Source organism: Dermacentor andersoni, chromosome 3, assembly GCF_023375885.2.
Source record: "Dermacentor andersoni chromosome 3, qqDerAnde1_hic_scaffold, whole genome shotgun sequence".
NCBI classification, from domain to species: domain Eukaryota; kingdom Metazoa; phylum Arthropoda; class Arachnida; order Ixodida; family Ixodidae; genus Dermacentor; species Dermacentor andersoni.
Genome location: NC_092816.1, coordinates 148919909 through 148991997, shown reverse-complemented (window position 1 = coordinate 148991997; position 72089 = coordinate 148919909).

Genomic DNA, 72089 nt, shown 5'->3' with positions numbered 1-72089 from the left:
CATCTTTTAAGAGGTTCAATACATACAAGCATTTGTCTAGCAAACCAGATTTTTTTTCAAGGGAATTTTCCACGTCTCAGTAATCTCTCTCGTCGTATTCGAGTGCTGATTGCCGTGTTATAGTTTGTTAACGAAGCTTTCCCTCAAGTCTAAATATTTTAAGGCAGTTTTCCTAGCCTCTAAAGCCGCTCGAGTTCGCTCTTCTCCTTGAGCGGCCATTTTTCCTAGAAAGTATGCCTTCCAACTACTCCGCCCTTAAACTGGCTCTCTCAACTACTACACGCAGAGATAAAGCAACAGCGCGCGCATTAGATCCCATAGATGAGATGAATATTTACAATTATTATTAGAGTTATAATTATATTCGAGGGCTGATTGCCGTGCTATCGTTTGCTAACGAAGCTTTCCCTCAAGTCTAAATATTTTAAGGCAGTTTGTCGTGTGCATATCATGGCTACGCACGCTTATATCGCATTCCGCTTCTCTACCACGGGTGCGCTTTAAAACCACGGCTCTGCAGTTTTTGCTTTTCTCTTCTTTCTTCTTCTCCGCCGACTACCGCGGACAACATGAGTCTCTTTCCACTTAAGTGTGAGGCTCGGAGCAGGAGCTGTAGCGCTTGAAAGTAGCCTGGGGCCTGACGAACCAACCGACTGAGCTATCTTTCCGGGCAACATCGAAGCGTCGCGAGTTCAAATCACCTGTTATGTTCCTTTTTTTTTTCGCTCCTTTTTCTTTCTTTTTTTTTCTTTCTTTTAATGTCTTTTCCTTTATTTTATCACTGTACGGGAACCCTCCTAAAAAAAAGAAAAAAAAAGAAAGATATATATCTTCAAATATGTATGGCCTCACACTCACATGTGCAGGTCATAAATACCATGTTCTCTAGCCGAGTGCCATCCATGCGGTATAACCGAGCTCAGATTGGTCCACCTTGACTGACCAAGGAGGGCACCACTGTAGGTTAAATGAGGCGTACAACTCCTGCGGGACCCGCCGTGGTTCCTCAGTGGTTATGGTGTTAGACTGCTGAGCACGAGGTCGCGGGATCGGACCCCGACCACGGCGGCCGCGTTTCGATGGGGGCGAAATGCGAAAACACCCGTGTACTTAGAATTAGGTGCACGTTAAAGAACCCCAGGTGGTCGAAATTTTCGGAGTCCTCCACTACGGCGTGCATAATCAGAAAGTGGTTTTGTCACGTAAAACCCCATAAATTAATTTTTAATTTAACTCCTACGGGGACGGTAGAGTATCCGTCTCCAGTGCAAGAGGACCGTGATTCAAATCCCGGTGCCGCGCTATTCTCCACCGGAAAATACAAAAAAAAAACCGTGTGTTGAGAAAATTGCACAAACAGGCCTGGAGTGCGGCCTGATCCCGGTGACCAGAACCGGTAACGCACTCTCTCACCAGAGCAGGATTGGCCACCTTGGTGCAGTACTTGGCCACAACCTCCTATATGAATACAACAATCGAACCCCGGCCCTCAGTCCCCAGCAGCCGCGAAGCAACTGACCACGGCGGCGGTCAGATCTGTGACGCTGCAGAGGGTGCTAAGAATACCTGGCTCCGGACAGGCCGCCATTGGAATCTAAACCTGGCAACGTTTAACGTTAGAACGCTATCTAGTGAGGCGAGTCTAGCAGTGTTATTGGAGGAATTAGAGGGTAGTAAATGGGATATAATAGGGCTCAGTGAGGTTAGGAGGACAAAAGAAGCATATACAGTGCTAAAAAGCGGGCATGTACTGTGTTACCGGGGCTTAGCGGAGAGACGAGAACTAGGAGTCGGATTCCTGATTAATAAGGAAATAGCTGGTAACATACAGGAATTCTATAGCATTAACGAGAGGGTGGCATGTCTTGTTGTGAAACTTAATAAGAGGTACAAAATGAAGGTTGTACAGGTCTACGCTCCTACATCTAGTCATGATGACCAGGAAGTCGAAAGCTTTTATGAAGACGTAGAATCGGCGATGGGTAAAGACAAAACAAAATACACTATACTGATGGGCGACTTCAATGCCAGGGTAGGCAAGAAGCAGGCTGGAGACAAGTCAGTGGGGGAATATGGCATAGGCTCTAGGAATAGCAGAGGAGAATTATTAGTAGAGTTTGCAGAACAGAATAATATGCGTATAATGAATACCTTTTTCCGCAAGCGGGTTAGTCGAAAGTGGACGTGGAGGAGCCCGAATGGTGAGACTAGAAATGAAATCGACTTCATACTCTGCGCGAACCCTGGCATCATTCAAGATGTAGATGTGCTCGGCAAGGTGCGCTGCAGTGACCATAGGATGGTAAGAACTCGAATTAGCCTTGACTTGAGGAGGGAACGGAAGAAACTGGTACATAAGAAACCAATCAAGGAGTTAGCGGTAAGAGGGAAACTAGAGGAATTCCGTATCAAGCTACAGAACAGGTATTCGGCTTTAACCCAGGAAGAGGACCATAGTGTTGAAGCAATGAACGACAATCTTATGGGCATCATTAAGGAGTGCGCAATAGAAGTCGGTGGTAACGCCGTTAGGCAGGAAACCAGTAAGCTATCGCAGGAGACGAAAGATCTGATCAAGAAACGCCAATGTATGAAAGCCTCTAATCCTACAGCTAGAATAGAACTGGCAGAACTTTCTAAGTTAATCAACAAGCGTAAGACAGCGGACATCAGGAACTATAATATGGATAGAATTGAACAGGCTCTCAGGAACGGAGGAAGCCTAAAAACAGTGAAGAAGAAACTAGGAATAGGCAAGAATCAGATGTGTGCGTTAAGAGACAAAGCCGGCAATATCGTTACTAATATGGACGAGATAGTTCAAGTGGCTGAGGAGTTCTATAGAGATTTATACAGTACCAGTGGCACCCACGACGATAGTGGAAGAGAGAATAGCCTAGAGGAATTTGAAATCCCACAGGTAACGCTAGAAGAAGTAAAGAAAGCCTTAGGAGCTATGCAAAGGGGGAAGGCAGCTGGGGAGGATCAGGTAACAGCAGATTTGTTGAAGGATGGCGGTCAGATTGTTCTAGAGAAACTGGCCACCCTGTATACGCAATGCCTCATAACCTCGAGCGTACCGGAATCTTGGAAGAACGCTAACATTATCCTAATCCATAAGAAAGGGGACGCCAAAGACTTGAAAAATTATAGACCGATCAGCTTACTGTCCGTTGCCTACAAAGTATTTACTAAGGTAATCGCAAATAGAATCAGCAACACCTTAGACTTCTGTCAACCAAAGGACCAGGCAGGATTCCGTAAAGGCTACTCAACAATAGACCATATTCACACTATCAATGAAGTGATAGAGAAATGTGCAGAATATAACCAACCCTTATATATAGCTTTCATTGATTACGAGAAAGCGTTTGATTCAGTCGAAACCTCAGCAGTCATGGAGGCATTACGGAATCAGGGTGTAGATGAGCCATATGTAAAAATACTGGAAGATATCTATAGCGGCTCCACAGCCACCGTAGTCCTCCACAAAGAAAGCAACAAAATCCCTCTAAAGAAAGGCGTCAGACAGGGAGATACGATATCGCCAATGCTATTCACAGCATGTTTACAGGAGGTATTCAGAGGCCTGGAGTGGGAAGAATTGGGGATAAAAGTTGATGGAGAATACCTTAGCAACTTGCGATTCGCTGATGATATTGCCTTGCTTAGTAACTCAGGAGACCAATTGCAATGCATGCTCACTGACCTGGAGAGGCAAAGCAGAAGGGTGGGTCTGAAAATTAATCTGCAGAAAACTAAAGTACTGTTTAACAGTCTCGGAAGAGAACAGCAGTTTACGATAGGTAGCGAAACACTGGAAGTGGTAAGGGAATACATCTACTTAGGGCAGGTAGTGACCACGGATCCGGATCATGAGACTGAAATAACCAGAAGAATAAGAATGGGTTGGGGTGCGTTTGGCAGGCATTCTCAAATCATGAACAGTAGGTTGCCACTATCCCTCAAAAGGAAAGTGTACAACAGCTGTGTGTTGCCGGTACTCACATATGGGGCAGAAACCTAGAGGCTTACGAAAAGGGTTCTGCTGAAATTGAGAACGACGCAACGAGCTATGGAAAGAAGAATGATGGGTGTAACGTTAAGGGATAAGAAAAGAGCAGATTGGGTGAGGCAACAAACGCGGGTAAGCGACATCTTAGTTGAAATGAAGAAAAAGAAATGGGCATGGGCCGGACATGTATTGAGGAGGGAAGATAACCGATGGTCACTAAGAGCTACGGACTGGATTCCAAGAGAAGGGAAGCGTAGCAGGGGGCGGCAGAAAGTTAGGTGGGCAGATGACATTAAGACGTTGGCAGGGACAACATGGCCACAATTAGTACATGACCGGGGTAGTTGGAGAAGTATGGGAGAGGCCTTTGCCCTGCAGTGGGCGTAACTAGGCTGATGATGATGATGATGATGATAGGCATTTTATCAAAAAATGGAAATTTGTCAAGAATCAAAAGGAAATATTTAGTTTTCACACATTATATGCATATCACGCCGTGCCACTGGTGTTTGCACAAGCAGTGTGTACTCGGACACTAATAACAAGACGGCTGAGTTTCTTACACATGCAAGGTGCTTACATCCCTCAGTAGAAGACTGTATACTTTGCTTAATCTCGAAATGCGCCTCAGGATTTCTGCTGGTCACACCAATGTCCACATGACGAAAATGAGGAGTGCCTGAGATTTGCGTTCATGAGAACAGTGCATAAGCGCGCCCACATTTCACGACAGCGCGCATGTACTCACGTAACTTTTAAGCTGTTCCTTATATTGCCCTCATTCCTTATAAACACCTTAACTTCTGAAAAGCACATAAGACGCGTGAACGAGGCAGAAATGGCCGGAACCAAAACTCGCCCGCCACGCTTATGCGCGGTTAACTTCAGAACATATGCATATTGCATAAAACTAACACTTATACGCCTAGCACCACTGTGACACATTGCACATACACATCACAGTACACTTACGCTTTGTAAAAGAAAGAACCCTAGCGCTCGAACGTTCTGTAAGTGTTCGCGGTCACAAAGCGCATCGCAGCCCGCAAAACAGCTCACACGAAATAACACACAAACAGCACATCACAAATGACCGCGATGACACGACAATGAAGCTCATCGCTACACATCGTGTCATCCCTTCTGAACACTGCACAAACTTAGTATCTTCGTATCAATGAAACGCGCACACACAACGCCTACGAACACCACATGCTGAGGTGGGCGATTGCAAGTTTCATTTTGGCGCGTACCAAACAAGTGTAATGCTTACAATGCAGGTGTATGCGATGGCCTTGGCGAACTTGTAATGCACATGCAGAAAACGGCCTAAAACACATGAAATTGGCGGCTTCATTTCTACCGGCCCTCGCGTAAACACAACACACATCCGTCTGTTTCCTTTGGCGATCAGACGTACTCAAGAGGTCAGGAAGAGCTTACTGCGTTGGACGAACAGCTTTGCAGGTGCTGAATAGCTCTTCCAATGATCACAATAAACCACACAATAAACAAACTGCCGCTGCAGCCTAGGGGTCTAGGCCTCGCCCTCCGCTTCGCTTCGAACCAGCGCCATGTTTGTGCGGTCGCCGCACGGAGGCAAACGTTCACGACCGCCTCTCGTGACGTCACGTCAGCCATTACTGGCGGACCGCTCGCTTGCGGTGCGGCGTGCGACCATGGGCGGCTCGTGCGTAAATCGACCCTTAGTCTTACTCTGAACTTACGGATGATGACTAGAAAGCGCAAGAGCGGCGCCTGGTTGCCGCATGACCCTTTCCTTAGCGTTCGCATGCACCGGTACGCCACGCATTTCGGAGGCCAGATGTAGACTTTCAGGCGGCGCCGCTGAGTGGCGACCAGTGTTCTGAGAGATGTGTGAAAGGGGAATCCCGCAGCAGTGCACACCTCACACATAACTCGTTTCGTTTCGATGGTCCCAATACGTTGTGTAGGGATATTCGTGCAATGCTCAGCGCGTGATGTCAAGTCACCGTAAGATGGGTAACACTGCTTTTTTTTTTTTCATAAAGAAAATGTGCTATGGGAATATTCTTATTGACAATATCCAAATAAAGTTTTCCTAGTTAGTTGAAATAATTTCCCGCAGCCCTACTATCCTATTGCGCGCCTCTTTGGAGATTTTTTCTTTGTTTCTGGATAAGCTTAACTACAATCCTATGGTATGCGGATCAGTGGCACATGTACATCTACAGAAATTAAAGATATTACGGGAATACTTTCTACGAGCTGTAGTTGGTATTTCTTAGTTCGGACAGACATTTTCCTTGTTCCACAAGTTTGACATTATGGATGGGGTGAGAATCTATGGCAATAGATTTCGTGAAACTTAGAAGCAAGAGCTTAAAAACGGCGCGACCTTTTTTGAAGCAATTACCTCGTGTGGCAGAAAGCAGTCGCATAAACATCAAGGATGATGAAGCCTTGGAGAGTGCGAAAATACCAAACAGCATAGGGGCAAATACAACGAGAAGCTGGACCCTATAACGTAAAACTATTCCAATATGTGTTTATTCCCATCTCCTTGCGTCTAATTTGCCTAACCACCGATGCAAGCATCGGGCGGTCACCCACAGGGTTGTCTGTACAGACCAATAAAACGCTCTCCTCGTCCATAGGAGGTCACTTTTGTTTGCTTGAAAAACGAATAACATTGCCTACACGGAGTGGCTTCTCCTATCTAATTGGCTGACAAGAGGCGATGAGCACGCTCAAGGGGAGAGGGATTCAATGGGGCCGAGCCACTGCACTGAAAATTGATAAATGGATGAAGAGGGTTGTGCCGGCGTCTGTGATTGGTCCGCTTTCCCTTAACTGGCTTGAGGTGGTTGGTCGAAAATCGCGCCGGCATGCGACGGAAGGTTACGATTGCACCTACGACGGATCCTCATCAAAGAAGAATTGGCAGAGCGAGGTCTTAAACATCCCGATAGTGCTCGAGGACGTTACACGGCCATGCAAATGGTTTTAATGTACGCAAATAAACCCATGCTCTGCGGTAGGTGCGAGTAGCCAGTGCCTGAGCGATCGGCGGCAGCCATCTTTTATTCCTTTCGGAACGGGGAAGCCTGCCGGCTATTCAAAAGAAAATTCACTTATGTTGGCCATAATAATGCATCTTTAACGCGTACACGTCACTTTCACGCGGTGAGTTCTTGCGGTTTTGTAACGTCGCGTGAAAGGCAGGTGAAATGGCTGCAGCCCGAAACGTTTTGATCAGTAGCCGAGGGCTATTGGCGAGAAGGCGTCGAATCAGAAATGACTAATTTTCTTTTCTTCGGTCAAATCATGCATATTCAGTGCGTGCACCTGTAATCAGATGGGGAGCTATCGCGGTTTTCGTGACATCGCGTGACAGACAGGTGAAGTGGGTCTGGTCCGCAAAAGTTTTTGACCAATCGCGGAGGGCTAATTGCACAATCGGAATAGAAAAGTACGGAATAGTTTTACGTTATAGCGCCCCTATTCCAAGTTTCTTTATTCCTATTCTGCAATTCTGCACTTGTGGCCGTGCCTGCGGTCCCGCTGAGAGCCGCCGTGGAAACCGAACCGTGCTGCAGTTCGCGTGGCTTCGAGCAGTGCTTCCGGTCTTGTTACGCTGGCAAGAAGCAGCAGAGCTCGCCGCCAACGGGCTTGTCACGCTCCTCGAGCCCAGAGCGCTGAGCGCCTTCTTCGCTCTCTTTCCCGGTGCCAGGGCGTGGCAGCTCCACTAGACGACACGGCTGCGGGTATTCGGAGTACCCTGAGGTCACTGCCGTGGGACTGCGCGTGAGTTAGTCGGCAGTCGGCTGAGATCGGACACTTCGCGACAGCAAACTTTGACGCGTATACACGGACGACTAGAATAGACCCACGAAGCGTGCTCTAGATTTGTCTAAGTGCAGCATGTATTCTGTGTTTTGTGTACATGTAAATGTTCTGCGCACATTACTACAGTGTCAGTTCTTCATGCCTTTCTCGCTGTGTGTTGAGCCCTGGGCCCATGAACCCCTGTGCATATCACAATTATACATGGCATTTAGTTTTCTCCCCCAGTATCCTCGGAAATATGTGGGGGGCACGGTGTATGTATTTATTCGAAGTGCGAAGCAATGTTCTGAGTGACCAGTGAGATGTGTTTATTCTGGGTAGGTTAATTACAGCCTTTGTAGCAAGTTACTCATTGAAGCGTTCCGGGGTGTCATACTGCCGCTAATCGAAATGTTTCCCAGAGTCCTAAGACAAAAGCACGAGACACGGCTAAATTCCCGTCAAAAAATCTGGAGGACGCTTAAGCTTGCCCTTTGAGAGTGGAACGCGATAATATTCAACGATACCTGACTGCTCCTCAAGCTTTCCGGCAACTGCAGCTTATGTAACCGTAATATTTACCGGGAAAAGGTGACGGCGAACGCTACGCACGAAGGCGTACTTCCTAGTAGAAACGCGGCCTCTTGCATGGGCCGATCCCCTCTTCTTAGTTCTCACTTTTAATATTTCAGTCTGGGAAGGTCGGGCATCATACGAGATGGGTAGTTTGTTTCCCCTGTATCCTCGGTGGTCTAAACAATGCATCTTGTTTACATCGGGGGAAAATTAGGGGCACGCTATGGCCAATGTGTTGGCAATGTATTTTCGTATGGGTGGATTAAATGCGCATTCTCTAGTAGAATATGTGTGCAAGTAGCCCATAGCGTTTAGTCGGTTTTACAAAAGGTGTAAAGCTTACGCGGCTGCGCTGGCATAATTAGAACAACTGAGATTCAATTTTGCTCAACATAAGGGAAAGAAAACGCCAAGTTTATGTTTGATAGTAGATGCCTGTTGATGAAATACGAGGTTAACAGAATTGAAAGCAAGTGTTCGAAAGTATCACGCTGCTGCTATTAGCTAGGTTTCGTAATGTATCAAGAGAACTCTGCGTTTAAGATACTTGTAATTTCAAGGAATAGCCAGCACCCGCCATGGTTGCTTAGCGGCTATAGTGCTGGACTGCTGCGCACGATGTCGCTGGCTCGAATCCCGGCCACGGCGGCCGCATTTCGATGGGGCCGAAATGTTAAAACACGTGTGTACTTAGATTTAGGTGCCCGTTAAAGAACCCCAGGCTGTCCAAATTTCCCTAGTCCCCCACTAGGGCATGCCTCATAATCAGACCATGAATTTGGCACGTAAAATTCCTTCATTTCATTGATAGCCAGCAGTTTGGGTGCAAAGTGTCGCACAGTTTTAACGTTTCTGAGTCACTTACAATCGGTACGAATCACTATTGAAAATTCTTCTTTTCTTTTCTATGCGCGATACATTAGTTTTGTCTGGTGTCCTCACTGAACTAAAGGAGGCCGCTTCGTTATATTTGGTGGCTGTAAAGAGATAATGGGTGGCGTTCAGCGGAGGTTCAAAATAGATGGGTAATTGGGTCTTTCGCAATAAATTACGCATGCAAGCAGGTATGCGAACGTGTCTAAGGAGTCGGGAAGAACTGGGCCCGCTGCCCTGGCAGAGCTATAAAAATCGCCAAGACAAAATTAAGCGAAAATTTGTGGTACACTATGAAAACTATATGTGCGAAGTAAGATGCGGTTGGATGAAACACGGCCTTTGTAATAAATTTCTTATTCAAGTGTTAGGGCGTATAATATGGCCGCTATCAGCTAGGTTTCTCAGTGTCCTGGCAGCTGTAGGTTACAACAAGTTTATTTTTGTAGAAAAGGTAGGGGGAGTCATGGTAAGGGCGATGTGCAACAACATTGTTACGTTCCTGGTCCAGTTAGAAGCGTTGTCAATAATTACTGAGCCACAGTTTTTCTTTCCCTATTTTTAAGGTGTCATAACACCTTCCAACTTGGGGTCAGCGATTTTCTGGGTAAACTAACAAAGACGTTTCGTTGAGATTAAGCAAAAATAAAGGCGCCTTATGGGCAATATGGGAGTAAACTTCATTTTCAGTAAGTTCTGCATGCAAGCGATCTGGAACTTAATGAACCTGTTTTGCGAACAAAGAATTATGCCGTTGCCTTGAGGAACTGTAGACTGCACCCATATAAAATCTATCGGAAATTGAGTGAGGTTGGGCAGCGAGGGAGGGAGGACACTATAATAAATCATCAAGCCAGCAACAAACTAGCCCATCTAAGTTCCTTAACCATGGTAAATGTCAAGGCGAGGTAACACATGTGTTGATAAGTGTTATAATTCCCAGCAAGAAGTGCTTAAAAGCATTACATGCGGGCAAATTTTCAAATGGTACACTCATATATATATATATATATATATATATATATATATATATATATATATACATATAATTTTTTTTTGACACGTGTACCTGTCTTTATCTGGCGACACGTTTTTACCGCCTCACAAATGTTATCGCACAGTGCGGGACGCACTTGCATGTGTCGGAGGTTTCTGGAATCTTATCGATGGCCTGTTGTCGCCGAAGCTTGCGTAATCTGATTGCATGTATGCGCCTACGCGAATGGCGTAGAACTTTGTGCAGGGCATGCGGGTCCCAGCGATTACCCTGGAACATTCAACGACTGATTTATAAAAGCCGACGCGCTTGACCCGCTAATCAGATTTTCGACGACCGCCGATCGTGTTCGCCGCTACCGTTGTTCTTTGAGTGCAGCATGTTTTTGAAGGCATAAGTTCGCCCAATAAAACGGTCGTTTCGTTAATCACAGTTTTGCTGCCCTCTTAACCGTCACTACCACTTGACATCTGGTGGAGGTGCTAGCGCTAGTGCAAAGCCGCGATCCAAGTCCGAAGCCCGAGGAGAAAACCAACATCGCCCAAGACCAGCGTGCTAGCCGCCGACTGTAAGGACTGCCCCCAGAGCACGGACTTCTACCTGAGACGACAAAGAAGATCGTGGTCAAAACAACCCCAATGGCTGCCCCAGCGTCCCTCGTTATCCTACAACAACATCGGGACCCACCGACATTCCATGGAGCAGCGAGTGAAGACCCGGAATCCTGGCTGGAGATGTACGAAAGAATCGCGACTTCAACAACTGGGACTCCGACGACAAGTTCCGGCATGTATACTTTGCCTTAGAAGACGCCGCCAAAACGTGGTTTGAGAACCGCCTGGAGGCGACCTTCAGAACATGGGACCTGTTCCGTAGCGGCTTCCTGCGCACGTTTGCGAGCATCGTGCGCAATGAAAGGGCCAAAGCCATGCTGAACGCCCGAGTGCAGCTAACTAACGAGAACGTTGCCATATTCATGGAAGAAATGAACCGTCTGTTCCGCCACGCTGACTCGGATATGCCCGAGGAGAAGAAAGTCCGCCTTCTCATGCGGGGTGTGAAGGACGAACTTTTCGGCGAAATGATACGAAGCTCACCGAAGGCCGTAGAAGAGTTCTTTCGCGAGGCCACCAGCATCGACAAGACACTTGAAATGCGGAACTGGCAATTCAATCGCTGCACGACGTCTACCAATTACGCAGAAATTCAATCACTGGCCACCAACGATCTGCGCGATACTATCAGACCGGTCGTACGGGAAGAGCTGCAGAGGTTGTACCGCAGGTCGCAACCTCAAGTAGCTTCAATCGCCGAAATTTTCAAAGATGAGCTTGAAAGATCGCTTGGAGTTCCTGAGCTGCAACCAGAATCACCGCAGTCCCAGCCGGAAGCGATGACCTACGCCGCCGTCGCCCGCCGTGAAGGCCCCCCTCCACGATCACGCCAGGGCCCTATAACGCCGCAATTCCGTCGTCCACCGCCGCCGCCGCCAGCCCGCCCGCCCATTGCTCAGCGCTGCTACGCGAGGAAGACGGACATTTGGAACGCTCCTGACCACCGCCCGCTCTGTTACCAGTGCAGAGTAGCGGGTCACGTCTATCGCCGATGCCCATACCGGGAGACGGGACTGCGAGGGTTCGCCGTGAACGCGCCGCGACCACAGATTGGCGAACGACGTCGCGATATCGCCGCTTACCTCGCCGCCACACAGTGGAACCCTCGACGACCGTCCCGTTCGCTGTCACCAGGCCGCTACCTGTCGCCGCAGCACCGACCATACACCGGCCCAGCCCGGGGCCGCTCTGCGAGCCCCTATCCGGAAAACTAAAAGCAGCAACCGATGGAGGTACGCTTGCTGTTCGTCGAACTGACGAAGATCCTCCGCCAAAGAAAGACGCCAAATACCTCGACGACATAACGACACGCCGCCGTCGCGACGAGGTCTGGAAGCACTGAATACGCCAACGAAAGACGACCTGACGACGCCGCGTATCAACCACAGGCAAACGCGATGCAGCCGTGATCCGACGCCAAGACCTAACTGTAACGCAGGACAAAGAGCCATCGACCTCGATGTGCTCCTCAACGGCCACGCAGTCATCGCCTTAGTAGACACCGGAACCGATTACTCCGTCATGAGTCGACCCATCGCCGCCCAGTTGAAGAAACTTAAGACTGCATGGGAAGACCCTCAAAATCGGACCGCTGGAGGACACCTCATCACGCCGACTGGAATCTGCACGGCAAGAATTACCGTTCATGACCGGATTTACCCTGCCACCTTCGCTATACTCCAACATTATTCACGAGACGTAATTCTCGGCATGGACTTCCCGAACCAACGCGGCGCAATCATCGACCTGAAGTCGAAGTCGATAACGAGGTCGGAATATCGAGCGATACCGCCGGGGAGCTCTCGTAGCCACCATGCCTTAAGCGTGCTCGAAAGTCACGTCAGCATCCCGCCTTGCTCGAGCATTGTCATTTCCCTCGGCACCAAAACACCTGCCGACGTAGAAGGCGTCATCGAGGGTGACCAACGTCTACTGCTAGGCCGTGAAATTTGCGTCGCAAGAGGGATCGCTCGACTGCACGGTGGACAAACTGAAGTGTTGCTGACAAACTTCAGCCAGGAGTTCAAGCACATCAACAAGGGCACAACGATCGCGTACATCGAGGAAATCCTGGAAACAAGTAATGCGTTTGCCCTCTCGGATTCCGCCGCATCTGCCCCGATGACCATGGTTCCCCAACCAGAATACGACATTAATCGAAGTCTCCCCATGACGAAGCAACAACAGCTCAGAAGTCAGCTGCGACGATACAAAGGCTGCTTTTCAACGTCATCGAGGATTCGACAAACACCAGTCGCAAAGCATCGCATAATCACAGAGGACTGCGCTCGACCACTCCGCCAGAGCCCTTACCGAGTTTCGCCGCGAGAACGTGATGCCATTAGGCAACAAGTCGACGAAATGCTCCGCGACGACATCATCCAGCCGCCGAAAAATTCGTGGGCATCTCCTGTTGTCCTGGTGAAGAAAAAGGACGGAACCTTACGTTTCTGCGTCGATTATCGTCGACTGAACAAAATCACAAAGAAGGATGTATAGCCCCTACCACGGTTAGACGACGCATTAGATCGGCTCTGCAACGCAAAATATTTCTCGTCGATGGATCTCAAGTCTGGCTACTGACAAATAGAAGTCGACGAGAGAGATCGCGAAAAGACCGCCTTCATCACGCCAGACGGCCTCTACGAGTTCAAGGTCATGTCATTCGGACTGTGCTCGGCGCCTGCAACGTTCCAGCGCGTCATGGACCCGGCGTTAGCAGGATTGAAGTGGCAGACCTGTCTTGTTTACTTGGATGACGTCGTTGTCTTTGGCGGAAATTTCGACGATCACCTTAGGCGGCTTGCGACAGTACTAGAGGCCATCAAGTCATCAGGGCTCACTCTGAAGCCAGAAAAGTGTCGCTTCGCTTACGATGAGCTTCTGTTCCTAGGCAACGTCATCAGCAAGTCTGGAGTCCGCCCCGACCCGCAGAAGACAGCTGCCATCGCAAAGTTCCCGCAGCCCACCGACAAGAATGCAGTGCGTAGATTCCTTGGAATGTGTGCCTACTACAGGCGCTTTGTAAAGGACTTTTCACGCATCGCTGAGCCGCTGACACAGCTAACTAAATGTGGCATCGAGTTCAGGTGGGAAACGCCGGAGGCCGACGCATTTCAAGAACTCAAACGACGCATGCAGTCGCCGCCCGTAGTTGCGCACTTCGACGAGGACGCCGATACCGAAATCCACACTGATGCCAGTAGCCTAGGCCTCGGTGCCGTCCTAGTACAGAGAAAAGATGGACATGAACACGTGATAGCTTACGCTAGCCGGTCGTTGTCGAAAGCGGAAGGCAATTTTCCTTCGACCAAAAAGGAATGCCTCGCCATTGTTTGGGCTACAGCGAAATTTCGCCCTTGCCTATATGGCAGGCAATTCAAAGTCGTCAACGACTATCACGCCTTGTGTTGGCTAGCGAATTTAAAGGATTCTTCAGGAAGGCTGGCGCGGTGGAGCCTAAGACTGCAAGAATATCGTGTCACTATAACCTATAAGTCCGGACGAAAACACTCTGATGCCGATTGCCTATCAAGCGCCCCCATTGACTCGCCGCCGCAAGATGACGAAGATGAAGACGCCTTCCTTGGCATTTTAAGCGCGGAAGACTTCGCTGAACAGCAGCGAGCAGACCCGGAGTTGAAAAACCTCGTCGAGTATTTGGAAAGGCACACCGACGTTTTCCCTAGGGCATATTAGCGATGATTGTCTTTTGCGTGCCTTGCTGCTCTTGGCAGGTGATATCGAATCTAACCCCGGCCCTAACACTATCGACCATGTGCTCGCTGAACTAAAAAATGTATCCGCCGGTCAAACCAAGCTCATTTTCGAAATACAAGACCTCAAAACTAAGATCAATTCCACTGAAGTTGCGATAGCCGGCTTGACTAAGCGAATGACCAATCTGGAGGCCCATTTCCAAGCTTTTTCACATCTAAAAACCGACTTCGAAGCAATGAAATCTGAGAGTGCTGGGTTTGCTCGACATTTAAACATTCTAGATGCGCGAATTGAGGATGCAGAAAATCGCTCGCGCCGCAATAATCTTATATTCTATGGCATTCCCGATACTAACCCATCCGAAAATTTTGCAGGCTCTGAGGAAACAGTCATCAACCATTGCTGTCAGAACTTGAGTATAACAATTAACCCTGAGAACATTGAACGCGCCCATCGCCTTGGGCGTTACAAATCTAACCACACTCGTCCAATCATCGTCAAGTTTACTTCATCTAAGATTAAAGACACCATATTATCGAATGGGCATAAGTTTAAGGAAACTAACTTCAGCGTCGGCGAGGACTTTTCCCTAAAAATACGAAATGCGCGAAAGCATCTAGTCGCGTTCGCTAAAGAAAAGAGAACAAAGTTTGCTCTTTATTTTAAGACACTGCATATTGGTCTCAAGCGCTACATGTTCGACGAAACCACGCAAACAGTCAAGGAAATAGCAACTCGGCCCTCACAATCAGATTAGCAATCACCTCGTCGTGAATCCTCTGGGAACCGCGCCAAGAACGCTTCTTTATCTAACCTCTCGCTCTCCGTTATATACACTAACATTCGTAGTTTTATTCCTAAGCGTGAAATTATTTCTAGCCTTGTTTCGTCATCAAGCAGCAACCTGCTTATACTAACTGAGACTTGGCTGAACAGTGACATGACAGACAACGAAATACTGACTGACCTACCAAACTTTCAAGTTTTTCGGAAAGACCGTAAAGATTCACGAGGAGGGGGCGTACTCATTGCCGTTAGCCAAGATTTATCATGTTCCCTAATACAAGATTCATCTGACCTCGAAATGTTGTGGCTAATTTTTCACGCAGCACCTAACACAGTTTTACTAGGCGTTTGTTATAGACCGCCACATAGTAGCCAGGATTTTTCCCGTCAGCTTAATAACGTACTAAGTCAACTGTCCGCAAAGCATCCGAATTCACACATCTTCCTCTTCGGCGATTTTAACTTTCCGAATATTGACTGGCATACCCAGCCCGCACCTATAGCTAACAATGGAGAGACAAGGGAATTCCTAGATTTTTGCAATAACATCAACCTTACTCAGGTAATATTTGAACCTACCCGTGTAACACAGAACTGTGCAAATATTTTAGATCTCTTATTAACCAATCACCCAGACAGCGTTCAGCCCATTACATACCTACCTGAAATAAGCGACCACAAAGTAATTCACGCTAACCTTCTCCTTACGCCAAACCGGCGCCGCAAATACCATAAAACCATCCGTCTTTATAACAAAGGAAATTATAACGCCATAAATAATGAACTTAACGCGTTTTTTCAAGTCTTCTCGTCACGTTTTTATTCCCGCAGTGTTCAAGATAATTGGTTACTGTTCAAAGACAAACTCGAAAGTCTAACTAATAGATTCATCCCCCAAATTAGTTTTCACTCTAATTCACAAAAGCCATGGTTTACTAAAACACTGAAACGTTTGGAGAACAAAAAGAAGCGTCTTTACCGTTCAGCCAGGTCTCAGGGGACGCATAGCGCATGGGCGAAATATCACGAAGCTGAACGATCATATCTCGCCGCTATTTCTGATGCCAAGCATACCTTTTTTCACTCGGACTTGCCCAATATGCTAACTAGTAACCCCAGAAAGTTCTGGCAAGTCATCAATCCGCATCACGCACCAGAAATAACCCTCACAGATGAGTCAGGCACAGTCTTCACTGATGCTGAGTGCGCTGCTATGTTTAACTCTGCCTTCTCATCCGTATTTACGAAAGAAACTGAAATACCGCCATCATTTTCAGCACCACCCTCAGTGATAAATTATGCTATGCCACCAGTTGTCTTTACGTCATCTGGCATTTCATCCCTAATCGAAACCATGAAAATTTCATCTTCATCCGGTATCGACAATATTAACCCAAAGCTTTTGAAGAATAACAAGGATATTTGTGCGCAATTTTTATGCTTACTTTTTTCACAGTCACTGTTAACAGGTCAACTACCACGCGAGTGGAAAAGCGGTAAGGTCGTTCCAGTCTTCAAATCGGGTAAAAAAAATTCACCCCTTAACTACCGTCCCATTTCCCTTACCAGCGTACCCTGCAAACTCATGGAACACGTCATCTACTCCAATGTCATGAGCTTTCTCGATTGTCACAACTTTTTTCATTCTGCGCAACACGGTTTTCGAAAAGGCTTCTCATGTGAAACACAGCTGGCCATTTTTATTCATGATTTGCAGGCTAATCTTGATTCTAACGTACAGACCGATGCTATCTTTCTAGACTATGCAAAAGCGTTTGACAAGGTTCCTCACAAACGCCTACTACTAAAACTTTCATATTTGAACCTTCCCTCTAATATCTTTAAATGGATTGAAGAATTCTTGACTAACCGTTCACAGTACGTCACCGTTAACAACCACAACTCCAATCCTATCCCAGTAACGTCAGGTGTCCCGCAAGGGTCTGTCCTCGGTCCGCTTCTGTTTCTAATTTATATTAACGATTTACCAACACATGTCTCTAGTAATATTCGCATGTTCGCCGATGATTGTGTAATTTATCGCAAGGTTAATAACGCTTCTGACCAAACATCTCTTCAAGACGACCTTAACCGCATTCAGGAATGGTGTGCCAATTGGTTAATGGAACTTAACCCTCAAAAATGCAATATCTTGTCCTTCACGCGTCGCCGTAACCCACTTCATTTCCCATACGTCATAGCTAACGTCCCTGTACAACCGGTTCTATCATACAAGTACTTAGGCATTACCTTGTGTGGCGACTTGTCCTGGAGTACACACGTTACGAACATCATTTCATCCGCTAATAGAACACTTGGATTTTTAAGACGTCATCTCCGCCAAGCCCCTAAACATGTGAAATTATTAGCATACAAATCCCTTGTCAGACCAAAATTAGAATATGCCTCACCCATTTGGAACCCGCACCAAGCTTACCTTATAAATGCACTCGAATCAGTCCAAAACAGAGCAGCCAGATTCATCCATTCATCATATTCTTACGACATCAGTGTGTCAGCTTTGAAAGCTGAATCCGACTTATTGCCCTTATCACTTCGTCGCCGCATTGCCAGCCTTTGCTTGTTTCATAAATTTTTCCATAGTTCACTAGGTCGCCCACCCTACATCGTCCCTCCAGCCCGCATATCTCATCGCACTCGTCATCCGCTTCAAGTTTCCCGACCTCGTGCCCGAACTACCACTTTTGCCGCATCATTTTTCTCCCGTACTGCAGCAGACTGGAACGACCTACCCAACGACATCGCAGCCATCACGTGCTCATCCAACTTTGCCGATAATGTTACCAATCATGTTTCATCGTGTTAACACTCGCTAACCAAAATATATGTACCCACCCCTTATGTAATACCCCTCGTGGGTCTTTAAGGTAATAAAATGAAAATGAAATTGTCTTCGTTCTCGCTTCAAAATAACCTACTCGTAAACAAGAACTTATCACCAGTCCGCGCCAACTACCTTCTTGTAGTCCTGTCAGGACTGCGTCCAGAAGTATTGTACGCCTTACATGACGATCCGACCGCTGGACATCTCGGATTTTCCCGTACGCTATCGAGGATACAGGAAAGGCATTATTGGCCGCGCCTGACCGCCGACATCGCCCGTTATGTCAGAACATGCCGAGACTCTCAGCGACGCTAGACACCACCGACAAGGCCAGCGGGATTACTACGGCCAATCGAGCCTCCTTGCCGACCATTCCAGCAGATCGGGATGGACTTGTTGGGACCCTTTCCGACGTCAACAACCGGAAATAAGCGGATCGTCGTGCCGACGAACTACCTCACCCGCTTCGCTGAAACTAAAGCACTGCCGAAAGGTAGCGCAGCCGAAGTGGCGAAAGCTTTTGCCGAAAACATCCTGCTGCGACATAGCGCCCCAGAAGTCCTCATCACCGACAGAGGAACGGCCCTTACAGCGGACCTCAACCAAGCCATTCTGCAATACAGTCAGACAAGGCAAAGGCGGACAACTGCCTTCCACCCACAGAGGAATGGTCTTACGGAGCGTCTGAATAAGACCCTCGCCGACATGCTAGCTTTGTACGTGGACGTCGAACACAAAGAAGGGAATTGCGCTAAAAAAGACACAGACGAGTAAGGACATGGACGGGCGCAACCTGGGATTCCGTCCACACAAGACAACACAAGACCTGAGATTGCGTCCTGCCGTATGTAACATTCGCTTATAACACATCGGTCCATGAAAGAACGCAGATCACGCTGTTTAAGCTGGCTTATGGCAGGAACCCGACGACGACGCTCGACGCCATGCTGCCGCATGGCATGGAGGATCTTGACGTCACTACCTATCTCCAGAGCGCCGAAGAAGCTCGACAGCTCGCCCGCCTATGGATCAAGAACCAGCAGCGTACCGACAGCCGACACTACAGCCTCGGACGACGCTTCGTCGAGTAGCAGCCCGGCGACCGTGTTTGGGTATGGACCCCTATACGCCGACGAGGACTGAGTGAGAAACTATTGCGACGTTATTGCGGACCCAACAAGGTCATCCTACGTATTGGCGCGCTGGACTATGAGGTCGTGCCAGACGACATTTCGCATTCACAGCGGCGCCACGCACGATCTGAAGTGGTCCACGTGGTGCGTCTTAAACCCTTTTACGGACGCTGATGAACTTGCTTATTTTGTTGTTTTCTTTGCTACGAGTGCTTTTCTTTATTACTTTCGTTTGTTTGCAGCATTAGGTCTATGTTTTTTTAAGAGGGGGGTATTGACACGTGTACTTGTCTTTATCGGGCGACACGTTTTCGCCATCTAACAAATGTTATCGCAAAGCGCAGGACGCGCTTGCATGTGTCGGAGGTTTCTGGAATGTTATCCGCTGTCTGTTGTCGCCGAAGCTTGTGTAATCTGATTGCATGTATGCGCGACGCGAATGGCATAGAACTTTGTGGAAGGTGCGCGGGTCCCAGCAATTACTCTGGAACATTCGACGACTGATCTATAAAAGCCGACGCGCTTGACCCGCTGACCAGATTTTCGACGACCGCCGATCGTGTTCGCTGCTACCGTTGTTCTTTGAGTGTAGCATGTTTTTGAGGGCACAAGTTCGCCCAATAAAACGCTCGTTTCGTTAATCACAGTTTTGCTGCATCCTTAACCGTCACTACCACGTGGCAATATATACAGACAACTTTTAAATGTATGCGATATATTTACAAGAAACTGAAACATTCATTGCAACGGCTGGATAGAAACAGCTTCGCTGGAAATGGGTTTTTCATTATCCAAGGTCGCCCACATCTGCTTTCTTTTTTTGTTGTGAATATTGCAAGTAATTTAGGCTCATAGTAACTTGTTGCGTATAACCTGGACAATAGAATTACCTAAACTAGCGATGCATTTATGCTGTAGACTAAGACACCAACTATAATTCTTTGTTTAATTATTAAATTTGTTTGTCGCAAATGTACATTTTTTTATATTTGCTGTACTGCTATTACTGTGTGGGATCCGGGACCTCAGTGAGGCACTCATTTGGTGCTTTTGTTCCTTCATCTTGAGTTTTTTTATATTTGCAAGAAATAAATGCATATTCAAATATTTTTGGGGCCTGCACGTGTGGTTGATAAATAGGCCTATGCCTTTTAAATATGAACTTAACTGCCACAAGCATTTCCAGGCTCTTTAATTTATTATTCTGATAGCAATTGTACGGCCACACCAGGCGCAGTTTTGCGGTCGCTGTCATCGTCGCCGTGGTGTTCCGCATAAAGTGCAAGGGCAATAACACCGTCGCCGCACGCCGTATGCTGTATGTAACTGTGAACGTGTGCAAGGCTGAGCCGAATGCGCGGCTCAATCTCGCACGCACAAGGGCGGAAAGCGAGGAGAAAGCGCGCCATATTCCATCACGCGCCAGCAACCGGGTGGAGGGGGAGGCGAGGTGGGGGCGGGGCGGTTGTTTTCGGCAGCAACTGCTTTCAAGACAAAGCCCGGGCATTTGCACGGGCTTTGTCTTCTAAGCGATCAGCTTTGGGCGCACTGTCTAGCTGGGTCGACGGCCCGTAGCTTTGAATGTGCTGTGTTCTCGCCGCTCAGTTTCCGTTGAAACGATAGACATTACGAAGATCACTTCGCTCACTGCAGCTGCCGCCGCGCTTCCTTACGCCAGCGTTTTTACAGTGAGCGTGATAACCTACTTCAAGTGGAAGACAAAGAAAGCCAGAATTTATTGTCGCCAAGAAACCTGCAAGAAGTTTTTGATCGTATCCGATCTATGAAGAGCCGATCAACGCCCGGTCTAGATGGCTTAGCAGTCGAAGTTTACTGGTCTGGCTGGGCAGAAGTAAGCATTGCCTTAGTATCACTCCTTAACGGAATTCTTGCACGGAAAGGCATTCCTAAATCATTTAATCGAGGCGCGTGACGCTCTTGCCAAAGCCAAACTTCAACCTTGCAGAACCGTCATCCTGGAGGCCTATAACCGTGCCCAAGATAGTCTTTAACATAATTACATCTCTTCTTGTATATTGCACGAAGATATTATTGCCGAAAATAGTGTACATCAAAGATGTTCCATGCCTCGTCGGAGTATATTTTCGTCTGTCAGCACGTCATATAATACAATAGACAACAGCGTGTTAAGCTTCAGGAGTATTGGTAAGCTTGGACCAAGCCAAAGTGTTAGACTACTTAGAACACGAGTACTTATTTGAGGATTTAGGATGGTATAGCCTCCCCGAAGAATTTGTAGATATCTTGCGGATGTTGTATTCAGTAACAACAGCTGAGCTAGCATTTAACAGCATTTTGACACCTAAATTCGCTGTGACAAGGGGAGTGCGGCAGGGCTGTCTTTGCCACCTATATTGTTTGTGCTTGCGATTGATTCGTTAATAAGGCGTTTTATCGAGAGCTTGCTTGTAACAGGTCTTCCTATGATGGGAACAGGGTTCATAAAGGTATCAGCGCATGTGGATAACATTACTTTGTTTTTACGGGATGGGGGCAGTCTCGTAGAGGTATGTCGCATTTATAATCAATATGCATCAATGTCAGGTGGCAGAATAAATTGGGAAATGTGAAGCAAAATTTTAGGTCGCGCTGCGACAACGTTACCAGAAGACATTAAAAAGACTGAGCATATGCAAATAATAATCATCATCATCAGCCTGGTTAAGCCCACTGCAGGGCAAATGCCTCTCCCATACTTGTCCAACTACCCCAGTCATGTACAAATAGTGGCCATGTCGTCCTTGCAAACTTCTTAATCTCATCCGCCCACCTAACTTCCTGCCGCCCCCCGCTACGCTTCCCTTTCCTTGGAATCCAGTCCGTAACCCTTAATGACCATCGGTTATCTTCCCTCCTCATTACATGTCCTGCCCATGCCCATTTATTTTCTTGATTTCAACTAAGATGTCATTACCTCGCGTTTGTTCCCTCACCCAATCTGCTCTTTTCTTATCCCTTAACGTTACACCCATCATTCTTCTTTCCATAGCTCGTTGCGTCGTCCTCAATTTAAGTAGAACCCATTTTGTAAACCTCCAGGTTTCTGCCCCGTACGTGAGTACTGGTAAGACACAGCTGTTATACATTTTGCTCTTCAGAGATAATGGCAAACTGCTGTTCATGATCTGAGAATACCTGCCAAACGCACCCCAGCCCATTCTTATTCTTCTGAATATTTCAGTCTCATGATCCGGATCCGCGGTCACTACCTACCCTAAGTAGATGTATTCCCTTACCACTTCCAGTTCCTCGCTACCTATCGTAAACTGCTGTTCTCTTCCGAGACTGTTAAACATTACTTTAGTTTTCTTGAGATTAATTTTAGACCCACCCTTCTGCTTTGCCTCTCCAGGTCAGTGAGCATGCATTGCAGTTGGTCCCCTGAGTTATTAAGCAAGGCAATATCATCAGCGAATCGCAAGTTACTAAGGTATTCTCCATTAACTCTTCTCCCCAATTCTTCCCAATCCAGGTTTCTGAATACCTCCTGTAAACACGCTGTGAATAGCATTGGAGAGATCGTATCTCCCTGCCTGACGTCTTTCTTTATTGGGATTTTGTTGCTTTCATTATGGAGGACTACGGTGGCTGTGGAGTCGCTATAGATATCTTTCAGTATTTTTAGATATGGTTCGCCTACACCCTGATTCCGTAATGCCTCCATGACTGCTGAGGTTTCGACAGAATCAAACGCTTTCTCGTAATCAATGAAAGCTATGTATAACGGTTGGTTTTATTGCTCACATTTTTCTATCACCTGATGGATAGTGTGAATATGCAAATAGTAGGCATCAAATTCTGTACAAATGTTGTTTCACCTCACACGTGGCGAGACATTGTCAGTTGCATTAAAGGACAGTCAGAAGTGGTCACGGCGTCGCCAATGCCGCTGTCAGAAAGGGCTTTCTTTATTAAGAACGTATTGTGCAGTAAAGTGTGGTATGTTGCAAGGGTAGCTATCCCGCCGTCTCACTTATAAACTCACTTATAATTCCATGGTTCCGGCTGAAGAAGTCGCAATAGGTAGCGCAGCAATTCTTGCCTGTGCCAAAATCCTGCGGAGGATAGAGCTTGACGTGCATAGTTACATTTGGTAGGCTGCTATGCATGTGTACATGTGACCAGATTACATGTGACCTACTGCTCCTTTATTGGCCGTCCAATTACCGTCCAATGCTTATACCGTAGAGTACAGGTGACTTGATTCCGACAGCGGTAACGCCAGCACAGCAAAATACGGCCGTTGTGCGCTTGCAAAGCGAGCTTGTTCAACTAATAATTACAAAGTCGCGTACGGCACAAGTTTCCAGGCTTTGCGAAATGTTGTGAGAGACAGCTGTGCCTCCAGGGACAGCTCCTACGCAAACGCGGGCAGCCGTGCTTTCACCTGATTTGACCTCTAAAGTGAACGAGTTTCATTGGCAATATCACTGGGATATTCTACATGCAAGAGACAGGCTTCAACGTTGGGACATGGTAGCGAATGATAAATGCATACATTGCGCACAACCAGAGACCAACACGCATATAGTAAAGGGTGCGTGGTAGCACGCACCTACTGGACGCTAGTTGCAAGAATGTTTGGAATGTCCATCCTGCGGCCACCACAGCGGCTAGATCGGTTTGCGAGTCTCGTCCTCTACAGCGCTAGCTGCGTTTAGTGGTGCTTCCGCAACATTGCAGAACAATTTCGGCAGTCAAATAGAACAATGTATCCCAGAATGTGCTAACTACGGGTGATAGTATGGGGTTATCGTGAAGAAAAATTGTTCAAACTCGGTGAAGCCGAGTTTCTTAGCCGCTGGTCAACGCGGTGCCTAAACGTCTCCCGAGGCGAAGTCTTCTTACAGCCAAATGACGCCCAAAGTCTGCTTGCCATGCGCGTGCCCCGGGTGTCATTAATGATTTCTTGACTGACCATAATTCTTTTGTATGTACGCTGTAATATTGTTTCTTTTTCATTTTCTTGTGTGTGTGGCGAAGCCAGTGTTAAGCAGTCTCTAAATACTATTTGATTTGCTCATCTGTTCGGTTTATAACAAGTATCATGTATGACGTCTGCTATAGGTTAAACTGTACTTTCCGTTTATACCACACGTGTACGCGTGCCTACGGGTCAATACATTTTCTTCTCAACTTGCCCGGATGTTATCGGTTGAGTGCCCGGATAACGGCTCTGGCTATTGTCTCAAGGTCACTTAAATGTCGCTGACAGCGGAAGGTAAAAGCATTTGATACTAAATAAATAAAAAAATAAACAAATAAATAAATATGCTGAAGGCGACGTAATGGCCAGTGACGAAATAACGACCACGGCATTACGAGAGTGACGTATTGGCTTTGGAGTTAACGACCGTGCTTGTCTGCTTAAAGTACATTACCTGGCACCACCACCTGCTTCAGTTTCCATTAAATGCAGTGTCATGTTGCCTTTTTTTTTTTGCTGTACAGCCACATACGCAAGATAGCAGCCACAAGCGAACAGCGGGAAAAAAATTAGAGGAGGCACAGGAACGTTCACCTTAAATGTGGATCACAAACGGTGCGCGCGTTTGGCGGGAACAACTGCACAGAACGGAGAAAGCAAACACATTCAAAGGACGCTCTGAGCATACTAAGCCGCTACAGGCAGCTGGCGCATGACCTCGCAGTAGTCGCGTCCCACTGCACAATGCGCATACCTGCGCCCACCATTACTGACTAGAAGTGAAATTTTCTAGGACAGCTCTGTGTAAATTCACGGCGTGACGATAGTGACGTCGCAAACATCTGCATCGCGTGCTATGACCTCCTTGCAGTACCGCCAGGTGGCTTGCTAGCGCGGTTCTGGCGCGGCAGAACTGAGAGAACCTCCCAATCGCGAGCTCTGCAAACAAAGTGCGAGGACGAATCAGCAAGTATTTTCCCCTATTTATTATTAGCCAAAAAAGGTACATACATGTAAGTGCAAACATAAGTACTATTCTACGTACATTGGATTGGATTGGAAAAACTTTAATAGAAGTCCTGCAGGACGCACGTCAGCGCGCAGCGGGCGTCTCCCACGCAGGGACCGACAGGGAGTACGTGGCCGCCGCTGCGCGAGCCTGCTGGACGGCCCATTGCTGATCTTCTAGGAGCGGGCTTCGTATCGTCTTCTCCCACTTGTCGGAGGTAGAGTCGGGCGGAGCGTTTCTGCACTCCCAGAGCACGTGTGCGAGTGTCGCCGTGACCCCGCACGAGGGGCACGCATAGTCTGGGTAGACGTCCGGGTAGATGATGTGTAAGGTGGCGGGGTTCGGATAGGTATCTGTCTGTAATAAGCGCAGCGTTAGCGCCTGTGGCCTGTTTAGTTTGGGGTGCGGGGGCGGAAAGAGACGTCGTCCCAAGTAAAAGTGTTTGGTAATTTCATTGTAGGCTACAGGGGCGTCCCTGTTCGCCTCCAACTCACCGAGACGTGATTGCCCGGGGGTGACGGCGCGGTCGGTAAGCGCGCGCGCAGCGTCGTGGGCTGTCTCGTTGAGGTTGGGCGGGGCGCCTTGGATCCGACCCAGGTGGGCGGGAAACCAGACGACGGTGTGGTGTTTGAGGGTGCTTCGATCAGCGCCGCGGAGAATGCGTAACGCCTTGACGGAGACGACTCCTCTCTCGAACGCTTTGATGCCCGGTCTCGAGTCGCTGAATATTGTCGTTCGCTTATCGTCGAGCATTGCCATGGCTATGGCCACTTGCTACTATTGTATGCCACTATTGTTTTTCATATAGTCCCCACAACAGTTCACACATTCGCGTCATCGCAGCACTAAATTTGAGATGTCCCTGTCGTCAGTCCGTGCCGCACGTTGCCTCCACGAACGCTCAGTGACATGCAAGTCCTCACGGCCTTTCGCGAACTCACAATAGCACCACCTTACACTTCTCAATGCCAGATGCCTTTCCCCATACGTGGACTGAATTTCCCTGTGGATTTCGATGAGCGTTCGCCCCTTGCTCCACAGAAAAGGAATCACACTTCGCTGCTCGTACGCCGCGGGCTCGTGAAGCAGAACCGCTATTATCAACAACTGACAGCAGCGCCGCGCCGCGGACCTATCGGCAGACAAGGCCGGCTGGTCCAGGAAAGGTCCAGCGCTGGGAATGCATACGTTTACATCGCATTTACAGCCGCAGTTTGGCTAAAAAATAGGGGCTAACACTTTCTGATTCCCTCTCGTAGTAAGGTTGTCCAGATGCACCTGTAGAAGCACGCTATGCCTGCCTTTCATTAAAGCATTAGGTGAAACTCCAGTGACACTCAAACATATTAGAAAGCACATTCCCATAACCACTATCTTACAATTTTCACTCCCTCTCAAACTATTGTTTATAAGGTCACCTCTAATATCTCACGATGTCCGAATTACTGATTGTTCATTATTTAGTCCATATACTTGGCATAGCTTGAATTCCTGCCAACCTGACTAAGTGCGAGATGTACGCGTTTCTGACACTGCTTGGAGAGTTGCTCTACCATTTTAAAAGAATGATTAAAATATGTCTTGTCACTTCCTTTGGTGTATTGATGTGTATAAAAGCGCCGAATGTTTTCTGTCTCTACAACCATCCAAAACGAACATATTCCTTAGAGTAACCAAACGTCAGTATCTGCACGCATTCCAGAGTTCCAGTTTCTGAGGGTCGCGGATATTCGTATATTTTTGCACTTAATGCGGCAGTTTTCTTTTTCATATAGCGTTTACAGTTTCCTGATCGGCTGACGTCAACTTTGTCTCTTATTTTAGACCCTGTGCCAAGTTTAAATGTTCATTCATTGGTTAGGTGACACACGGCTTTTCAAGCGTGGAACGTACCTTAGGTAGATGAACGCACCGCAGCTGCCGAGAGAAAAACCTGCGCAGGAACGCTGACACCGCACTCTGATTCCATCTGGGCACTGCCACGGTAAGGGATTCTTTAAAATTGTTATGTGACAAACGCAAATTTGTCCGCCTGATTAACGTAACGTAACAAACCGTGGGACATGCTAGATTTGTACGAAAGTAAGGAAGTAGCAACTTGTCCTGCTGCACTTATTTCTACCGCATGCGCAAGTATCTTTCACACCATTCAGCTTACTTGTTCAGTGCCAAGATGTCACGGTGACAAACACGACGCAAGGTACTTTTGAGTAATGAAAAGCCTTTATGTGGCACAAGCATAAAAGGAAACTACATATATAATCAATGAAGACGCACGACAAGCACAATACAAAATGTTAACAAACAAGAAACTGTACACTGCACGAGTTCTTTTAACTTACTACCTGAAGTCCTTACATACGACATATCATGTGGCATACCTAGCATACCATGCGCATTTCCTCGTTTTTCTGTTTCTCTGCTTACGAGGCCCTTTCTCCCCTCCTCCCGTCTTTTTCTTAATGGCCAGGCTGATCTTGCGTCTAAATACTAAGAACTTTTTCTTGCGCTCTTATGACCATAACTCTCGCTTTGTTAGAAAACATTCTATGTACGGCGTTCATTCTGGGCTGGTAGAATCGTAGATTGCTTTCGCTCTATTCTTCGGTTATTTTTCTTAATAGCCAACGAAAACGACAGGCGTATCCTGTTCATGACGCATGGAGAGCACATATAAACGATAAAAAGGATAATAATTGATTAAAGGTTGCATCATTTCGGGCCCTCGCACCAATAAATTGGGCTGACATTTCATAAGCATGTGTGATTTTGAAAGTTGTACCTACCGCCATCAACAAGAGAGCTTCTACGTCTGCTAGGAAAAGTTGGCCTCTTAATATCAAACTCATGTACTCATAATTGCCGGAATTTCATTGCACGAAAAGTTTAGACGTAATCGCGGTTGTCTACATTCTGAATGACGCGACTTTAGGAGGCACATCAAAAGACAATGTATATATGACGATGTATATCTAGAAAACCTTTTTAATCGGCATGAAATGAAAATGCGATCTTTTGCGAATGTTTTGTGGCTGTCGGTTTTTCTGATGATAACTGTAAAAACAAGAGATGTCACTAGGCTTCCTTGCAGTTCATAATTATTTTGAGTAATATGTTCACGCGAAAAATTTGAAGTCTTAGCAAGTGCACAGCTGAGTTTTCATTTATTTATTTATTTATTATTACCCTCAGGGCTTACAAGAAGCATTATAGAGGGGAGGGGCATTAGAATATCAGTACATATAAAATAAATACAAGGAGAAGTGAAGAACAGTTATACCGCAAATAATATACAGCAACAACAAGTAAATAAGTACAAAAGTAACAAGGCAAAAATAAACACTTAAAAATCAAGTAGCAAGAATATAAAGAACGAAAACATGGAATAATAGCAATGAAAGAAAACGATAGCAATAGGTGACAACGTGATAGTGACGCAGTTTTGAAGTAGGCTTATAATTCGTTTGATAGTGCTCTGCGAAAACGGTCTGTATCAGCGATAGCGACTAGTGACGCAGGCAGGTGGTTCCACTCAAGACATGTTCTCGGCAAGAACGAGTGTGAGTAGGTAACTGTGCGCTGCGCAGGTACATGAACTTTGAAGCGATGATCAATACGTGCGGAGACATAAGATGCTGGTGTATAGTACCGGGAATTGAGCTCGTGGTTATGATAGTAGATTTTATGAAAGAGCGAAAGACGAGACAGTTTTCTTCGGGAAGAGAGAAGGGGAATGCCAAGAGCAAGTTTCATGTTAGTAACGCTAGAAGTACGGTGATAATTGTTAAGAATGAAGCGGACCGATCGATTTTGGACACTTTCAAGGATATTCATTAAAGTAGCATGGCCAGGGTCCCATATCGAGCATGCGTATTCGAGGTTAGGCCAGACATAAGTGTCGTAGAGTTGTTGTTTTAGTTTCGGTGGAGCTAAAGAAAAGTTACGTCTGAGATAGCCTAGCATGCGGTTAGCTTTCGACGTGATGTATTCGATGTGTCTTTTCCATGAAAGATTGTTAGCAATATACACACCGAGATATTTGTAAAAAAGTACTGGGTCAAGGGGAGTATCATTAAGTATGTAGGCGGGGCAAGCTGACTGGTTACGGGAAATTCTCATTATTTTGCATTTGAAGTGTTTAGTTCCATTAGCCAATGCTTGCACCATGCTGCAGTGTTACTGAGATCATCCTGGAGTGTTAAAGTATCGTTAGTGCTTTCAATCTTGCGGTATATAACACAGTCGTCAGCAAATAGACAAATGGAACTGGCAATTTGGTTAGGAAGATCGTTGATATAAATTAAGAAAAGTAAGGGTGCCAAAACAGAGCCTTGAGGTACCCCTGAACCGACCGGAACTTCAGGAGAATCATTATCATTAATGCTTACATATTGTGTACGGTTAGAAAGAAACTCTCGAATCCAGTTGAAGACCAGGGGATCAATATTTAGCTGGCCGAGTTTTAGTAGGAGTAAGTGGTGGTTAACTCTGTCGAAGGCTTTTGCAAAATCTAAAAATATACAGTCTACTATAAAGCCAGCGTCTAGGAAAGTATGGAGATCGCTACAAAATGTTAATAACTGCGTTTCGCATGAGAAAGACTTACGGAACCCATGTTGACTGTTATGGAAAAACTGGTTTGATTCCAAAAAGTTGACAAGATGAGAGAAAATTATGTGTTCAAATATTTTACATGGTACTGATGTCAAGGAAATAGGTCTGTAGTTGTACGGGTTATGGGTGTCGCCTGACTTGTGAAGTGGAATCACCTTTCCTTTTTTCCAGTCTCTGGGCAAGGAGCTATTGTTCAGAGATTTTGTAAAAATCAAGTTTAATATAATGGAACTATATTCGGTAGTACCTTGCAAGAATTTGGACGTAATGCTATCAATACCGCACGAAGAGGATCTTTTTAGTTTGTTAATAATACAGCAGATACCAGATGAGTCGAGTAAAATCGGTTCCATTGTAATGAAACTAGGTGCTATGAATGGTGGAGAGCTGCCAGAGTGAGTGGGGCAAAATGAATGGGTGAAAGCGATGTTCAGTGTAGACGCGCAATAACGGCTTGGAATTATCTCACCTAATTCATTGACTATCGCGGTTTTTCACGACGTTCCAAAAGCGTCTCGGATTCGTTCTGAGTAATGATGGAAGCGTGGTGTTATAGAAATTAAATTTAGTTTCTTTTAAAGCATTGGAGTAGAGTTTTGCTGCGATGGCATAAGCGGACCACTTGTCAGTAGTTGACTATTGTTTTGCAGCACGGAAAAGTCTGCCTTTTTTGTTAGATAGTCTTTTAAGGTGTCTGGTGTACCACGGCGCGTTAGATGATTGATAAACCTTTCTTAAGGGAATGTATTTATTTATTAGATGCAATGCTTTACCTTTAAATGATGCCCACAATTCTTCGACTGATGCGTCAGTGTAAGATATACAAAAACTGTCGAGGAAGGAAGAAAGATTGGTGTTGATAGCGTCAAAGTTAGCTTTATTATAATCTCCGATAAGTTTAAAGCGCTTGTTCCTTTTAGCAGTTGGTACAGAGACAGAAAGATGTATCACGTCGTGATCACTGAGCCCTGGCAGGTGAGTTATTGTTGATACGATTTGAGGTGATGACGTTAGTATCAAATCTAGTAAGGATGATGTCGTAGAAGTAACACGTGTAGGAAGGCGGACTAGTTGCGATAAGCTGAAATCCAAGCATGTGGCTAGGAAGCTACTAGTTTCAGCGGAAGCAGGTTCTGCAAGCGGACATAAATGAGACCATTGGATTGATGGAAAATTAAAATCACCTAGAAGAAAAACTGGTATACCGGGAAATCTGGCTGAAATCTGGCTTAGACAATCATGAATTGCCTTGCAAAAAGAGCTGTCGGAGTTAGGCGGGCGGTAACAAATTCCAAAAACCATTTTTCTAAAAGCAATGGTTAAACAACACCACACTATTTCTAAATTACATGGAATGTTCAAAAGAGTGCATTCAAAACATTCATTCACGGCAATGACGACACCGCCACCCGTTCTCCCAGCGCGGTCACGACGATATACGGTGAATCTTTTCTCGCACTGAAAAAGTTCACGGGTTGAAATTTTGTCAGATAGCCAAGTTTCAGTCAGCAATATTATATCAGCATCTGTATCATTAATTAAGGCACTTAGTTTGTCTCTTTTCGGGATAAGACTTCGAATATTTGTAAAAAGCACGGAAAGCACTGACGGGCTACCACCACCCCTCGCACTGTCCTAGCTAGCGGCAGAGTAGGCACGGCGTGAGCGGGTCGCCCTCGGGGAAAGGGCATCGGTACTTGGCGAAGTGGTGTCGGAGTGAAAGGAAGGCGTCTCGCAGACGGAATTCTCGGAAGCATCATACAGGTAACATTTTTTGTTTGCATATAGCCGTTTGTACCGCAGCTTAAAAGGCGCATTTAGACCCAGGCCGAATTCCACCAGTTTTTTGCGAGCATGGCGAGTTGGTGCGGAGAAATCTTCAGTAATGCTGATGCCGGTACCCCGCAAGGCAGACCGCTTAGATAATAAGAGTTCTTTTGATTTGAAGCAAGAAAATTTAACAATGAGTGGTCGATCTTTGCCTGCTACATATCTGCCTATTCTTTGCGCACGTGCTATGTCTTTAGATGACATGTGAATGTCCAGCCTGTCACGGGCCATAGCAATAACTTTTTCTTCAGACTGGCGGGCGTTCTCATCTGAAGTGTCCGATATGCCGTGAAACAGCAGGTTGTCCCGTCGAGACCTATCTTCGGCCTCGTCAAGGCGGGCTCGCAGCTCAGCCGCCTCTTGTTCCACGCGGTTTAGCGATTGACGTGTCTTAGATAGTTCTTGCTGCAGATTTGGAAGATCGTTAATCCTATTTTCTACAGTTTGCAACCGCACGGTAATGTCGGTTACAATAGCAGAAACCGTCTCATGGGAAGTCTTAAGATCCGCCATTGCCTGTGACATACTGGATTGGTTAGATTCGATCCGAATACAGCACTCATTTGTCTCTTTGACCATCTGAATTAGTTCCGCCATGGCCTTGTCAGGCCCCGGATTTTCTTCAATGTCGCCACAAAGCAAAAGCATCAAAGAACAGAAGGGTTTCAACAATGCTTCTGGGCACGGAAGCACAACCGCAAATCGGTCGTCTGTCTTGTAACATTTACAAGGTAGGAGAAGGTTATCACCAACCTGCACAACAAAAAAGATGCGCTGTGTTATTACGGAGCAGCGTTTTAAGGAAGACGTTAGAGGGAATATTTTTACTACATTAACATCAAAAAATCCTTTTATGCTTTCTGGGCAGTTTGTTCGAGCTCGTAGGTGACTCGACCATCGGATAAATTTGTTTTTTTTTCGTATTATATGGCCGTCATCAGTTCCACCTGCTGCAGTTGCCGAAGAATGTCACGTTGCCTGCTATTGGGAAAAACGAAATCAATGAAATTCCAACTTCTTCCGGTGACTGAGGCCACTCACCGGAAAACACGACGCATGAAACAGATAAATATCGGTGCATGACACCTGTAACCTTTAAATGATGAATCAGAGTTCATGACGTGACCATTATCAATATTGCCTATGACATCTGCAATCTGGCAGTGATGTGATTGCAAACGGGCGGCCTGCTAGACCACTGGCTCAATTCCAAAAATACCAGCCAGCATACATCTTTACGACGAAGTTTCTCTTCCTACTATCCCCTGTTTGACGTCACTCACTATTGCCTTACCGGTTAAACTTACTATATACATCACGGAATTCTGACCGACAAATACTGCAGCTAATTGCACCTGTCTTCTGTGAATCAACCGATAAATCATGATAAAACACTTGTGTAAATACTGTTGGCTCACACGCATATCTGAAATTCACAGCGATCCTATGGAATAGCCCGTTATACTGAATGGGTTATTTGGTTTCTTACACATTTTAAATGTGGGCAACCCATTTTCCGCGTTTTTTTTATGTGCGCAGTTTTGGTCAATCTTTCAGAATGGATATGTGACACGCGGGGTACAGAATGCTTAAACGTATTTACACGTGTATCGTAACTATGTGTGTATACAGCTTTAATACCCCTCATTTTTTCGACAAGAGCGAAATATTAACTTTGTCCTCATCACATCGACGCATCGACGTGGCATAGCATTGTACGCATGTCATTTATTTATTTTAACGTACTGCTAGCCTCACATTTGAGACTGTTGCAGGAAAGGGGCAGGATACACATTCAAGAGAACACGTTTCAAGTAGGCGCGGACATACATAAGTTTGGGTGAACAAGGCACTACATATGGACTTTATATTCAGTATACAAATTCTATAGAAGGAGCGGGGAAAAATAGTAGTAAACGCCATGTTGGAAGGTTTAGCACACAGAAGAAGAACAAATAAAGAAAATGGAAATATATTGGATGTGCAACGCGCAAGAGACCAGATTCAGCAGGTATTTATATCAGGGAAGAATACAGGACACTGAGAAGTGAATTAGAATGTCATTGTACGACGCAGCTCACCTAAGTGCAGGTCGTAGCTACAGAGCATTGTTTGATAACTTGGCGATAAAAGTTTCGAGTGATGTGCAGGTGACAACGTCATCAGGCAACATGTTCCATTCACGGATTGCATTGGAAAAAATGATTACCTGAATATGTCGTTGTGAAATCTGTATTCTGTTAAGTGCTTGGTGTGTTTTGTTCGAGAACTACGTATATCTGTCCGTAGCAAGTAGTACCTCGCATTGATTTGCATACTGCCATTAAGAAGAAGGAAAAGAAATTTAAGACGAAGTAGTCGAGCTCAATTTTGTATAGTGGGAAGTTCAGCTTGCCTTAATAGTTCTGTGGGGGAGTCAAGACGGCGATACTCATTAAAAATAAATCTAATCGCTTTCTTTTGTATGCTCTCCAATTTTGCTATGTACTGTTTACGGAAGGAAAACTAACATACTATTCCATAATCCACTATAGAGCGAACTAGTGACAGGTATGCTAAGCGTTTAGTATCTATTGATGCGCATCTAAGCAAGCATTTTAACGAGTATAGAACTGCCAGTGATTTATTAACAATCTATGTTACCTGCTTGTCCCATTTAGGATCTGATGAAATTATGACGCCTAAATATTTATACTCTTCCACTTTCTTTACCATCTGTCCTTGTAAATAATATGGGTAGTTCATGGACGCTCTTTTATTCGGCACTGTCATACAAACTGTTTTTTCTGTGTTAATCACCATCTGCCACGTCTGACACCATTGTGTTGTATCTTCAAGTGCACCGTTTAAGATTATCTGGTCATCACGGCAGGTTATTTCCTTGTAGATAACGCAGTCATCTGCAAACATTCTTACTGTGGCGTTAGTATTAATGTGTAAATCATTGATAAAAAGAAGAAAGAGGATATGAGCTAAAACGGCTCCTTGTGGGACGCCAGATAGCACATCGCCGGAATCCGAAGAGTAGTCTTTGAAACATACATATTGACGTCGACCTGCAAGATAGCTTTTTATCCACTTGGTGATGTTGTTATTACGGAGGCAGTGGATAAGTTTCTGAAGTAACTTTAGATGGGAAACTCGATCGAACGCTTTAGATAGATCTAGGAATATCAGATCGGTTTGACTGCATTTGTCCATTATAAGCGCTAGGTCGTGGATTGTCTCAATCAATTGAGTAGTCGCAGACAATCCTTTTCTAAAGCCATGCTGATTAGGGACAATTAAATTATTTTGTTCTACGAATGACACTATGTGTTTTAGGATTATATGTTCAAGGATTTTGCCGGCCGTACAAGTAAGCGAGATTGGTCGGTAATTTCCTGTGCTGGTAAGGTCACCGGCTAACCTTAGCATAACCTTAGATAGCCTTAAATAACCTTAGATAACCTTTCGATATATATCCTTTATTGAACAATTTCACTACAGCTTTGCTTCGCCTATAATTCAACGCGCTCTCGGGAGATACATATTTTAAACTCGGTGTCAGTATGAAGGGACAGATGACAGGATGAGCGCTAACTTCCAATAGGTTTTATTTTATGGCCCTAGTGCACAATATATGGCCGCTCATAGCACACGTGACCAAACAACCAAAACAACACCCTTACAAGAAACACACGAGTGCAGTTCACTGAACACGTGAAAATCGTCTTGAAAATCAAGTTCGCATGCCTGATAAAGATAAGGAGTGCGTACTCACGTACACTTTACCGGATTTGGTAATTGATTGTATCATCCTCAATAATCTCGCGCGTTAGTTGATTGTGACTTCGTTCTATGATCACACATTTTTTAAAAACTTTTTTGCATCCACAAGTCTTGCAATGCATAGCAAGGAACCCACTTGGTGAAATTTCGTTGTTTACACTCTAACTATGCTCGCGCAAGTGGTTTGTCTTTGTTGTGACTATGAAGAAAAGTACAATTAGTTCATGATTAAGTTCATATAGAATCATGATACGTTACTATAATTCTGATGTTCCAAAGCAACTGCTCTACGGGGCTAGAAAAAACTGTGTAGTGAAGGGCTCCTGGTGAGGTGTTGACCCCGTAGAAATTGCTAAGCTAATCTATACATATAGCTATGAACCAAAGTGCTGTTTACAATTCGCCCATCGAAATGTGGTCTTCGCGGCCGCCAAGACAACCCGCAACTCGTGGCCTCGTCCTTGGTATCAGGGTGTTATAGCTACTAAGCCGCGCCACAAAGAAAAATATAGAAATAGAGGGGATGAGCGATAAGCGAACGTAAACGCAAGCATTGCAATGACGAAGGGCGTTTGGAGAGTAGGCTGCCCGTCAAATGTACTTGTTCACTTTAGTGACAGACATTTAGTCGGCCAGTTCTCGTAGGACTAATATGCTTGTGTCTGAGGGTTTGAAAGAGCCATGCACGGTTCGTACGCGTTCGCTTGAAGTAGATGTGTGAACATGGTGGTAGCTAAAGAAACAATGAAAATAATAATTAAGCAACACGCTTCGGTGACTTCGGCGTCGATACGCCATATATATTTTTATTACAGCGTATAATAGGCGTTCAAGCCATCCCGAATAAAAACCGCCACGATCACACCGAACAATATCAAAACACGGTGCTTGCGTGTTTCGATTCCAAGCGTTAGGATTCAAGCTTGTCCGCATGACAGCTTCACTGCTGATCAGTAGAACAATGAACGCTGAATAGCTCCACCATATAGCTCCTTGAGTATAAAGTGGATACTGATCCCTTAGCCTTATTTCACATCGAAAAAACGTAAAGCCCTGAACTTCTCACGGATGGGGAGTGAGGAGTGGCCCACGTATGGGGATTGCTTAACGCCTGCTTCTGTCCGCGGGAGGTCGGGCCGGTATTGCACTATTTTTGGGATCCGCCTAGTATGGGGAGCGTTTAACGCCTGCATCACCTCTGCCGCACCCGCCATGGTTGGTCAGTGGCTATGGTGTTGGGCTGCTCAGCACGAGGTCACGAGATTGAATCCCGGCCACGGCGGCCGCATTTCGATGGGGGCGAAATGCGACAACGCCCGTGTACTTAGATGTAGGTACACGTTAAAGAACGCCAAGTGATCGGAATTTCCGGAGTCCTCCACTACGGCGTGCATCATAATCTGAAAGTGGTGTTGGCACGTAAAACCCCATAATTTAATTTTGTCACCTGCACCGCAGGTCAGCCCGGCATTGCACTATCTTCGGGATGGGCTCCCTTATGGGGAGTGCTTGACCCCTGCTTGACATCCGCCGCGGATCGTGCCGGTATCGCACTATCTTCGGGATAGGCCCACTGAAGGGGAGAGCCTAACGCCTGCTTCACCTCCGCCGCGGGTCGGCCCAGGATTGTACTATCTTTGGGATCTGCCCGCGCATGGGGAGTGCTTAACGCCCACTTCACCTCCGCCGCGGGTCGGCCCAGGATAGTACTATATTCGAGATCGACCCACGTATGGGGAGGGCTTAACGCCTACTTAACCTCCGCCGCAGGTCGGCTTGGCCTTGCACTATGTTCGGGATGGGCTCACGTATGGGGAGTGCTTGACACCTGCTTCACCTCCACCAAGGGTCGGCCCAGCATTGCACTATCTTCGGATTCAGCCAACGTATGGGGAGTGCTTAATGCTTGCTTTACCTCCGCCGCAGGTCGAGCCGGTATCGCAGTATTTTCGGAATCGGCCCACGTATGGAGAGCGCCTAACGTCTGCTTCACCTCCGCCACGCGTCGGGTCAGGAGTGCACTATCTTTATCATCTCCCCACGTATGGGGGTGCTTAACTCATGCTGTACCTCCGCCGCGGGTTAGCCCCGCATTGCACTACCTTCGGGATTGGTCCACGTATTGGGAGTGCTTAGTGCCGGTTTCACCTCCGCCAAAGGTCGGCCCAGCATTACAGTTTCTTCGGGATCAGCCAACGTATGGGGACTGCTTAATGCGTGCTTCCCCTCCGCTGCGGTTCGGGCTGGTACAGCACTATATACGGGATCGGCCCACGTATGGGGGATTGCTTAACTTTAGAATCTTCAGAAGGGGCCCACATATGGGGAGTGCCTAATGCATGTTTAACCAGCGCCGCGGCTCGGCCCACCAGTGCACTATATTGGGGATCGGCCCATGTATGGGGAGTGCTTAACGCCTGCTTCACCTCCGCCGCGGGTCGGCCCGGCACTGCAGTAACTTCGGGATCGGCCACATGTATGGGGAGTGATTAACGCCTCCTTCACCTCCGCCGCGGCTCGGCGCAGGATTGCACTACTTTGGGATCTGCCCACATATGGGGCGTGCTTAACGCCTGCTTCACCTCCGCCGAGGGTCGGCCCGGCATTGCACAATGTTCGGGATCAGCCAACGTGTGGGAACAGCTTAAAGCTTGTTTCACATGATGCGATTTTCGTCGCACCGGAAGTGCGATTCCCGTCGTTTGCGATGCAAATCGCAGTCGCAGTGCCGACCCCCCGATTTTCGCTGCGACCAACCGGTTGGTCGCACAGTCGCACCGTCGCACCGATCGCTGCGATTTTCCGTCGGAATTGCGCGGAGAGCTGTCAACGGAGCTATTTCGCCGGTTTGTTTTGGAAAATGGCGTCTCGCACAAGTGCAATGCGCGGAGACGTGGATCGTCGAATTCGGTACGTACGCGAAGGGAGAATAAAAACTTGTACCGCGTATTCGATTCTCCCATTTATGTACGTTTGTTGACACGTTACGTAGCAAATAAAGTGCATTTTCACGTTTGCTTCGTACGCCTTTGCGAGTTGTCAGTGCTAGGAGGTGTTCGATCCCCAGCAGACGACGAGGTCGTCACAATTTTCATTTGTTGAGTAGCATGCAAAAATCGCGCTTACGGAGCAGCTTGAATTATTTCAAACTCGGCAAGGGCAAATGACAAGACAGCAAAGTACCCGAAGTTTCAACGTTGTGCTGAACGCGGTACCGTTCAGTTGCATTTTCTTGTCGGTTTTCAAGCGTGAATTTCCCTATGCATCTTGAAAGCTTATCTTACCTCTTATTAAATTTGGCAGAGCAAAAGTGTAGGCTATCGTAATGAATTTGCTACAATAGCATTAAATCCGTGACTTCAATAAAATATTACATGCACGTTAAGTCCTCTTCTCTGGAGAATTTTTTTTCTTGCACAGAAGCCAATAAACATTGACTATGTTGCGGACTTTGTATCCTTACTGCATCTGTATTAACACTTGCTTTGAAAGGTAATTAACTCTAGAGCTAGCAGATTAAGTAAATTGCTTGCTATAGTGGAACAGTGACAACGTACCCTCCTGCACAATCATGTAGAACTCGTGCAACATTGCGAAAAGCAGGCAAACGGCCTGTTCTTGTCGGGATAAAACAGTATAAAACGACACGCTGAAGAAAAGTAAATCAAAACTGTGCAGTGAAGTTAGCCAGTACAAGCAGTTCTTGCACGTTCACAGCTGATCAAGTGTGCAGAAACATTCATGCCGTACATGTTTCTAGTAAGTTTCTAATAAGTTTGTGATCACATATATTAGTTTGTAAACGCATACAACGATATCCGCTGCGATTACTATCTCTATAAGTAATGAAATGCTATGCTACTTGCAATTACATATATCACCCGAGGATTTTAGAACAAATTTCTGCATTTCAACTATACACAATATGTGGTTTATTCCATAAAAGACCACAAACTGGGCTTTTTTGCAATGACACAATTTTTCCAAATTTTACTTACATATAGGAAGGAAAAAAATCTATAGACAAAAATATTGTTCCTCACTTTATTCACCTGCCACTGTGGCTATAGCATTCTGCTGCTAACACAAGGTGAGGGGTTGATTTGCCAGCCATGGAAGTTGCATTTCGATGGGAGTCATAGGTAAAAAAAACAAGCTCTTGCACTTAGATTTAGTTCATCACCTTTTATTGAACCCTTAAACTTCAAAATACTATTGCATAGGGGGGCATGCTTATGCAAAATCTAACACCAATATAAAGCAAAGGGCAGAATTGTAAAACAACCATCTTTCGTGATAATTTCAGCGTGTAAATATTCATTGCATCAATATGTATTGTTCAACAGCACTGCACAAATAAGCATGATCATGTATAGCAAGTACTCTGTCAGGAAGCTGGTTCTACAGATGTATAAATGTCAAGGCATGAATGCTCATACTACGTCGCACACATAGCACAAAGAAAACTTTTTCAAGAGTTGTCCATTCTGGCAGATATGAGTGGGCCACAAGCAGCAGAAACTTTATTGCAGGGCATTGTGTAATACCGCTTATGAAAGAATGAAGAGAGTGAAGAGCCTTTTAACAGCGATACCTCATGCTACTCTAATAAGAGGAACGATGAGCAAAAACATTTCTGGTAGAGCACTTAAACAGTAACTTTCTGAAAGACAGAATATTCCAGGTGAGAATTGGAGGTACATTTGGCCCACACACACCAACAACACGGGCATACTACAAGAAACGCTACAGCCTATGGTGTATTACAGTCTATGGGAAAGCTATCTTATACAGAAATCAAGAATGATGCAACAAGCCCTCGACAACACTGCAGACTTTCTTGGCCAGTCTGGCCTCTTGCTTTCTGATAAGTCAGCTCATATCGGCGTCGGAAAAAGAAGAAAGACTAGAATCAAGAACTACCCCAGATTGCACATTGTGATCCACATAGATGGACAAATATGCCCGCAAGTCAACATCCACAAATCCTCAGCTACTGTAAGCCCATGACGGCAGAGCCAGCATGTGGGTGAAAGAATTATGCAATGCCTGGACGCAACTTCCACACCTGGTGAAAAGAATAATCTCGAAATCATGGGGGTGGACGAGTGGATACTATGGAAAATTGTAGAAGCTGTGCTTGTGTCCAAGGTATGGTACGGTATGAATTACCAGCAGCACACAAAAAAGACAACTCGTCGAATACAGGCATCGGGTAGTAATAACTGGTCTTTGCAACTTTACCTTGCTTGAAGACCTCTATGAGAAAGAGCTAACGAACAAGCACCTAGACAGAGTACACTTGCAGCCTGCAGCACAAATTCTTTGTCTCAAGAGCTCAGAACCTCGTCCCAAGATACTATGCCAACTAGCATATGAGATGCAAAGACGAGTACCCCTCCCTTAAGAAACACAACCTCGGGAGTACCTGAACTTGAAACACAACAGGCCCATACCGTGAAATATGGGGGCAAACAATTAGGCCAGGAGACTATATGCAACTGCCAAACACACAGAGGAGGTTGTTAATCATGAAGATGCAAGCAAACATAAGGTACATATAGTACACTGATCTGGCAATAGAAGTGTAACAGTAGTATGACACTACATAAATCTAAACCCCATATAAGGAAGTACCATTACAGGTCATCCTACACCTAGAAAAGCTTAACTGAAAGCAATCAAAGCAGCTTGTAGTGCAGATTACACCCTGCACAACACCCTGCATGGATTCACCTAAAACTGTCTGGGCCTGCACATCACACAAGATTGTCAGGAAAATCAGGAGATTGACACGCGACTTGTAAGCACATGGCCAGAAATTAAATTACAGGATACATGGCCATGCAGATATTCCAAGACACAAGCGGGCTTATAAGCCCGACATAACTGAAAACTAGATGAGTTTGTGTGTATTCATTATTAACTAAAGTGCAACAGACAGACAACAGACAAGAACGAAACACTCTGTGTGTTCACTTCGTTCGTGTCCATCGTGTTTCTGTTGCAATATAGTTAATGAATTCACTACGCTGCACAGGAGAAGAATGATACCTCTGCCAAGGGCCCGATTTAACATCCAAATCCACGCGTGTGCACACACACATGAAGCCGTATCAACAGGATGACACTTGATATGGATGAGTACTAGATTTCAACTGAGGTTCATTTGTAAAAATGTGGCGAGTTATACAAATTACCAGAAAAAAAGGACGATGAGCAAAACGAGAACAAGGTAAAAGCAGGAGCCAACGTTTCGACAAGTGGACTTGTCTTCTTCAAGGTCCACTTGTGGAAACGTTGGCTCCTACTTTCACCTTGTTCTCGTGTTGCTCATCGTCTTGAATTTCCATCTTCCGCCTTCCCCGAGTTTTCCCCAGAAAAAGAAAGACATCTTTGAAGGATAGATAAAAATTGGTGCTTGATGCAGCCAAACATAAATAAAAATGCTACAGAAAGAAAATACAGAAAAATTTCAAGTGCAGGAAAAAATAATTACAATTGCCAATCCTGCATGCCAGCACCTTTCAAGAAACACTGTTGTTATTCCAATAGACAGACTGACAGCTTGCTTATGCAAGCACATTCTTCCAGTTCCATGCCATTGGGAAAAAAATGAGTTTCCTGGAAGGTAGCCACATGCACACTTGGTGATCACAATGTTCTTTTTTTTCCTGGACTTGTATATTCATATGTATTTTCTCCCTTTCTTGTTCTTATGTTTGGGTTCATCAAGCACTAGTCTTTATCAGGTTTTATTGCTGTACTACTTTCTGGTAACCTTTATAGATCACTGCATTTTTACAATAAACCTTTTAATTAGAAGTTAGCATACCCTGTTCTTACTGCTTCACACTATACATTCTTGCTACACTGGCCAAATAAAAGATTTTGTAAGGTACACAGAAGCATCATAAGGGCTATTAAAGTGACTTGTCGCAGTCTAAAAAAAAATGAATAGCCTGACTGCAAATGGCACCAGAGAACATACAGGACGAACAAGAAAACCGAGATGATCTAACAACCAAAAGTTTAATGTACACACTGAGTAAATGCTCGCTGACAAGCAATAGACTGAACATACACAAAAAGGAGAAGCAAAAATTCATGTGCGTTTCCTGACAAGAAATGCATCCATTTCTAACGGAGGCCGTGCTGACAAGATTAACCCAGCATTTTTAGATCTACAGCTTCCAGAATTTCTCTAGGCAGCCGATCTCCACAGAATGCTAGCTTCTTCCTCTACAATGCACTCTCCACATCTGAGCGTGCATTGTAGAGGAAGAAGCTAGCATTCTGTGCAGATCGGCTGCCTAGAGAAATTACGGAAGCTGTAGATGCAAAGACACTGGGAAAATCTTGTGTCAGCATGGCCTCTGTTACACTTTCCGAGATGGATGCGTTTCTTGTTGGGATCTGTATGGACACACATCAGATCTTGCTTCTGCTTTTTGTGTAAATTCGATTTATTGCTGGTCTACCAGCATTTAATCGGCATGTTCAATAAGCTTTCATTTGTTAATACACCTCATGATTGTCTTGGTCTCTAGCAGAAAGGTGTTCATTCTTTTTACAGTGAAGCTGTATATACCTAGGCGAAACACTCGTGGCCCGATCACAAAAACCCTAGTGTGGGGGTGTGAGCCATTGTTTAAGGGGGTGTGAGCCATTGCATTCGTGTTGCATGATGGACGGAGAAATTTCTTGCTGGGTAGACATAGAAATACTTATGCATTTCAAACATACATTTATCTACGTATTATTGCAGGGAAGGACACAGAGGGGGATGGGGTTAAGCCAAAATCATGATGTCCTTATTACCTCACAGCAAAGGTGTGGTGGGCCATTCACTAGACCGATAGTGACGTCATTTCTCTCTCGCAGCAGAGCTTCAGTCTCTCCGACTGTCCTATAGGTGCGAAAATGTGTCCCTGTATTTAATTAAATGAAATGTGCAGCCCCAGTGTCACTTGGTAGCTACAGTGCATAACCGAGTCATAAACTATATGATTAACGCATTACAAAACACAAATGCGTAACATAATTCAGAAAGACTAGATGGACCCGCTGGATTAACACAATAAAACACTCATTGCACTTTCCATGATAGTGATATTGCAAAGTGCGATGTATGGCATTCCAAATAAACAATGTGATAAACACAAGCCGAACATGGGCATAACCTCATTAAGAAACACAGACATAACCAATAATATAGAAAGACTTGAATAAACCATTGGAATTAACCCAGTGATAAACACCGGGGCCGCACATTTCAGCTTCGCTGGTTCACCGTCTGTACAGGGTGCATGGGCAGTAACTTTTTCTGTTATTGTTTGTTGAGTATTGTATAATGTTGTGCCAGTAAAACACGTTGGGCTAGTTGGTGCAATGTATTGGTACTGCTTTTATTGCTGTTTTTTTCTTAATGTATTGCCCTTCTTCCTTTTGTAACAACTTTTTTATTCCCCCTCGCATAATACTCCAACTTGGCAGCTTGCAAGGTATATATATAAACAAGTACATAAGCACGTCATTCATACACCTCGTGCCATTCCTTGCTCAACAAACGTCACTGTGTTGATGTCTCGCAGCGTGCATCTACATTAACTGCCATTTGCGTTTCGGTATAGTTTGTGAACAGTGTAATGCATAAAGATTACATGACATTAAGGTTGTGACCTATGCGGTGCATAAGCAAACCTTGCAAAAGATGACGTGTTAGATTGTTGAAAATAAGACAAATTGTATATATCGCAGTTACTTTAACAGCATTTAATTGACCACTTGACAAAAACTTCACTTCGCATAGATTCCAACACGTACACTGAATCTGCAGTTTTTTTTCTTTTCGCTTATTAATGTAGTCGTTACTGCATGGCCACATTGCAGATTTGAAAACAAAGTTAAATAAATTTGTTTGTTGCAATATAACAATATGTTTAGATCACTGCGATTGTAACACCAGAACTTGATACAAACATGCATACTATAGGATGCAGACAAATGCTCAGGACAAACTCCAGAATGTTTGCATCCTGATACTTATGAAAGTGAATGGTTTCATTCTATGGCTGTCAATGAAAGGGAGAGAGAAAACGGAATTGTGTTCGTGGAACGAAAACACATTGATAAGCTTAGACATATATTCATTGCTTAACACTTCCGAAATGAATAATTATAGCTTGCTATCGACATTGAAGTAGCCTTTCGACAGCAAGAAAAGGAATCAGTTTTTCCAGCTCTGAACATTGAATTGCAGGAAGTGCAAGCAGGCATAAAATTCTGCCAATATAATCTGTTTAGGAATACCAAATTGGAATAAACATTGAGGCTTGCATTTGTACTTTCTCTGTCTCAGCAATCTAGTTTGAAATGACTCCCATAAGCATGTCGTAACAATGTTGATCTAATACAGGTTAAATGCATGACTAGCTTATGAAATCTGGATGATTGCTATAAATTACAGTGAAGAAACTATAATATCTAATAACATTAATAATATAATAATAATATATATTTCCACAAAACAGGCTAGCCGTGAGAGGCGTGCGAGGCTGAGCAGAAAGCTGAAAAATTCTACGGCAAAAGCGCCTGCCGTGGGCCTACGATCCTGCATTATGAATAGCGCGTATTGACATGGTCTTCTTGTTAGAAGTTCCGAGTATACTACCAGCCCGAGACACGGGACAACAAAGTGGACGAGAAGCGTGTCTTTTAGAATGCTATGTTACAACGTACAGGTTTCTACAAAAGTGACGGTAACTGCTAGAAACATTTGATGCGTCGGCTTCGGCGCCTTTAGAAATATTTAGAGAGGGCTCCCATACTTATATTCGCAGCGCAAGCACGGCGATGGACGAACCAGGCTAGCGCTAAGGCTGAATTTCGCAACACAATTTTCATTCCAAGTCGTAATCACACAGATCGTTTCAGGCTTCGTTCAGGGGCACACGCGGGCGTTCGGGTTGGTGCTTCTTGTTGCGTTTGGCGTAAGAATATGGCTAGGAGCAGGCACCACATATGCGCAATCACGGGCAATATACACGCATCATTTCTCCAGAAGCTGACGCCGAGCACGGGTAGCGCGAAGATCTTGGGCTGACACGGCAACTTCGTGGCAGCCGAATTCCGAATACTGCATATGCGGTGAGGGTAGCTAAATGAACTTGTCCATAGGTCATCTTGTAGATTGTTGTAACGCATGCAGAACGAAACGGTCATAGAAGGCAGATTAGACAGCACACAGCGCTGAAACACCTGCGAACAGCTGTTTACATGGGCCATGTCGCACTGAACTACAGAAACCGCCGTCGCTCACTCGAAGACAACTCTTAACTAACGTTTTTAAATTAGTAAACTTACATATTATTTGCTTCTAATCAAGCGAAGTCAATAATATTGTAGTGTGAACGTTTTATTCACTACAATAAAAGAATTATGCAGCGTGTGCCACGAAACCTGGCAGTAAGCAACCCTGGGCGTCGCACCCGTCGCATTGTTGAAATCGCAATCATGTGAAATGAGCCCTCTAAAAATCGCATTGCGACGCGTGCGACAGCACAGATTTTCGTCGTTGCAGTCGCAGCATGTGAAACAGCCTTAACGCGTGCTTCCCCTCTGCGACGGGTCGGGCTGGTACAGCACTATATTTGGGATCGGCCCACGTATGGGGAGTGCTTAACGCCTACTTCACCTCCGCCGCGGGTCGGCCCGGCATTGCACTATCTTCGGGATCGGCCACACGCATGGGGAGTGATTAACGCCTGCTTCACCTCCGCCGCCGGTCGGCCCGGCATTGCACCACTTTCGGTATCGGCCCACGTATGGGCTATGCTCAACGCGTGCTTCACCTCAGCCGCCGGTCATCCCGGCATTTCACTATCTCCGGGATCGGCCCACGTATGGGGAGCTTCTTGCTTACCACGCGAAGGGCATCAAAATTTCCTTGGACGGTAAAGGTATGCATTTTTCTGTAAAAGTCAGTATATCACCGCTTGTAGTAAAACAGTTGAGCTTACTCCTTTTTTACGGGAAATATAGCTTACAGCCACATACACATATACTGACGTGTCGTCCACATCAACCACTTCTGGGGGTGCTTTGTTTATACCGATAAGTGTAACACTGTGATTCAAGACGTAACATGTCACGATGTCTACGGCTGCAGAACTCACGGCTCTGCGCATTGCCCTTCGCTTTATTGACACAGAAAGCCCTGGTACATGGACCGTGTTTTCTGACTCGGGACTGGCTTTACGTAGTGTGCAGTCAATTCTCAGACCTGGAGCTCACGAATAAGTAACATAGCAAATCGCCAAAATTGTTCACGAAGTCAAACAGAAAGGGCATGAAATTATTTTACAGTGCCTACTTGACCATTGCGGGCTCAGTGGAAAAGATCAAGCAGACAGAGCTGCCCGAGATTCACATTAAGGGCAACACTTCGTTCCCATTCCTCTTTCAGGGCAGACGCTGTAAGGCAGCTTCTTGACCTCGCACGGGAGCTCTCTTTAACAGAGTGGTACATCCCAAATATAAGGCACACCAGGTTGCATGAACTGAAACCTTCGCTACAACTCAGATCTCCACCCGGGCTTCACCCACGCGAGGAATCTCTTCCATACCGTCTGTGGTTGGGAGTGCTTTCACGAAGGCGTGCACTACTTTGATATGAACGACCGACCATGTACATGCAACGTCTGCAGCGTGGAAGGTCATTAATTCTGGCATTGCCATCGATTTCAGTTTGAAGGGCAAACATTATCTATAGCACTGTGACGACTGCACGATCGGCCATTGTTTGTGCAGGTGATACTTGAAGACCGTCCCCATCGCTCGCCGGCCCACAAAGCTATGACGGCACTTTTGTCTTTCTTGAGGGGGACTGGCCAATGTGAACCTCTTTGACTCGCTCAGGCCCTCCGCGTGCTTGCTTGAGCTCGCAACGGCTTTCCTCTCCTTTCCCTCCCTCTCCCTATCTTATCTTTTTATTCCGTCTTTCCCTTCCCCAAGGGTAGGTTACCAACCAGGCGCATTTCTGGTTAACATCTCTGCCTTCTCTCTTATTTTCTACTCCTCCCCTTGATTACCAGGACGCGAAAGGACCACGTTGTGCAATTTGCTGGGCAGCGTCACAGTTACCAAATCATTTCCATTACTCGCTGAAATGGGCCACAGGCCCACGTGTGACACAAGCAGCTGTGATGAGACACTCGTTCACGTTATGTATGTCTAGCCACTCGATAGTGTCGAAAGGCAAGTGATTTGCACACTGCTGGATATTGACACGTATACCTGTTTATCTTGCTCTGGTTACCACTTCTGACCAGCAAATGTTAAACATAATCGCTCGGCGCAGTACAGCACTTCTTTTTGGAAGATTCCCGAATCTTGTCGATAGTACTATTTGTTGTCTGTTGTCACCGAACCTTGTGTAATCTGATTCTATGGGCGACGCGAATTGTGTACTTCTTTCTTAAAAGGCCTCGGGCACCCGCGAATACACTGGAGCCATTGGCGAGTCATGTATAAAAGCCAATGTGCTTGACCCACTGATCAGATTACGACGATCGTCGATTATGCTCGCCGCTATCGTACTTTGAGTGTAGCTTGTTCTTAAGCCACCGTCATTTGACATCTCGTAGAGATGCTTCGTTGTGAAACGGAAACCCCCTGGAAGCGCAAGCCGCGAAGACATTAGCAACGTCGCCACGGACCATCGAGCGAGCCGCAGGCTGAGAAACTTACCACCGGAGCGTGGACTTGTATTGGAGGCTTCCAGGTTGATCAAGACCAAGAGCCCTTTAATGCAATATTATTCCAATATGTTTTTATTCCGCTTGCCTGACATCAAACTTACGTACCTGCTGCCTGAAGCATCGCGCGGTGACCCGCAGCGTTTCCTGAACAGGCCAATCAAACGCTCTTCTCCTTTATAGGAGGTCACTTTTGTTTGCTTTCAAAACGAATAACATTGCCTTCATTTAGCGCTTTTTCTCATATAATTGGCTGACAAGAGGCGAGGAGCACGTTCAAGTGGAGGGGGTTTCGATAGGGTCGAGCCATCGCACTGAAAATTGATAACGGGATGAATAGGGAGGTGTCGGCGCCTGCGATTGGTCAGCATTCCCTTACTTACCTTGCGGTGGCTTGTCTAAAATCGTGGCGGTGAGCAAAGGGCAGTTAAAGGTGGCACTAAAACGGATCCTCAGCAAAGAAGAGCTGAACAGCGATGTCGTATACGTCCAGAAATGGCTCGATAACCTTATACGACCACGCATAAAATTTTGTTACACGCAAGTAAACCCATGCTCTCCGGCAGGTGCGAGTAGCCATTGCCTGAAGTATCGGCGGTAGCCATCTTTTATTCCTTTCGAAACGGGGCAGTCTCCGGCTATTCAGAAAAATTCCAGCTTTGTTCGGCACATGTGTACGCATACCATAACTTGGCCTAATGGTTATACTGTACATCTGGGTATTGTATTAGATGCTGTATTTGCCATAGTGCTACTGTCAGTGCATTCCCCAAAATGTACTTCATTTTTCTTTATCGTGTAAATATATTTTTGCTTGTATTGTGACCTACCACTCCTGTAATAGCCCAAAGTTGGGCTGACAGTATCAATAAATGAAATGAAATGAAAATAATAATACATCTTTAACGCGTACACGTCACATTAACGCCATGGGTTTTTTGTGGTGTTTTAACGTCGAGTGACAGACAGATGATGGGGGTACAGCCTCAAATCTTTTGACCAATAGCAGAAGGTCAAAGGACGAAAGGTGTCGAATCGGAAATAATTATTTCTCTTTTCTTCAGTCGAATCACACATAATCACTGTGTACACGTCACGTCAGATTAGGAGCTATCGCGGTTTCGTGACGTCGCATGAGGCCAAGTGGGGGTGGTCGCAAAAACGTTTGAACAATCGCGGAGGGCTCATTGCAGAATTGGAATAGAAAAGTTTGGAATAGCTTTACGGTATAGCTCCCAACTGCTTAACAGTGCGCAGCCGGTACTTTCAGGTCACGAAAGGCATTCGCGTTATTAACGTGACATAGCATACTTGGGAGGAAAGTAGCGAGTGCATAGTCTCAAGAAAGGAAACTCAAGCTAGGCAGATGACGATTACTGTTGCGGTACACGACAAGCCCTCAAGGGTGCGAGCACCATTCTAAGAGTAAAGCAAACAGCCGAAATGACAACACCCGTGTCTCCGATCATCATGCAGCAACCCAGGGAAACCCCTACCTTTAGCGGTTCGGTGGCAGAAGACCCGAAAGGCTGGCTGGACACGTACGAGAGGGTCGCGACGTTCAGCAACCGAAATTTTGGGGACAAGTGGCGCCATGTGTACAACTCTTTCGAATATGACTTAGGTGTAGATAATCTACATTTTGTAATACTGTATAAATTTTGAGAGAAGCCACAAGACAGTACTTTGGCCACAAGATCCATCGCACCAGCAATAATACAAAGGAGGAATGGAAAATACTACACTCTTTATTGAACAGGAACACATATGACAATACGATAGATGAGTTGCAATCTGAGGGCTAACCTATTGCATGTGCGCATGACATTGCCAATGCATTTAATAAGTTTTACACCGAAGTCTTTAAGGGAAGGGATACTTCCCCACTATTGTGTTCGCGTGTAGCAAGAAATCCCGAAGATAGTGCAATGCCACGCCGACCCGCGGTGGAGCTGACGCATGCATCAAGAACTTCCCCTACGTGAGCCGGTCGCAAAGATAGTGCAATGCCAGACAGGCCCGCGGCGAAGATGAAGCAAGCGTTAAGTACTCACCATACGTGGGCCGATCTCGAAGATTGTGCAACACCAGGCTGACGCGCGCCAGAGGCGAAGCAGGCGTTAAGCATTCCCCATACGTCGGCCGATACCCAATATAGTAAAATGCCGGGCGACCCGAGGTGGAGGTGCAGATCGTGATTAGGGGCCCACATACAAAGGTTTGCTCGTCATCGTTCTTCACAGAGTGGAAGGTCACTTAGATTTTTCTTTGATAATTCCTTGAATCAGGGCAACACATTGCTTGGGTCATACAATCGTCGTGCTCAATCTTTCTTCTGCTTGACTACATGTCCTGAAAGATACCGCTACCATCGTCACACAGCTTAAGCTAATCAGTGCCAGCTTTGATTATATAAAGCCAGCAAATATGAAACTAACCACACATAGCCTCCCTTGCCCTTTTTCCCACATTACTAATCTTATGTTCAAGACAGGCGTATTTCCAGATGACCTAAAAACGGCGAAAATATTCCCAATTCCAACAAAAAATGAGAGACCGCGGGTTCATTTCAAACTATTTTTCCATTTATATCTTACCTTACTTTAACAATACATAAGAAGCCAACAAACACTGACACCGAGGACAACATAGGGGAAATTACTTGTGCTTAATAAATGAAATCAAGAAATATAATGAAAATTAAAGAAGATGAAAAACCAACTTGCCGCAGGTGGGAACCGAACCTAGAACCTTCGCATTTCACGTTGGCTTCTTATGATATGACTAATAAAAATCAGGCCCCTCGGTTAACCCCCTTTCTTCTCGTTGCTTACTTTAACAAGGTATTTGAAAATGTAAAAAAAAATCTTCAAGTAAATACTTATAAAAATTGGAATTTCTATTACCCCACCAATTCGTATTCTACCAAGTTTTTTCAACTGACCAGCACTGCTTTCGCTAACCGATCAGATTAAATTGGCTGTCAACTCGGGCTTATATGCCGGTGCACTGTTCATTGACCTCATTAAAGCATTAGTCATAAAATTCCTGCAACTAAACTAACCGCGTTAGAAATTTTTTTACCCGCACTAGCCCTAATAAAAAATTACTTTGTGGACAGACGACAAAAAAGTTCATATTTCTTGAGTATTCTCTGACTTCAAAGTTACGATAGAAGGTGTACCTCTGGCTTTATAATAGGACAGCTTCTATTTCTGATCAATATTAATGACATCGCTGACTGCCTTGATTACTTCTTACTTTTTCATTATGCAGACGACACGAAAATAGCAGCAATAGATTCAACAAATACTTGCCTAACTACAAACTCACTAATGACCTCACGAATTTGACAGGATTGTTCGAACACAACTCTCTCCAAATTTATTCATCGAAAACAACATTTGTGCTCCTCAACTCTACCTCTAAAAGTTCGACCTACTCGCAAACATTTACGTTTCAATCATCTAATTTACATGCTTTTAAGGAATGTTCCATCCTGAACATCATTTTAGATTCAAATGTAAAGTATTTTAAAGAGCTTTTGTACCTAAAACAAAAGAATGACCCATTCAATAAGAGTCTTAATCAGTGCTGGACGATACTTTACAGGTTCTACTTTACTGTGATTATACCACGCCTTAATTCACAGACATATTACTCACTGTGTATCATCCTGGGGTAGTTCGTATTCCACAAATTTACACCCGTTACAGTATTTACTGCATCACGCCATCCGGTTAATCAACTGCAGTCCTTTCCGTGCCAACGCCCTTGCACTTTAGGTGTTATATATCACCTAATCAACACAATATTCGAGAATATAAACAACCTGATTCTAATTATTGTATTTGGCAAGATATGCCTTTACAATTACAATAACACCAGCTTTGCTTTGAATAACAAGTTTCTGCTAGCAAAAGTACGCTGCAACTGTGGGAAAGACATGGCACAATTTGCAGCTGTAGCATTTGGAATAAGATACCCAACGATTTTAAACAATGTGTACCATTTGCTACATTTAAGAAAAAGAAATTGATCATGTCTCAAACAGAAGGTTGAGTTCACGATTCTTAAGTTTACTAGTGCTGTCTTTACGTGTATTATGTTAATACTGGTGCTGACTAGTTGTTGCTAATGTATAATTACTGTTGCTTACTCAGTTCTCTAGATGCGCCTCCAAACAGGAGGTCCCCTTGCAGTCTTGAGCTATGGGACCTCCTTCTAAATATCCACCAAATGCAATATATGTAAATATTGGTAGGTAATAAACGTTCTTTTGATTTCGATTCGGATTTGAGCTGGTTTGAGAACCTAGAGTCGACCCTAACGACATGGGGCCTGTTTTGAAACGGCATCCTGCAGACCTCCTTTACGAGTGTCGTGCACAAGGCCAGAAGCTCTGCTGGAAGCACGAGTGTAGCTCCCGAACGAGAACGCCATCATTTGCACGGTACATGTGGCGCATCTGTTCCGTCACGCCCACCCGAACATGTCTGAGGAGAAGAACGTTCGTTTCCTTATGCGGGGAGTGATGCAACACCTGTTCGCCGGACTAATTGGAAACCCAACGAAGATCGTCGCGAAATTTTCATCGGAACTCGGTGGGCAAAACGCACCAGAAAATATAATCGTCGAGTGGTCATGCCGAAGTGCGAGGTGAAAGCGCTTGGTACCGACGACTTGCGCCAGAGCATCCGAACAATTGTGCGCAGGAGCTACAGCGGCATTGTAGCTACAGAGCTACAAGGGCACAGCCTCAGGTAGCCCCAAGCGCCGTACGTGAGGAAATACAGTGGCTATTAAGAGTTCCCGAAGTGCACCAAAAATCACCACTGCCCCAATGTCCGCATCCACGCCTGTGTCACGGCCCTGTCACGCCGCAATTCTATCGCCACCTCCAGCCCGCCCGTCTGTGAGCACGCATACGCCCCAAGAAAGACGGACCTATAACGTGCTCAGGACCACCGTCCATTCTTCTATACTACAAGGGAGAAGTGGGCCACGTGTACCACCTGTGACTATAGCGGGAGATGAGACTGCGAGGCTTCGCTGTCAATGCGCCGCGTCCACAGCAGAGCGAACGGCCTCGATATATCACCAACTACTTCGCCGAACACTGAGACTTCGACGTCCTTCCCATTCGCCTTCACCAGGACAGTACCTGCCACCACAGGACCACCCTGTAGCTGGTTAGTAAGCCCATACCTAAAAAGCCTGAAGCATCAAGCGATGGGATTGCGCTTGCTGTTCGTCGAAATGCCGAAGGTCCTCTGTCACCGCAGAAAATGTCAAAAATAGGCTTTCAACTACGTAAAGACAAAGCAACGGCACTACAAAGAAGCTACGAAGCAAAGAAAACGCCACCGAAAGAATATCTGACGACCGGACGCAGTATCACGGGGCACCGCGAAGAATCCATGACCCGATGCCATGCCCTAACTGCAACGCAAGACAAGAAACCACCGACATCGACGTGTTTCTCGATGGCGACGAGGTCACCTCTCCTATAGACACAGCGGTCGACCGCTCCGTCATCAGTGAAATATTCCCCGCCAAGTTGAAATCAGGATTCGGTAGGACGGACCTGAAATTCGGACAGCTGGAAGACACCTGATAACGCCGACTGGAATCTGCCCGCGAAGAATTGTAAGTTATGAGCTGAGCTACCCTGCAACATTCACTGTCCTCCAACAGTGTTTGCGAGACGCAACACTAGGCATGGAATTGCTGAACCAACAAGGAGCAGTTATCGACCTGAAGTGCAAGTAGATAACGCTAACTGACAATCATGTGATATCGACGGAGACCTCTCCCAGTCACCATGCCTTCAGTGTGCTTGAAACCCGCTGTGGTTGTGTAGTGGTTGTAGCGTTGGGCTGGTAAGCACGAGGCCGCCGGATCTAATCCCGACCACGGCGGCCACAGTTCGACGCTCAAAGAAGAATAGCGCAAACGAACAGGGACAGATAGAAAACATAGACAAGCGCAGACTCGTAGCAATAGTCTGCGCTTATCCCTGTTTTCTATATTGTCCCGGTACGTTCGCGCCATTCTTCTTTGAGTAGGGATTACTAACACGTTACACAGTGCTTTTAAATCGCATTTCGACAGATGCGAAAGGCGAAAACACCCGTGTACTTATAATTAGGTGCACGTTAAAGAACCCCAGGTGTTCCGAATTTCCGGAGTCCCCCACTACGGCGAGCCTGATAATAAGAAAGTGGTTTTGCGGAGCAAAAGCCCATCAATTTGTATTTTTCCCTTAAATTTCAAGTCAACGTCTGATTTCGCTTTGGCGTAATAATTTTTGACGGCACCACAATACAAGTCGACTAAGAAGGCGTCGTCTAGGGCGACCAATATCTGCTGCTAGAACGCGAAATTTGCGTCGCAAAAGAAATCCACAGACGGTATGGAGTAAAAGCAAAAGTAATGCTGATGAAACCTTGCCAGGCGAACGAGCACTTCCGTGAGGGCAGAACGGTCGCACACAACGAGGAAATTCTGAAACCATCAATGGGTTTGTACTTTGAAAATCTGTCGTATCTACCTCGATGGCCATAGTTCCCGAACCTGCCTGAACATCAATACGATTCTCCCGATCAGTAAGCAACAACTGCTCGAAAGACTTCTCATACAATACAAGGTCAGCTTTTCGATGTGATCGAGGATTAGAAAAACACTAGTTGCTAAGCATCGCATAATAACAGAGGAATGCGCTCAGCACCTCTGTCAGAGCAGGTACCGAGTTTCTATGCAGGAATAAGGAGGCATCCAACAACAACTTGATGAACTACTACGCGACGAAATAATCCAGCCTTCCAAGAGCCCGTGTTGCGTACTCCAGGGTAGCGTATCGTACTGCTGCCGAGAAGTAGCGGCGCCTGCCTATCGAAGCTCGACCGACGTTACTTACCGACCGGCGTTACTTACCGACCGGCGTTGTCGGCGGGCTGCAGGCATCCGGTAGACCATGGCGACCAAGCAAGGGCGAGACTATTTCTAGTGCGAAACTTGCACGGTTTATTCAAAGGTAGATGAAAGAAAACGAGAAGAGCATGAAGTGTGTAAAAGTACATTTCGAAGCCCCTTAAATAGGCTCTTACAATCGTGGGCGGGATCTTGCTTCTGTCGACGTCAAGTGACCGGCACAGAAAGAGCTGCTGTAGAGAGGAGCTTGCTGCAGAGAGGAGCTGCTGCAGAGAGGAGGTCAGGTCATCACGCCTCCTGGAATTGTAGACGCCTGTCCGTCTCTTCTGCGCGTTGCGGGTTCGTGGAAGTTCTCCTCTAGGTCCAACTCGAGGAAAGGGCCTCTCTAAACTTGCACAGCCACACACACATACCCACACAAAAGAGGCCTGTACGCTGCAGGGCTTCCGGCAGGCAGGCAGACACTCCAAACGGTCATGGCGAATTAGGAGGTCACGCTTCATTTCGACGAGGCCTGGTGGAAGAAGTTCGGCTGAGAGAAAGTTCTTTGTGCACGAGGTGCGGGACGCCAACCCTAATAGCATCTCTGGCGGGGGAGGAACCCGACGTGTAGGAGCCAGCAGCCGCTATACGAGAGATCGGCGTTTCGGTAGCAGAATTCCCCTTAAAGGTGACGAACCCTTAGTTCGTAGCAGGTAGATTCCTAGGAGTGGTCATCAGTCCGCGTGGCGCTTTTGTGAGTCTTCTCCCTGGTGGGGTATGGTGAAATTGGTCTTGCAAGCAGGTCTCCCAACTTTTCGTCTCCTGCGTGGGTAAGTAATCATCACAGAACAGTGCCGGACCAACAACCATAAAGCAGCGAGCACAAGGCCACCCTCCCCCAAGACACACCCGGCTTGAAAAAAAAAAACAGAAAACCCGCTACACCTTTCCCATCCCCTACACGCGTCTTCCCCGCCCCCTGAACACTAAGAACAGCCATTTCTTGAAACCGTTATGACGTGGTTATTAAAATCATCTAACAATCGACTACACTTCGGAAAAACGAATGAATTCGGAGAAACGTATGAACGAACGTAAAGTGGCCACGGAAACTCGGATGAGCATGAGGTTTCGTTACTCTAGGGGAAACGACTCAAACCATCGGCATTGCTGTTAAGCTTACCCTTTTTGTAGCGAATATCGAAGGTATACTGTTGAAGAGCCAGCTCCAGCGCAAAAGACGACCGTTTTTCGTAGACATGGACTCCAGCTATGCGAGAAGCCAGTGGTCAGTCTCTATGGTGAACCTTGAACCAGCGATATAGGAAGCTAGCTTCTGCACCGCTCATACTACGGAGGCGCATTCTTTTTCTGATGCACTGTATGCTTCCTGACGAACGGAAAGCTTTCTACTGGCGTACAGTACAGGGTGTTCGTTCTCGTCATCTCTCTTTTGACACAGCACCACCCCCATACCCCTGTCACTATCATCACACTGAAGAATGAATGGCTTAGAGTAGTCAGGCGTGTTAAACACTGGCTGACTCGTTAATGTTTTCTTCAGCATACTAAAAACCTTTTCTTTTGCGTCATCCCACTTTCCCGTTTGTGGTTCTGTTTTTTTGAGAGCATGCGTTAAAGGACTCGCAATCTCGGAATACTATGGGATATATCTTTGGTAATAACCCGCCAAACCAAGGAATGATCTGATGTCACGCTTGGTGCGTGGTTGCGGGAAGTTGTCTATTGCGGTCAGTTTAAGCTCGGAAGGCCGACGATGGCCTTGCCCTATCACATGACCTAGATAAGCTGCCTCCGCGTGCCCTAATTGGCACTTGGGAGCCTTAACAGTTAAGTTGGCCTCTCGTATACGACACATGACGGTTCGCAGGTGTTGCATATGGTCCGCCCTTGATGAAGAAAAGATTGGTATGTCATCGAGATAGGGAAGTGCAAAGTCCTCCATTCCTCGTAGCATCTGGTCCATAAGGCTAGAGAAGCAATATCGCGCATTCTTCAATCCAAACCTCAGGACTTTCTGACGAAAGGTTCCCATCGGGGAAATAAACGCCACAAGCCTGCTTGCCCTCTCGGTCAACGGAACCTGCCAATACCCTCTGCCTAAATGGAGCGTAGAGATGAAATTAGCACCACTCACTTTATCAAGCCATTCCTCGATATGCGGTATTGGATAAGTCTGGTCCTTCGTGATTAAATTCAGCCTGCGGTAGTCAATAGATGGTCGCGGCTCCTTTCCTGGGACCTGAAATAAGAGGCGAGGTATAATCACTCTCTCCTGGCTCGATTACCCCTAGCTCTAACATATTGTTTATTTCAGCGGTCATGACTTCACGTTAAAGAGGCGAAACGCGATAAGCTTTCGAACGAACTGGGTCCGACGAGGTTAACTTGATATCTTGAACAATCGCAGTGGTCCTGCCCGGTGTGTCTGAAAATACGTCTTTAAATTCAAACACGATTTCCCTCAGTTCGGCCCTTTCATTGGGATTCAACTCCGCCTGTACTACTAACTTATCAATGGTCTCTTGAATGTCTTTTGCCTCCGTCACTGCTGTTAATTCTGTAAAGTCGACAGGCTTCTCCTCAGGTTGGTTATTCAACGAGGGTTTCAAGATAATTACCTTTTCTCCAACTTCAAAGCGTCGCGTGCGAGCCCTCCTGTCATAGTAATGCTCAGCATTGCTTTCTGCCTTACGCATTTCCTGCTCAGCGCTCATTGTGGCAGGGGTTACGTTCAATAACTTTCGGCATTCTGCCTTGCGAGATATTTCAGGCTCCGCTGCTTTCCTGACCTTCTCATTAGCTGGCGTACTTTCCGCATCATCCCCTATAGGGCTGTCCTGTTCGGTACTGGTTGACGAATCCTTTTCCAAACATGTTTCCTCCACCACTAGACAATCATATACTGCCTTGGCCGCGAGCTCCCTTGCCTTGGGACGAGTTAGGGCTTGCACTGGTTCCTCACTAAAGCCGATTCCCTTGCGTCGTAGCAAGTCCTCTGATTTGTGAGAAAACAAATACGGATACTGCGGCGGAAGATGTGCCGAGAAGGCGGCTTCAGTGTCCTGTACTCCAAAAGGGCCTTCGATACGAATCTTGGCCACAGGGAGACAAACACTGGAGGCCTCTACGGCTTGCCTTATCGAAGCACATTCCCCTGTGAATTGGCGTTCCTCGACGTACGACGGATGCACTACGTCCATTGTGGCTGCCGAGTCGCGAAGCACTCTACACGGTTTGCCATTTACCACGAGGTCTCGAATGTGCGGTGCTAGCAATTTCAGATTTTCCTCGTTACTAGTTAGTGACATCAACACTGGTTTGGGATTTCTGCACCCCACGGAGATATGCCCCGTTTGCTGGCAGTTGTAGCAAACTACTGTTTTCTTGGCCTCGAAAGTTTTTTCGTTCTGCCTTTCTACACTGCGTTCGGGTTGTTACTTTTCTCCCTCGCTTTCCTCGTCACTAGTTTTCACCAGATTTCACCTTTCCATTGTTTTATACCGACTCCACTTTGACCAATGCTTTGGCTTGTCGGGTCTGTATTTATTCATCTCCTTCTTAGGAGCTTCGTTGCCTTCGAACGCACGGTGGGTTACGTACTCCTCAGCGAGATCGGCCGCTCTCGTAACCGTGTCTACGCCTGGCCTATCCTGAACCCAATACTTGATGTTTACTGGCAGCCGGCGGTAAAACTGTTCGAAAGCAACGCACTGTATTGTCTTTTCAGCGTCGCCGAGGGCACCCTCTTCTCTGAGCCATTCCTTCATGTTTACCTCCAAAGTGTATGCAAAATCTGAGTGTGACTCACTTTTGGTCTTCTCGACTTCCCTGAATTTTCGCCTGAATGCTTCTGCTGATAACCTATACTTTTTAAGGAGATTCGCTTTGACTTCATCGAAGTCCTCTGCTTCTTCTTTCCCCATGCGGGCAATGGTATCTGCTACCTCACGTGGAAGTAACGTAAGCAAGCGTTGCGGCCACGTGTTTCTCGCGAATTTTGCCTTCTCACGTGCGCTCAAACTGTACCAGAAAAAGACCTATGTCGCCTCCTACTGCGTAGGGTGCCATCAAGCCGGTCATTCTGCGCTCGCTTTCACGTGCCTCTCGGCTAGGTCTTTCAGAATTTTGAGCTTTCCCGAGCTCAATCTCTAGGCGCTTCATTTCGAGGTTGCGCTCTTCTTTGGCCTCACGTGCTGCCCGCTCGCGCTCTGCTTTTTTCCTCTAGGCGCTTACGCTCTTCTCTTTCCTTTACAGTGCTCTCTAGGCATTCCTTCAGTTCATCGTCGTCTGCCCCGATCGCTTCGATCGCCTCAATGATCTCTGGCTTTCTCTTTGATTCGGCAATTTGGAGGCCCAATTCTTTGACCAAGCTCCACAATTCCGGCTTCTTTAGTGCCTTCAAGTTCATGGCTGCTCTTAGTGCTGCTAACTCTTCAATCTATAACAACCTTGAGGTACTCAAACTTCCGTCAACGGTTCAAGAAAGATCCCTACATTGTACTTTCAAAAAAGATACGTAAAACCCAAGTGATATCTCAGCTAAGAAAAGCCGTGCACTCACCATATGCAGTCATGAATGCAGACACCTTCCTTCCGAACGTTGTCACCAGGACGAAGCGGCTACGATCTCGTAGTTGTCATCCAAGTTGGGGTCTCCAGGGTTCCGTATCCCAATCGCTGCCAGTCAGTTTGTTGCGTACACCAGGGTAGCGTATCGTACTGCTGCCGAGAAGTAGCGGTGCCTGCCTATCGACGCTCGACCGACGTTACTTATTGGGTAGCGTGGCGTTGTCGGCGGGCTACAGGCCTCCGGTAGACCATGGCGACCAAGCAATGGCGAGACGATTTCTAGTGCGAAACTTGCACGGTTTATTCAAAGGTAGATGAAAGAAAATGAGAAGAGCATGAAGTCTGTAAAAGTACATTTCGAAGCCCCTTAAATAGGCTCTTACAATCGTGGGCGGGATCTTGCTTCTGTCGACGTCAAGTGGCCGGCACAGAAAGAGCTGCTGCATAGAGGAGCTGCTGCAGAGAGGAGCTATACCGAGCTTGCTGCAAAGAGGAGGTTGTCACACCTCCGGGAATTGTAGACGCCTGTCCGTCTCTTCTGCGCGTTGCGGGTTCGTGGAAGTTCTCCTCTAGGTCCAATTCGAGGCAAGGACCTCTCTAAACTCGCACACCCACACACATATACACACACAAAAGAGGCCTGTACACTGCACGGAGCGAAGTGTGGTGCGATAGGCTCGCTTATTGGGAGATCGTGAAAGCCAGCGCGTGGGTGACTCGTGGGCATGATTTACAGCGACCGCCGCATATAGACCTCCCTTTCAGGCAGCGTTTTCTTTTCATGCAGACGACGCGAGCTATTGCGGCGCCATTTCGCAGATATCGTCGCCGCAAAGACAGTCTTGCGTTTCTTCTCACGCGTTTGCCATACCATCCTCCTCCGCTTGCCGCCTCATTGTTCCACGTCAATCCCTTCCTACGCTTTCTTCCTCGCGCTCTCGTCGATATAGCCGTCTTTCATCTCCCACTGCGCTGCGTGTTCGTTTTCATCCTTCACTATGCCGCTCGCTGCGCTACGAGGGACAACGCTGAAGCTCACTGTAGGAACAGGCACCTCAGAGCTCCGCTCCAAGAAGGACGGAACCTTGTGTTTCTGCGAGTATTATCGTCGCCCGAAAAAATCGCGATGAAGGACGGATACCCGCTCCCAGCATTGGACCAGTTCTGCAACTCTAAGTATTTCTCATCGATGTATTGCAAGACAGGCTACTGTAAAATAGAAGTTGGTGAGAGGGATCGCTAGAAGACCGGCTTTATCATGCCAGACGGCCTCTAGGAGTTCAACGCCAAGCCATTCGGACTGTGCTCGGCACATGCATTGGTCCAGCCCGTGTTGAACACTGTGTTAGCAGGGATGAAGTTGCACAGCTGCCTGGTCTGCTTGGATGGCGCGTTGTCTTCACCGGGAATCCGAACGATCTCGTTAGGCGGTTTGGGGCAGTACTACAGGCTTACGGTACTACTGGTGCTTGATGCGCAGCTCATATTCCGACGACAGCGAATAGTGCTCCTCGCTATTGTACTTTGAGCGTAGCTCGCTTTTCTGTGCACCCACTCGCCCAATGAAAAGTTAGTTACGCAGCACACAGTTTTTTCTACTTTCTTCTGCAGTCGCAGTACTACGGGAAAATTTAATCGACAATCGTCCACTATTAGAACCAAAGATTCTCAGTCAGTATGCCGAAATAATTCTACACACAGGGCAACGTCTTTTCTGCCCGTGTTCCTATGGTATACGGGGCGCTTTAATATAAATCTGAAGAATCTCGCCTGCTATCGCAACATCATCATCATCATCATCATCAGCCTGGTTACGCCCACTGCAGGGCAAAGGCCTCTCCCATAGTTCTCCAATTACCCCGGTCATGTACTAATTGAGGCCATGTCGCCCCCTGCTACGCTTCCCTTCCCTTGCAATCCAGTCCGTAACCCTTAATGACCATCGGTTATCTTCCCTCCTCATTACATGTCCTGCCCATGCCCATTTTTTTTTCTTGAATGCATACATTGCGCACAAACGGAGACCAACACGCATGTTATAAAGGAGTGCGCGGTAGCACGCACGTTCTGGACGCTAGTTGCAAGAATGTTTGGAATATTCATCTTGCGGCAACCACAGCGGCTAGATTGGTTTGCGAGTCTCGTCCACTACAGCGCTAGCTACGTTACTGGTGCTACCGCAACATTGCAGAACGATTTCGGCAGTCAAATAGAGCAATGTACCCCAGAATGCGCCAACTTCGGGTGATAGTATGAGGTTATCTTGAAGAAGAGTAGTTCAAACTCGGTGAAGCCGAGTTTCTTCAGCGCTGGTCTGCGCGGTGCCGAAACGTCTCCCGAGGCAAAGTCTTCCTACAGCCAAAATGATGCCCAAATTCTGCTTGCCATTAATGGTGTCATTAATGGGTGTCATAATTGATTTCGAGGCTGACAATATTGCTTGTGTATGTACGCTGTAATGATGTTTCTTTTTCTTTTTTCTGTGTGTGTGGCGAAGCCAGTGTCAAGCAGTCTCTAAATACTATTTGATTTGCACATTTGTTCGGTTTATAACAAGGCGCAGACGGGGGCAACGCTCCCGCGCCCTCAACGCCGAACACTTCCCGCCCATGGAGAGCGCGAATCAAGCCCCGCAAGCATCGCCTGAACGCCAATACGGTCGCAGCCGCTCCCGGTCCAGGGGGAGATCCAGGTCTCGTGGCCGCTCCAGCGGTCGCACCAGGAGCCGCTCCGTCTCCATGGCCAGGTCGAGGTCAAGATCTCTGCTGCGATCCAGATCCAGGTACAGATGCGGTTCCAGGGGCCTCCCGGGTTCTATAACCCAGCCAGCATCCGGGCCTCAGCCTGCCTCCACACGTTGCGGAAAGCAGCCGATCCTTCTTTGGGCCGATCTGGTACGACCCAAGCCCGGCGCCAATACCCAGGCTGCTCCGGCATCTCGTAGCAACCCGCCCACAGAGCAAGCAAGAGACGCGGAAGTCATTCGCTTACGCAAAGAAAACGACGACCTCAAGAACACGATCAAGACACCAGTTAGCGAAATGGCAGAGATCAGGAAACTCCTTTCGAATGTGTCGGGTAACGGTGCGTCAGTCACGGCCACCGAGACTCCCATCCCAGCTCCGGTAGACGGTACTGCGACGTCCTCCAAACGCCGGGCAGTACTCAAACATGTGAATCGGGAGCGTTGTCTGCAGAATTCAGCGAGATTAAGCAAAGTCTCATTGCGCTGGCAGACGGCCTCAAACAGGTCACCGCTAGCGTCGCTTGCCTCAGTGATAACGTTCGCCAAATTTAGGTTGTGCTCGGGGACCCCAACAGGGGCCTCGGAGCTCTCGCAGATCGCATCTACGCCATTGAGGCGCGAATGGCTTCATCCGCCTCGGTCGTACAACCGCTAACTGTTCCCGCCATACTAAAGGAAGCTACACTTCATTATCCCACCAGTGCGGCGACAGAAGGACCCATTCTTTGCGCAGGTCTAACTGCCCCGTTGGGTCGTAGTCCGTCAGGTCAGCCATAATGCATAGATTCAAAGAGAGTTTTCGCATCTGGCAATGGAACTGCAGAGGGTATTCTAACAAAAAGGCCCCTCTGCAGCAGTTTTTCTGGTCTTTCGCTGCGAAACCTCAGGTCCTTGCTCTCCAGGAAACATTAAGCTCCGCCGCCTCGCTCCAGGGCTACAGGGCCGTGTCGGTCCGGCCCGGGGGGGGGGGGGGGCGAGGGATTTGCACCTTGATCGATAAACGGCTAACTCATATCACCCACGACCTCAAGCTGGCGAGGGGTAGAATCGAATATGTCATGGTTGAGATCCTGCTCGACGTTCCGCAGCGGAATCAGCGCCGAAAGAGTGTGTTCGTCCTCAATGTATATAGCAACCCCAGAGACTCACGCCAGCAGTTCAAGACCATTCTCAAGAAGGCGACCGACTTGGCCAGCCCTCGGCCCTTCGTCGTCGTCGTCGGCGACTTCAACGCACCATATGGCATCTAGGGTTACGTCTACGACACTACCAAGGGGCGCAACCTGTGGCAAGACGCCAACGAGATGAACCTCACTCTGGTCACTGACAAGAATTTTCCTACGCGCATTGGCGACTCCATCACCCGGGACTCGACACCCGACCTCGCCTTCGTGAGGAACGTCGAGGACGAGGGTTGGGAGAACACCGCCATGGAGTTCGGCAGCGACCACTACATTCTCGAGACCAACTTCAAGGTGTCTCGGAGTAGGGTCAGGTAATTCACGTTCATCGAGTGGGACCATTTTCGCAAGATTCGTGACGAATCCGGGAGAGCCAGGGCATCCGCCACTCTCGAAGAATGGTGTGAAGGCATCCCGAACGACGCTTCCGCCGCCACCAAGAAAGTGGAAACAGATCTTGACGTCGAGCGGATGGACAGCAGACTCGCCCACCTTATCGAGGCCAAAACCGCCATGCTCCGCCGATGGAAGGGTCAAAGGCTCAATCGCAGACTCCGAAAGAAGATTTCGGAGCTCAACAAGGTCATCGATGACCACTGCAAGGCGCTATGCCAGCAGCAGTGGGACGAGCTCTGCGAATCCATCGACGAACAGATGCGCAATGGCAAATCCTGCGGTATGCTTAAGCACCTTCTCGATGAAAGTGGCTCGAAGTCAAATCAAAGGCATACTTTGGCCCGGGCCCTTCACGAAGCCACCAGGTCTAGCACGGTCGATGAACTCGTCGCAAAACTCATAGAGAAGTACCTGCCTGTCCGTCACGACGGCGATCCGTCGACCCAACTCCCGGACTACCGAGGCCCTCCACGCCCAGAGCTGGATGAAGACTTCTCCATTGCCGAGATCAGACAGGCCATCTTCGCGCTCAACCGCAAGTCTGCGCCGGGTCTAGACGGAGTCACCAACAGAATGTTGAGAAACCTCGACGACACCTCGATTGTCTTTCTGACCGACAAGATAAACGAGTCCTGGAAGAGTGGCATTGTACCTGCAGAATGGAAGACGGCCTGCACGGTGCTCATTCCCAAGACCGGCAAGGCCCCGAACACCGCAAACTTGAGGCCGATTTCTCTGACCTCCTGCGTCGGGAAGGTCATGGAGCGCGTCGTCCTCAACAGGCTTAACGGGTACCTCGAAGACAACGAGGTTTACACGTGCAACATGATCGGCTTCCGCGCCGCACTCTCAACGCAGGATGCCACGAAACTAATCAAGCATCAGATTGTGGATGGCCGTTCCAGAGACGTCAAGGCTCTGCTCGGTCTGGACCTCGAGAAGGCTCTCGACAACGTGCTCCACACCTTCATCGTCAAGACCATTTCAGACCTGGGTCTCGGTTCCAGATTCCACAACTACGTCAGCTCTTTTCTAACTGACAGGGAGGCCAAGCTTCGTATTGGAGACTTCCGCTCCAAAGATGTGCCCCTCGGAGGGTGGGGCACTCCACAGGGTGCCGTCATCTCCCCAACACTGTTTAACATCTATCTGCATGATTGGTCTTTCCGAGAGGTTGGCGCGTGTCGAGGACGTCAAGCACGCCATTTACGCCGATGACATCACCATATGGTGCTCCCGCGGCTGCGAGCGCATAGTCGAAGAAGCCACGCAGAAGGCAATCGACGTGATCGAGGAGTATCTCCGCCCCACCGGACTTCGATGCTCCCCCGCCAAGTCGGAGCTCCTACTTACAGAAAAGAGAAGGGACGGAGACCCAAAGATTGGAAGGCAGTCTCTGAAAGCAGCATCAGATTTCGCACTTGTGACGGGGGGGGGGGGGGGGGTGATACCCAGGGTTGACGTTATTCGGGTCCTGGGCATGTTCGTCGAATTCAACGGCGGGAACGGAACTGCTCTCCGCAAGATCATCGCAAAGAGGGACAACGCTTTCCGCCTCGTTCGCAGAATCGCAAACCGGCATCGAGGCATGAAGGAAAACAACCTTCTCAGGCGGATCAATGCCTTCGTACTCTGCCACCTCACGTACACGATTTCTATGCAAAACTGGCCCAGACCGGAGCGAGACAAGCTCAACGTTCTTTTCCACAAAATAGTCAAGAGGGCTCTCGGGCTACCCATCAGGACCCATACCGAGGATCTCTTGAAGCTGGGGGGGGGGGGGGTGCATAACACCGCCGAGGAGATTGCCGAAGCCCAAGAAGGCGCGCAACTCAGTCGCCTGGCCGCCACAGCGGCAGGTAAACGTATCCTCGAAGAGCTGGGTTACCACCCTGCGGAATTCTCGATGGTCAGTACCCCGATCCCTAGGTGCATTCGAGACAAGTTAGCAGTGGCCACTGTGCCCCGAAACTTCCATCCCGTCCACAACGAGGGCAGACGCAAGGCCAGAGCAGCAGCCATCCTCAAACAGATCAACCGACACCACATTAGCGCAAGCTTCGTCGACGCCGCGGAATACAGTGACGGGACCTTTGCCGTCGTTGTGGTCGACTCGCACTTCAGACCCCGGAGTCGCTGAGCAAGTCGCCATCGCCGTCGCCCTGCTAGACGGTTGTGGGCTCGAAATTTATAGTGATTACAAAACGGCAGTTAGGGCTTTCAGAAGGGTTGCATTGCCAAGGAAGCTGTTCGTCTTCTTAGCGGCTCGAGTCCACATGCCCTCACAAACCATTCAATTCACTGGTTTCCCGCTCACGTAGGATCGGTCGAGGTTGCTCCCCCGAACCTCAATGAGTCTGCCCACGAGGCTGCGCGTGACATCACCGACCGCGCTTCCTCTATAAGGAGCACTGACTCCCCTCCTCTTTACGGTCACAGGGACGCTCCCCCTACCCACAACGAGATTATTAAATATTTCTACATGTCCAGAAGGGTCTTTCCACCCCGTCACCCCAAGTTGAATAGGGCGCAAGCCGTTTCGCTTAGACTCCGACAGACCAGCACATATCCGTGTCTGTCCGCTCTCCACGAGGCTTACCCCGACGTGTATCGCGACGACGCCTGCTCGTCCTGCGGCCAGACCTTCACTCTTCCTCACATGCTCTAGGAGTGCGGGTCGACATACCCCAAGTTCACCAAGGAGGAGTGGGACTCGCTTCTGCGTAGCCCCGCTCTAGAAAAGCAAATCCTGGCCGTCCGGCGTGCCCGCGACAGGGCCGGTGGGCTAGACCTGCCGGTCCCGACGTGGGACTAGCCGGGTGCGCGACGAGTTCGCGTCCTCGCCGGACCTACAATAAAGTTTATTCCCTCACTCACTCACTCATGTATCGCGTGTGATATAGGTTAGATTGTACTTTCCGTTTATACCACAGCTGTACACGTGCCTATGGGTCAATAAATTTTTTTCTCAACCTGCCCGGATGTTATCGGTTGAGTGCCTGGATAACGCCTCTGGCTATAGGCTCAAGGTCACTTATAGGTCACTGAAAACGGAAGGTAAAAGCATTTGATACTAAATTATTAAACAAATAAATAAATATTCTGAAGGCGACGTAGTGGCAAGTGACGAAATAACGACCACGGCATTACGACAGTGACGTATTGACGTCGGAATTAACGTGCTTGCTTGCGTGCTTAAAGTACATTACCACCCGCCACCACCTGCTTCGGTTTCCATTAAGAGCAGTGCCGTGTTGCCTTTTTTTCCATGTACAGCCACATACGCTAGATAGCAGCCAGATGCGAGCAGCGGAAAAAAATTAGAGGAGGAGGCACAGGAACGTTCACCTTTAATGTGGATCACAAACGGTGAGCGCATTTGTCGGGAACAACTGCATAGAATGGAGATAGCAAACGCATGCAAACGACGCTCTGGGCAAACTACGCCGGAAAAGGCAGATGGCGCATGACCTCGCAGTGGTCGTGTCCCACTTCACAATGCGCATACGTGCACCTACCATTATTGACCACTAGAAGTTAAATTTTCTTGGAGAGCTCTTTGTAAATTCACGGCGCAGATATTAGTTGCCAACGATAGTGACATCGCAAACATCTGCATCGCGTGCTATGATCTCCTTGCAGTACCGCCAGGCGGCTTGCTAGGGCGGTTCTGGCGCAGCAGAACTGAGAGAACCTCCCAATCGCGAGCAGTGCAATGTGCAAGCAGGAATCAGAAAGTATTTTCCCTTATTTATTATTAGTCAAAATAAGGTACATACATGTAATTGAAAACATACGTACTATTCTACGTACCCTTCACTATTTGTTTTCATATAGTCCCCACAACAGTTCACACATTCGCGCCATCGCGGCGCCAAATTTGACATGCCCTTGTCGTCAGTCAGTGAGGCACGTTGCCTCCCCGAACGCTCATTGGCGTGCAAGTCTTAACGGCCTTTTGCAAACTCACAACGCCACCACCTCGCACTTCTCAAAGCTAGACACCTTTCCCCACACGTGGGCCGTATTTCCCTGTGGATTTCGATGAGCGTTCGTGCCTTGCTCCACAGAAAACGAATCGCACTTCGTTGCTCGTACGCCGTGGACGTGTGAAGCACAACCGCTATCTTCAACAACTGACAGCAGCGCCGTGCCATGGAGCTACCGACAGATAAGGCTGGCTGGTCCAAGAAAGATCCACCGCTGGGAATGAATACGTTGGCGTCGCATTTAGAGCAGCAATTTGACTAAAACAAATAGGGGCGAACACTTTCTGATTCCCTCTCGTAGTAAGGTAGTCAAGCCACACGTCTGGAAGCACGCTATGCCTCCCTTTAATTAAAGCATTAGGTGAAACTCCAGTCACCCAAACATAATAGACACTCAAACATAATTGACAGCATATTCTCACTACCATTATCTTACAATTATTATTCGCTCTCAAATAATTCTTTATAAGTTGACCTCTAATATTTCGCGAGGTCCAAATTAGGGATTCTTTATTATTTAGTCCATATACTTGACATAGCTTAAATTTCTGCCAACCTAAGTGAGAGATCTACGTTGCTCTACCATATTAAAAGAATGAGAAATGCGTCGGGCCACTTCGTTTGCTGTTTTGATCTGTATAAAAGCGGTGACTGTTTTTTGTTTCTACAACCATACAAATCCAACATATTCATTAGATTGACCAAACGTCAGCAACTGCACGCATTACAGAGTTCCAGCTGTTGAGCGTCGCGGATGTACGTATATTTTTTGCACTTAATGAGGCAGTTTTCCTTTTCACGTAGTATCAACAATTGCCTCTTCGACTCACGTCAACTTTATCTTTTATTTTAGACCTTGTGCCGAGTTTAAAGGCTCATTCATTGTTTAGTTGACGCATGCCTTTCCAGGCGTGTAACGCACCATAAAAACAAAATGGGTAGATGAACGCGCCGCAGCTGCCGCCAGAAAACAAGCGCAGGAACGACGACAGTGCACTCTGATTCCCTCTGGGCTCTGCCACGGTAAGGGACTGTTGCCTTTCGAGCATCTTTAAAAGTGTGGTGTGACAAAGACAAATTTGTTTGCCTGATTAACGTAATGTAACGCACCGTGTGACATGCTAGATTTGTACGAAAATGGGGAAGTGGCAACTTGTCCTGCTGATCTGATTTTTTCCGCATGCACAAGCATCTCCCACGCCACTCAGCCTACTTCGTCGGTGTCGAGGTGTCATGGTGAAGAACCCGACGCAAGGTACTTTTGTGTAATGAAAAGCCTTTATGGGGCGCGAGCATAAAAGGAAACGACATCTATAATCAATGAACAAGCTCAACAAATTCAATATGAAACCTAGACAAACAACAAAGTATACACTGCACGAGCTAATTTAACTTATTAACTGAAGTCCTTACATGCGATGTGTTGGAAAGTTCAAAATATATACACCGAGTTCTCTGGCGTTGCCGCGTCGCCTCGTCATCACCGCTTCGGACTAAAAGACGTTTGGCCCACCGAAAAGATGTGTATTCAACGTCGCTGTCTCCGCCGTCCGCTCCACGGCTTATTTGGTCAAGGGGTCGGGATCTTCGGTTGACCTAAGTGCCTGAATCGCCGGGCCGACTCCTCTAGCTTACTGATCATAGCCGCAGTGAGTCCCCAAAATGGCGCGGTCAACCTGTAACTGAAGTCTCCGATGGGGCGCCCACTCAGCTCACAGGTCGCAGCCTCGGCAGCTGAAGCTTTGCCTCCACTAGAGGGCCGCCGTCTCCACGAACCATCCGTACCATCCGGCCTCCAACGCCTTCTCCGGCCTGTCGTCCGAAAGTGTAGCTGGACTGCTTGCTTATGTTGCGTGTCCTTTTGCAGCGTTGGCTACGTAGCTCCATGTGCATTTTTGCGCTTCTTCTTCTTGCCTATGTTCAGTTCTTTTTATTCAGCCGTTTCCATGCTTTCTCCCATCTTTTTTCTCTATCTCTTCCTCGGTCGTCTCCTGCTTTCTTGCTCTTCTTCTTTATCTACTTCTTTCGTGTGTTATTTTATCTCATGACACATGCCTACCTCCAAGAGCTTTTTGTTCATTTGAAAGACAGCTTTTCATCTTCCTCCTTCTATTGATGTTCCTGCCGTCTTGATATCTTGGTCCGACACTAGAATGCCATGCATTTCTCCATTTTCATCGTTCGCAACAACGTGTAGACTCACCACACATCACTTCACGTATTCACGTCACTGCACACATTGTAGAGTTCCCAATTTAACTCCAAGTCATTGTCGAGCGCTATTATACCAAAACAAATCAGCTTCAATATACTGCTATACAACTTGGCGCACCATGTACTAAGAAGTTCTTCGCATGAAATTTGCTCCAAGATTTTCGCTTTCTTAGATGTACTTCGTTTGGAGGCTATATTATTGAAGCGCAAGGCTCCATCTCATCACTATGGCATTAGTAAATTTTTCTTTGCTTAAGTGCTCGAGGGGTTGGTGAAATGTCTGCGTCCTAGATTGTTTTCCATAAAGTTATATATGACACGTTTTCAGCGCCCATGCAAGAGCTAAACATTCTTTGTTAGCAGTCGGGTAGCGTCTTTCCCTTTCAAATAATCCCTTGCTTGCATAGAATACCGTATGTAACACATTGTCCTTGCACCATCACCGCTCCAACCACTCCAAGTGCTGTGCGCAAAACAAGATCTTTTTATAAGTTCGGCGCTAAAAGAAAAAGAGTAGTGGTCATGTGCTGACTGACTGTTTCAAATGCGTCACCTCGCGCTTTTTTCCATTTCGCTGTATTGCTTGCACCTATCCTATTTATTTCCACCAGCGGATCACTTATCTCCGCCATACTTACAGGCTCGCCAATTGCTGTGAATGCCTCACGGTGGTAAACACGATGCAAGGAACTTTCGAGGAACTTTCGAAACCTTAATGGCGCACGAACATAAAAGGAAAATATATCTATAATAAAAAACATGCACTACAAACACAATATTGTAACGCACAGTTGAGTGCTGGTGCTTTAATCGCTTTACCTTGGGCGAACTTGTGCCCGAGAAACAGCTAAACAAGAGCCTCACTGGAGCGTCCGCAGCCTTTTCGCAAGAGACCTGCACCTCTTCTTCTTCCCTCGTGTCCCGCGCTCATGACACGCTGCTCCGATTGCGCGTGCCTTGCGAGCCCGTGTTGCCCGCTTTACTGCCGCTATATTTCGCAGGTAGCAGTAAACAACTGGACGAACGCAGGAGGCGGATGGCGCGCGTAATTTGAAATCATCTTGTGTCACTGTCCCCCTTCCAAGAGTGCATCGTCCCGATGCTCATACAGACGGCGGTGATTTCTAGACTGTCATGATTTCGCAATGCTTGTAGGCGGAAGCAGTTATTGCCTGTCGTAGTATGGTTTCATTCTGACGACATGGACGATTTCTGTTCGATGCCGCCGTCGTGATGAGGTTACTTGACTTTCTGGAGCAACTTCGCAGTTCAACGGACTAATTCGGCGAATTATCCTATACGGGCCGAAGTAACGACGAGGAAGCTTCTCGGATAGGCCGCGCATCCGTACGGGAGTCCACACCCATACTTTGTCTCCAGGTGCATACTGGACGTCTCTTCGTCGCACGTTGTATCGGTCCGCGTCGGTTTGCTGTTGCTGCTGGATGCGGTGTCGCGCCAGCTGCCGTGCTACTTCAGCTCTTTGTGTGAAGGCGCTGACGTCATTGTCATTTTCGGAGGTCTCATCTACTGGTAGCATTGCATCTAAGGTTGTGGTGACGGTCCGGCCAAAAACGAGTTGGAAAGGTGTCATTTGAGCCGTCTCTTGCACAGCGGTATTGTACGCGAACGTTGCGTACGGTAGTATACTGTCCCATGTTCGGTGCTCCATGTCCGCGTATATTGACAGCATATCAGGCAGCGTTCTGTTGAGTCGCTCAGTCAGTCCATTTGTCTGCAGATGATATGGCGTGGT